The sequence below is a fragment of the Rutidosis leptorrhynchoides genome, chromosome 4 (assembly GCF_046630445.1).
Source record: "Rutidosis leptorrhynchoides isolate AG116_Rl617_1_P2 chromosome 4, CSIRO_AGI_Rlap_v1, whole genome shotgun sequence".
Classification (NCBI taxonomy): Eukaryota; Viridiplantae; Streptophyta; class Magnoliopsida; order Asterales; family Asteraceae; genus Rutidosis; species Rutidosis leptorrhynchoides.
In genome coordinates this window covers 524,675,281-524,747,369 of record NC_092336.1, presented here as the reverse complement: position 1 = coordinate 524,747,369, position 72,089 = coordinate 524,675,281, and the positions used below count along the sequence as shown (strand labels likewise).

Sequence of the window (72,089 nt, the reverse complement as noted above, 5' to 3'; positions counted from 1 at the left end):
TTTAAATAAGCATAATTTATATATTTCATATTTAATTGCACTTTTAATTATCGTACTTTTATTTATTGTCATTTTATTTAATTGCATTTTTAATTATCGTACTCTTTAATTATCGCAATTTTATTTATCGCAATTTCATTATCGTTATTTACTTTACGCTTTAAATTAAGTTATATTTATTTTTAATATTTTACATTAGGTTTTAACTGCGACTAAAGTTTTAAAATCGACAAACCGGTCATTAAACGGTAAAAACCCCCTTTTATAATAATAATACTACTTATATATATTTTTGTATTTTTACAATTATAAGTTAAAAATATAGCGTTAAGCTTGGCTAAAGATCCCTGTGGAACGAACCGGACTTACTAAAAACTGCACTACTGTACGATTAGGTACACTGCCTATAAGTGTTGTAGCAAGGTTTAGGTATATCCATTCTATAAATAAATAAATCACTTGTGTAAAATTGTATCGTATTTAATAGTATTTACTTGTAAAAATTGATAGTATTTTATACCCCTTCACTTTAACATCAAGTATTTTTGGCGCCGCTGCCGGGGACACTAAAACGCCGGAAGCGCAACGCTATATAAAAATTTTTTTATTAGAGTTTTATTAAGTTCTTTGTAAAAAATAAATAAATATACGTTTTAAATATTAAAAATTCAAAAATATAAAAGAAAAATATCTATATATTTATTTCTATTTTAATTTTTAAATATAAGTATTTTATTATTTTATTTAAATATTTAAAAACAGAAAAACAGAAAAAAATAAAAATAAAAGAAAAACACTCGGCCCGATCACCGTAGCAGCCCAACTCTGGCCCGAAACCCTAGCCCATGCGATCGCTTGGCCCAGAGGTGTATATCTCATGCGATCGCATGAGTAGCACTAACACGCCAGACTTGACCTAATTCTGCATTAATTACGGAGTATATTTTAATTATTATAATTAAAACCCTAATTAGGGTTGATTATTTAATTAATTAGTTTAGTTTTTATTATTAATTTGTATTATTTAGTTTAATTAGTTTTAATAAATTATAAAAATTAATAGTTTTATAAAATAATAATATAAAAATAATATTTTTATAAAAATTGTACTTTTTACAACTTTAAGTTAATTTTTATATTTTGTTTCTTTTTATTTGTTTTAGCGTAATATTTGTATTTTTCGTTCGTATTTAGTTTTAAGTTATAGTTTTTGCCATAGTTATTTTTTTATTTCTAGATTCTTAGGCTTTACCGTAAAATCCCTCAAGTGCTTTTTCTTTAGACTAAGATTTAAGTGCTTTAGAATTTTGCGACACCATTTTATAAATTTTAGTACTTTTTAAGTTTATAATGTTTTGGATATAGAATTCCTTTTAAGCTTTAATAGTTTTAGACGCAACTTTTAATTCTTAGTTTTTAGACTTTTAAGTTTCGACGCGCTACGTTCTTTTTATTATTTTTCGACGTTTTATTTTTCGACGTTTTTCGACGTGCTCTTTTTCTTTCTTATTTCTCGCCGCTCTAGTTTTTTAGGACATAGAATTTTCTATTTCTTCTCTCTAATTTCTTTAAATTTCAACAAAAAATTATTTTAAGCGGTTAAATTAATAGACATCCAAAATTTTCTGGTTCGTAGTAATAGTTGGATTTGTTAGTGTCTGAGTTGTGAGCTTCCGATTTAAAGGGTTCTGGCTCCCTGCTGCATCTATTGGCTATTCGAAACGTGGGCAAAAGCAGAAAAGTCTATTAATTTGATAACTTATATAATTTTTATTTTTATAACTAATAGGATATTCAGTGAATGCACCGAGCAAAACGTTCACCACCTTTTGTACGTTCACCACCTGTAACTCGATCAAGACATCTAGCAAATATTGTCGCCGTTGATTTTTCTTTAGAATCGTCATCCAGTTGACCAAGTACTCTAATTCAAATTTCCGATAATCCATTTTTTGAACCCGACCTCACAATTGAGAATTCGGAAGATATTCATGGACAATTCAGAGATCCTGAACCACTAATCTTTCCTCCGAAACCACCAATCATTCAAACAGAGATTGTAGAGGAACCAACCATTAAATCAGAATCCTCTAGTGATTCAGATTCAACAAATTCAATTATGGAGAATCTGGAACCTCTAAGTATGGAAGACCGAATGCGAGCTAAACGTACTGGCCAAGGTCACGCAATTACACAACCAGACATTAATGCACCAGATTATGAAATCAAGGGACAAATCCTACACATGGTAACTAATCAATGCCAATTTAGTGGTGCGCCGAAGGAAGATCCAAACGAACATCTTCGAACCTTTAATAGGATCTGTACTCTATTTAAAATAAGAGAAGTTGAGGATGAACAGATATATCTCATGTTATTTCCCTGGACTTTAAAGGGATAAGCCAAAGATTGGTTAGAATCGTTACCTGAAGGGGCGATTGATACATGGGACGTTTTAGTTGAAAAATTTCTTAAACAATTCTTTCCGGCATCTAAAGCCGTGAGACTTCAAGGAGAAATTGTTACGTTCACACAAAAGCCAAACGAAACTCTGTATGAGGCATGGACAAGATTTAGAAAGTTATTAAGAGGATGTCCGCAACATGGTTTAGATGAAAGGACCTATTCATATACATTATAAATGATTCACAATAGTTGATTACATTGCGAGGTATTTGACCTCTATATGATACATTTTACAAACATTGCATTCGTTTTTAAAAGACAAACTTTCTTTACATCGAAAATTGACAGGCATGCATACCATTTCATAATATCCACTATCCAACTATAAATTGATTTAATAATAATCTTTGATGAACTCAATGACTCGAATGCAACGTTCTTCGAAATATGCTATGAAAGACTCCAAGTAATATCTTTAAAATGAGCAAATGCACAGCGGAAGATTTCTTTAACACCTGAGAATAAACATGCTTTAAAGTGTCAACCAAAAGGTTGGTGAGTTCATTAGTTTATCATAATCATTTATTTCCATCATTTTAATAGACCACAAGAATTTCATTTTCAGTTCTCATAAATATACATCCCATGCATAGAGACAAAAATAATCATTCATATGGTGAACACCTGGTAACCGACATTAACTAGATACATATAAGAATATCCCCTATCATTCCGGGATCCTCCTTCGGACATGATATAAATTTCGAAGTACTAAAGCATCCGGTACTTTGGATGTGGTTTGTTAGGCCCAACAGATCTATCTTTAGGATTCGCGTCAATTAGGGTGTCTGTTCCCTAATTCTTAGATTACCATACTTAATAAAAAGGGGCATATTAAATTTTGATAATTCAACCATAGAATGTAGTTTCACGTACTTGTGACTATTTCGTAAAACATTTATAAAAGTTGCGCATGTATTCTCAGCCCAAAAATATAAAGGGTAAAAAGGCAAATGAAACTCACCATACTGTATTTCGTAGTAAAAATACATATAACGTCATTGAACAAGTGCAAGGTTGGCCTCGGATTCACGAACCTAAATTAATTATATATATTTATATGTTGGTCAATATTTGTCTAACAAATTAGGTCAAGTCATAGTGTACCACAATCCTAATGCTCGAGACTAATATGCAAAAGTCAACAAAAGTAAATTTGACTCAAAATAATTTCTAAAAATCTATACATGATTAATATATAGTTTAAATATCGTCGTTTTATATTTTTAAATATTTTTAAAAGATTTATTAGAGTAAATAATATAATTTATTTATTAATAAATAAAATTTTATATTAAATTTATATAATAAAATATATTTTTATATATATTAAGTAATAAAATTTATAGGGTTCATTTAATATCATAAAGATAATATGATAGGTATTATTAAAGTAAGTTATTACACGTAGTAAAATATGTTTGTATCACATATTTATTTGATAAAATAATATCTATAATGATAGTAAGTAAAAGTTGTATTATTTTGTAATAATAATTATTATTATAAAAATATCAATATTTATAATTACTAAGATGACATTATGATAAAACGATAATTCTAATTATGATAACTTTAATATTTACGATAATTTTTAATATTATCTTTAAAATAATAATTCTATTTAAAATAATAATAATAATGATATTTTATAGTAACAATGACATTTCTATTAAAATGATAATTTTTGTTAAAATGATAGTTTTAATACTAACTATACTTTTAATAATAATAGTAATGATAAAAATAATAAGAACGATAATTTTATCTAAATTAATATCTTATAATATTTTAATTTCATCATGATACTCTTACTCATTATTTCCTAATCGTTTCGTTTAATAGCTTTTAATCGTCTTTTATATCGTGTTCATAATAATGATAATAATAGTAATCAAAATATTTAGGTGTTACAATTATTTGTTTTAATTACACTAATATTAATAATGATAGTTACTATAATATTATTAACGATAATACTAATAATTATCTTAATGATAATATAGTAATAATAATAATAACAATAACAATAACCATTTTTAAATAATGATATATATATATATATTAATAATGATTATAATAATAATAATACTAATAATAATAATAATAATAATAATAATAATAATTGGATAATAATAATAATAATACTAATTATAACTTTAACGATAATAACGATAGTAATAAAAAAACAATTTTTAATGATAAATCCCTTTTATTGATAAAGATAATAATAATGATAATAATAAGATAAAACTAGAACGACGATAAAAACGACGATAATAATAATTTTTAATAAAAATATCGAAAATTCAATTGATTATAACTTCTAATCCGTTCATCAAAACCATTCGATATCTAAAGGAAAAGTTCTTAATTTTTCGCTAGCTTTCCAAGGACATGCATATCTTATACCTTATCTCAACCGCAAGTGTAACTAATTCAAGATTCAACCTAACCTGTCTAAGGGCAATATCAAAAGTACAAGAATGCATAATCCTAAATACTCGAGCACTAGTCAGGGATACACTATTAGTATGTAAAAGTTAAATTATGAGTACTCACGTATCAATATTGAGATTCAATATTGCAGGAAAGGTACGTAGACGCAACGGAAATGATAAACACTATATTGACCTCACGAGCATACCCATGAACCATACTCAATCACCTCCATAGCTATAACCCATAATTTCCTTAATCCTATCCTACTCGAAAAACAATTTCGAAATCACTCGGACAGCACTCTGTCGTAATATTTTATGTATACTAATAATATCTTGAAATAATACGGAGTAAATATATATATGTAAATCGATTGAGAGAGTTTAGAGAAAAATATTTTCAAGTTTCTATGAAATAATGAAACCTATTGAATTCTATTTATAATAGATTTTTGAATTATTAAAGTGAATTATCAAAGTATGAATTATTAAAGTGAATTATTAAAGTATGAATTATTAAAGTGAATTATTAAAGTATGAATTATTAAAGTGAATTATTAAAGTATAAATTATTAAAGTATGAATTATTAAAGTGAATTATTAAAGTTAAAGTAAAGTAAAAATAAAGTAAAGGTAAAGTTTAAGTATAGTAAAAGTATAAAACTATGTACGTATTATACGCGTATAAATATATATAATATTAATTTAAATCGTTATATATATTTAATAAAATAAAATATAAATATCATTATCTTTATCATACTAGTTAAGTAATGAGTTGTCAAAAGTGGTTCTAGATATTTATAAAAGTTATATACGTTTTAATAATAAAGTTCTTTTTAAACTGAAAATGTTTTTGTACGTTTGAAACTAAATAGATCAATCGAGTCTTTATGAGATTCAATCTTCCACTATCCTTTGTCTAGTTCTCAATGATTAACAATTTGTTCTTATTTATAAATTACTTTACCATTTTCCGAATATTGTTAAAATGGAAAGATTTCTCAAATCAACGTAGGCCTTTCAACAGAGACTTGTAATCATAATTTAATATATCTGATAATTCAATCATTTGATCTTATCTTCTAATTCCATTGATAAACATTTTGAAACAGATACAATCATATAAAGTATTTAATCTAATATTTTGTTTACGTTTCAAGTTATAATATATATACACATATACATATATAATCATATTCGTTTAATGGTTCGTGAATCGTTGGAACTTGGTCGAGGTTGAATGAATGTATGAACATAGTTTAAAATTCTTAAAATTTAACTTAACAAATATTGCTTATTGTGTCGGAAACATATAAAGATTAAAGTTTAAATTTGGTTGGAAATTTCCGGGTTGTCACAGTACCTACCCATTAAAGAAATTTCGTCTCGAAATTTAAGTGGAAAGGTTGTGAATGATAATAAGTATGTTTTCATGATACATACGGGCTGAAAATTAGAGTTTTATCATCAGCGAATAATTTGGATAAACAATCCATTTATATGAAGAGTACGAATGAAGCTAACATAGAAGAGTGAAATGAGTAAGTGTAGATTCATCTTATCATTTGACGTAGATATGATTGATTCCCAGATTTCAAGGGATTTGAAGAAAATCTTCTTAATAAGATTTGACTCTCCGGTAATCAAGGAAATTAGGATCCGCTTTAAATGCGATAGTCCATTTTAATTATTCTGTCGGAGATTTTCTTATAAATTCACCTCCTTCGTTTCCTTACAACTCACACCTTCTGTTGATGCATTTTATGCAAGTCCCTAGACATCTACCCACGTCCATTGCAGGTACAACAGTTTACAGGCCACCATGATTGCTCATTATTATCCTATCCGTGTTTGTATGTGGTTACAGGAACTGCAGGAACGAGATTTAGATGTTTGATTATGTTAGACTTAGTCAGACGTACGAGTGAAGCCTCACTAGTACGGCTGACAGGCTCATACGCACGGTTGATGCTGAGCTAAGTCACAATTGCAACCTAAATGAGAAGACACGAGTGAGTGATCACCCGTACGGCTGATGAAGCCAACTCGTACGTGTGATGAATGAATCGTATGGGTGAGTCAACAGCAGGGGTATATAAAGTCTTATGTTCTTCATTTTAGGTTAAGCCTCTTATTTGTTACACACACTCAGATCTAGTGAGCTCCTCCGATTCTCTCTCAGTCCAAATCACCCAGGTGGTGAATAATAGCTCTAGGTGTTGATCTAATCACACTTGATTTAGTTGTGGTTTGACTAAATTAATCAAAAAAAAAAACTTAACATATTCACTAGAGGGTTTGATTCACTTATTCTGCCATTGTGTGAGTTAAATCTGTTGATTTCTAAGTTCCTAGTCATGTTTCATCACCTTCTATTCTTTTCCCCTCAACTCATATTTTAAAGTATTCATCAATATGCTCCATCCAGCTCTGATTCTCGATATACTTCTAACTTTCATATCGGTCATTCTTCTTTTTCATCTACCGCCGGAAGAATCTATTTACTTCTACTATACTCTTGGGTTTATAGTGTTTCTAGTTCTCCCGTGTCTTTATATTGCTATATGCATCGATATATGGTTTATAATTTCTGGTTTGTCGTTGGGTTTTATATGTTCCCTTATATTTCAAAGTCTCTGCTTCTGTCTTCTATAATCATTATCATTCACAGTTAATGCTCTCTTTTATTTGCTGCAATTTATACCCTAATTTCTATTTTGGAGTTTTGTCCTTTCGTTTCTTCTTCTTGCGATTAAGCACCGCTTGTAGTGGTCCAGAATTCACAGATATGAATTTCGGAATGAACATTGTTAATGTTCTAGGAAGGAAATTGTGATGGCACGATCTTGACTTGTCAAATTACTAGAATACCTTGGAAAAGGCCAAATCATCAAGAAATATTTTCTTGATATTTTAGAGGTTAAATAGAATACAAGAGTCGTATAACATGGCACATGATGATGTTATGATCTGTGAATCATCACGTTTCATTTAGAAACTCAGCATGACTTACTGTAATATAATCACATTGATCAAGTGTCATTATATTATACTAATTCATGCTTCAGTTCTCAACACTACTTCAAAATATTCCTATTTTAAACTTGAATCTTTCAGAATTTAGAAACTAAAATAGTTTCTTTTATGATGTAATACAGATAGCGCGAAGAGGTAAATGATTTCAAATAAAAAAAATTAAGAAAATATCTTCAGAAATATGGAGGATATTTATAATGAAAGATATGATGATATTTTAGAATTTCTAATATCAGAGGATGATGAAGAATATTGTCCGCAGGGGTTTAGAGTCAGGAGCAAGGTATTTGTTAATGACTTCAGCAGGTACTGAATCATTTGGATCCTTTAAAGTCAGGTTCAGTCTTTGTAATTTTTCCACAGCCTCCTTCCTACTTTGCTCAATCCGTTTTCCAGTTCCAAAACTTCTCTTTTTCTGCGCTTTGCCAGCACACTTCATCATTATCATCCAGCTTTTACCATTTAAAGTCGTTTATAGTTTTTGCTGCTTCATCAGCATTTTTTTTTCCATTTTCGAAGAACCAATTCGTAGTTCGGAGTGTTTTTCAGAAACTTCACATTCAAATTAAGTCCAGAAGATAGAAGTTATATATACACATATAACTGTTGGCGCAGACATGCTGCAAGATTTCAAAATACTGATTGCTAATTCCCAATGATTCGTATGGCAATTCTCATTACAAGATGCGAATGAGTAAATGATGGGGTTTCAATGAATAATTATGATGACTTTTTGGAGAGGCTAAAGTCAAAGGGTAATGAAGTTGTTGGTACATCTGCTAATAATATGGTGGAATGTAAAAGGTTCCCTGGTAACGATGGTGTATATCTCAAGGTTATAATAAGGTTAGTCTAACTGAAAAGTCGAAGTTGACTTGCTGGAGCTGTGACAAAACTGGCTACTTTAAATAGGAGTCGCAAAGTTATTTTTGCTAATAAATGCCAAAGAATCTGACGAGGATACGTTGTTTAAACTTTTACTTTGGTTTCAAGAGTTTTTCGGGTACATAACTGTGGGTAACATATGGTTGGATCATCATCTCGATTGCTCATCATTCGAAGTGTCTTCAGAAATTTTCGAAGGGTTTGAACACAGATTGTAATCGTTAACATACATTTGATGTTCTAACACAGTTTTGAAGTCAAAATATAGCTTGTGAAAGATGTAAGGATCTAAGAGTGATGATTTTGGTCATATCTCAAGTTAAATTTTGAGATTTCAAAATCAGAATATGTAATTAAATTTTGAATGAGTATGGTTGTTTTGATTTCTATAAAAGAATGTATATTGTTGTGAAAGTAGGGAGTATAATGGATGATTTGCTGAATCAGATTCGAAGAATGTAACATATTAATTGTGAATTTATATATCTCTCGGGTATTACCTACCCGTTAAAAAAAATTTCACAATTAATATTTTGTACAAAAGAATTTTATTACAGTCTTTATGAAAATATATATATGTATATTTTCTTCAGATGTAACATAGATTTAATGAGTTAATGTTAAATTAAACTCATTTGATTTACGGTTGAAACTAGAATTGAATAATCCCTAAAGGCTTTAAAAAGTACATAACTTTTACGCAGTATTTCTTTAATGACATTGAAATTATGAATCAATACTTCGTTATTTATTGATGTATGGTGTTCGGTTCGTGGAATTCTTGTGAATTTCGCAAAGTACGAATGATGTTATCTGAAAAGTTTCGGGTACATTGATGATGAAAGTGTAAAATCAAATATATACTTGATTTATTATGAATTGGAATTTGTTGAATTGCGACAGAGATTGTAGTTAACGCTGGTTAAGTTGCGGCCGAAGGACGTACATTATTGCATATTTGTAATATGAATTAACCGAGTAGTTAAGATTCACACACAATAGCTTAGCACTGAAAGATTTATTTAAATATATATATATATATATATATATATATATATATATATATATATATATATATATATATATATATATATATATATATATATATATATATAATATACATATAATTTCTTCAGAGGAAATGAGTTAATTCTTCATAACTCGTTGATACAATATAAACGTTATTGATTCGTAATGATGTCCACAGTGATTCTTGAACTGACGGAGTTTGTGATGTTATCGGTGTTGTTGATTCGGATGTTGACTGTACTGACGATGCTGGTAACGCTGATGGTACTATTGATGTTGTTGGTAAAGCAAGTTTAGCTTGTTAATCACACACCATTTTTGTCAGGGTTTCTACTCTTCCTTCCATCATTTTGATTCGCCTAACTGATTTATGGTTAGGGCTAGATTAGATAATCTCTAAGACTTTAGAGATTACATAATCGCCGTGGAATGTTTCTCCAATGAAGTTATGAATTAATACTTCGTCAGTTATTGTTGTTGGTACTCCTTGGTATCTATGGTGCGAATGACGTTGATGCTCGTGGGACAGATTGTGAAGTTGAGGTTTATGACGCGGTTGTGGTTGGAGGTGGTAATGGTACTGTTGGCGTTGATGATGGTGGTACTGGTTATGCTGTTGATGCTGCTGCTGGTGTTTGTAATCTCTGCACCATATTCTCCAAAGCCACTACCCGAGCGCGAAGCTCGTTGACTTCTTATATTACACCGGGGTGATTGTCGGTTCGGACGAGCGGATAAATAAAATCTAAAATTTGATGTAATATATAATCGTGACGAGATACTCTGGAAATGAGCGATAAAATGGTGTTTCGGACAGGTTCGCCGGTAAGTGCTTCAGGTTCTTCATCAAGAGGGCAATGTGGTGGATGGAAGAGATTACCTTCTTCTTGTCTCCAATGATTGAGGAGGCTACGAACCCATCCCCAATTCATCCAGAATAGGTGATGACTGATTGGTTGATCTATTCCGGTCACACTGCTTTCGGAGCTTGAATGGGATTCCATTTCGGAATCTGAGTGACTTGAACTGATGACGAATTCCATTTCATACGATTGGATAAAGGATTTTTTTTTTCCGATATGAAATGATTTTGGCGAACGGATGGTATTCTAATTACATAGAATATATATATATATATATATATATATATATATATATATATATATATATATATATATATATATATATATATATATATATATATATATATATATATATATATATATATCTCAAAAGATTTCGTAGATTACGGAGGACTTTGCGGGATATGTTAGGGAAAGTTTAAAGTAACAGATACGATAAGATATGATTTAGCAGATATGCTAAGATATGAATTTTTGTCTATACACTATTCATGCAATCAATGCAGCAAGACGTGTCTTAGACTAAAAATGATAAGCAGGTAATTTCCTAGGGATGATAAGTAGTTAATTTTCGACACAAAATGATAAGCAAAACTTTTGACATGCAGACACGGTCGAAGTCCAGACTCACTAATGCATTCTATCGACTTATCAGTTAGACACACTAATGCAGACCTGGTTCGCTAAGACCACCGCTCTGATACCAACTGAAAGGACCTGTTCATATACATTATAAACGATTCACAATAGTTGATTACATTGCGAGGTATTTGACCTCTATATGATACATTTTACAAACATTGCATTCGTTTTTAAAAGACAAACTTTCTTTACATCGAAAATTGACAGGCATGCATACCATTTCATAATATCCACTATCCAACTATAAATTGATTTAATAATAATCTTTGATGAACTCAATGACTCGAATGCAACGTTCTTCGAAATATGCTATGAAAGACTCCAAGTAATATCTTTAAAATGAGCAAATGCACAGCGGAAGATTTCTTTAACACCTGAGAATAAACATGCTTTAAAGTGTCAACCAAAAGGTTGGTGAGTTCATTAGTTTATCATAATCATTTATTTCCATCATTTTAATAGACCACAAGAATTTCATTTTCAGTTCTCATAAATATACGTCCCATGCATAGAGACAAAAATAATCATTCATATGGTGAACACCTGGTAACCGACATTAACTAGATACATATAAGAATATCCCCTATCATTCCGGGATCCTCCTTCGGACATGATATAAATTTCGAAGTACTAAAGCATCCGGTACTTTGGATGGGGTTTGTTAGGCCCAATAGATCTATCTTTAGGATTCGCGTCAATTAGGGTGTCTGTTCCCTAATTCTTAGATTACCAGACTTAATAAAAAGGGGCATATTCGATTTTGATAATTCAACCATATAATGTAGTTTCACGTACTTGTGTCTATTTCGTAAAACATTTATAAAAGTTGCGCATGTATTCTCAGCCCAAAAATATAAAGGGTAAAAAGGCAAATGAAACTCACCATACTGTATTTCGTAGTAAAAATACATATAACGTCATTGAACAAGTGCAAGGTTGGCCTCGAATTCACGAACCTAAATTAATTATATATATTTATATGTTGGTCAATATTTGTCTAACAAATTAGGTCAAGTCATAGTGTACCGCAATCCTAATGCTCGAGACTAATATGCAAAAGTCAACAAAAGTAAATTTGACTCAAAATAATTTCCAAAAATCTATACATGATTAATATATAGTTTAAATATCGTCGTTTTATATTTTTAAATATTTTTAAAAGATTTATTAGAGTAAATAATATAATTTATTTATTAATAAATAAAATTTTATATTAAATTTATATAATAAAATATACTTTTATATATATTAAGTAATAAAATTTATAGGGTTCATTTAATATCATAAAGATAATATGATAGGTATTATTAAAGTAAGTTATTACACGTAGTAAAATATGTTTGTATCACATATTTATTTGATAAAATAATATCTATAATGATAGTAAGTAAAAGTTGTATTATTTTGTAATAATAATTATTATTATAAAAATATCAATATTTATAATTAGTAAGATGACATTATGATAAAACGATAATTCTAATTATGATAACTTTAATATTTACGATAATTTTTAATATTATCTTTAAAATAATAATTCTATTTAAAATAATAATAATAATGATATTTTATAGTAATAATGACATTTCTATTAAAATGATAATTTTTGTTAAAATGATAGTTTTAATACTAACGATACTTTTAATAATAATAGTAATGATAAAAATAATAAGAACGATAATTTTATCTAAATTAATATCTTATAATATTTTAATTTCATCATGATACTCTTACTTATTATTTCCTAATCGTTTCGTTTAATAGCTTTTAATCGTCTTTTATATCGTGTTCATAATAATGATAATAATAGTAATCAAAATATTTAGGTGTTACAATTATTTGTTTTAATTACACTAATATTAATAATGATAGTTACTATAATATTATTAACGATAATACTAATAATTATCTTAATGATAATGATAATATAGTAATAATAATAATAACAATAACAATAACCATTTTTAAATAATGATATATATATATATTAATAATGATAATAATAATAATAATACTAATAATAATAATAATAATAATAATAATAATAATAATAATAATTGGATAATAATAATAATAATAATAATACTAATTATAACTTTAACGATAATAACGATAGTAATAAAAAAACAATTTTTAATGATAAATCCCTTTTATTGATAAAGATAATAATAATGATAATAATAAGATAAAACTAGAACGACGATAAAAACGACGATAATAATAATCATTTTTAATAAAAATATCGAAAATTCAATTGATTATAACTTCTAATCCGTTCATCGAAACCATTCGATATCTAAAGGAAAAGTTCTTAATTTTTCGCTAGCTTTCCAAGGACATGCATATCTTATACCTTATCTCAACCGCAAGTGTAACTAATTCAAGATTCAACCTAACCTGTCTAAGGGCAATATCAAAAGTACAAGAATGCATAATTCTAAATACTCGAGCACAAGTCAGGGATACACTATTAGTATGTAAAAGTTAAATTATGAGTACTCACGTATCAATATTGAGATTCAATATTGCAGGAAAGGTACGTAGACGCAACGGAAATGATAAACACTATATTGACCTCACGAGCATACCCATGAACCATACTCAATCACCTCCATAGCTATAACCCATAATTTTCTTAATCCTATCCTACTCAAAAAACAATTTCGAAATCACTCGGACAGCACTCCGTCGTAATATTTTATGTATACTAATAATATCTTGAAATAATACGGAGTAAATATATATATGTAAATCGATTGAGAGAGTTTAGAGAAAAATATTTTCAAGTTTCTATGAAATAATGAAACCTATTGAATTCTATTTATAATAGATTTTTGAATTATTAAAGTGAATTATCAAAGTATGAATTATTAAAGTGAATTATTAAAGTATGAATTATTAAAGTGAATTATTAAAGTATAAATTATTAAAGTATGAATTATTAAAGTGAATTATTAAAGTTAAAGTAAAGTAAAAATAAAGTAAAGGTAAAGTTTAAGTATAGTAAAAGTATAAAACTATGTACGTATTATACGCGTATAAATATATATAATATTAATTTAAATCGTTATATATATTTAATAAAATAAAATATAAATATCGTTATCTTTATCATACTAGTTAAGTAATGAGTTGTCAAAAGTGGTTCTAGATATTTATAAAAGTTATATACGTTTTAATAATAAAGTTCTTTTTAAACTGAAAACGTTTTTGTACGTTTGAAACTAAATAGATCAATCGAGTCTTTATGAGATTCAATCTTCCACTATCCTTTATCTAGTTCTCAATGATTAACAATTTGTTCTTATTTATAAATTACTTTACCATTTTCCGAATATTGTTAAAATGGAAAGATTTCTCAAATCAACGTGGGCCTTTCAACAGAGACTTGTAATCATAATTTAATATATCTGATAATTCAATCATTTGATCTTATCTTCTAATTCCATTGATAAACATTTTGAAACAGATACAATCATATAAAGTATTTAATCTAATTTTTTGTTTATGTTTCAAGTTATAATATATATACACATATACATATATAATCATATTCGTTTAATGGTTCGTGAATCGTTGGAACTTGGTCGAGGTTGAATGAATGTATGAACATAGTTTAAAATTCTTGAAATTTAACTTTACAAATATTGCTTATTGTGTCGGAAACATATAAAGATTAAAGTTTAAATTTGGTTGGAAATTTCCGGGTTGTCACATTAGACACCTGTCAAATAGTACAAATATTCTACCAAGGATGCGACATCACTACAAGAAAAGATATAGATATAGCAGCTGGTGGTTCCATTATGAAAAAAACCGCAACTGGCGCTTACAAAATTATTGATAACACTGCTTCCCACTCACATGAGTGGCATCAAGAAAAAGATATCGTTAGATCATCTAAAGCAGCTAGAGCCGATTCTAGCCATGACTTAGATTCCATTTCTGCAAAGATAGATACTGTCGAGAGACGAATGGAAAAGATGACTAAAGATATCCACTCAATACGAATTAGTTGTGAGCAGTGTGGAGGACCACATTTAACAAAAGATTGTCTCAGTATTGAACTAACAATGGAACAAAGAGAGAATGTTTCATACATAAACCAAAGGTCTGGAAATAATTATCAACTGCCAAGACCAATTTACAATCAAAACCAGAATTATAACCGAAATGTTCCATACAACAACCAACAAGGTCCAAGCAATCAACAAGTATCCAACAATACTTACAATCAGCAAAGACTTATTTTTCAAAATAAACCACCACAAACCGATGATAAAAAGCCAAATTTAGAAGATATGATGTCGAAGCTAGTTGAATCTCAAACTCAGTTTTTCACATCTCAGAAACAAACCAATGAACAAAATGCTCAAGCATTTAGAAATCAACAAGCTTCTATTCAAAATTTGGAACAAGAAGTGAGTAACCCAGTAAGGTTGATAGGTGAAAGAAAACCAGGAAGTTTACCTAGTGATACAAATGCTAACCCCCGGAATGAAACAGCTAAAGCCATTACCACAAGAAGTGGTATTACACTTAAACCACCTGAAATGCCTGTAATTTCTGATAATGCTATTCCTACTCCACAAGAACCACAGTCTGAGCAAGATAAGGAAACAGAACCGGTAGTTGAAAAGGTTAATGAAGATAACACAGTTAAAGCTAAACCTTATGTTAAACCATACTAACCACCACTTCCTTACCCGAGTAAAATGAGAAAAGAGAGACTTGAAGCCGAGCAATCCAAATTCCTGGATATGTTTTATATTAACTAAATGATACCTCATTGATTTAATATATAGACTTATAATTTGACGTATTTATATATAACCACATATGCTTGACTGGGTACGGTGGGCGGGATATCTATAAATACCAATAATTTTTCATTTTACCGGACACGGAACTGGATTAATAGTTAATAGACTTGTTGAAACAGGGGTGGATTACATTCAAGGGTAATTGGTGTAATTGTTAACAAAGTAGTAAAACCTTGGTCTACACGCAGTCGATAACCTGGTGTATTCATTAAACAAAGTATTAATACCTTGTTACAATTCGAATCCCCAATTAGTTGGAATATTTGACTTCGGGAATAAGAATAATTTGACGAAGACTCTCGTACTTTATGATTATGACTGATGGACTATTATGGACAAATCCGTATGGACATATCGAATAATCCAGGACAAAGGACAATTAACCCATGGTAATAAAACTAAAATCAACACGTCAAACACCATGATTACGAAAGTTTAAATAAGCATAATTTATATATTTCATATTTAATTGCACTTTTAATTATCGCACTTTTATTTATTGTCATTTTATTTAATTGCATTTTTAATTATCGTACTCTTTAATTATTGCAATTTTATTTTATCGCACTTTTATTTATCGCAATTTCATTATCGTTATTTACTTTACGCTTTAAATTAAGTTATATTTATTTTTAATATTTTACATTAGGTTTTAACTGCGACTAAAGTTTTAAAATCGACAAACCGGTCATTAAACGGTAAAAACCCCCTTTTATAATAATACTACTACTTATATATATTTTTGTATTTTTACAATTATAAGTTAAAAATATAGCGTTAAGCTTGGCTAAAGATCCATGTGGAACGAACCGGACTTACTAAAAACTACACTACTGTACGATTAGGTACACTGCCCATAAGTGTTGTAGCAAGGTTTAGGTATATCCACTCTATAAATAAATAAATCACTTGTGTAAAATTGTATCGTATTTAATAGTATTTTCTTGTAAAAATTAATAGTATTTTATGTGACGACCCGGAAATTTTTGACCAAATTTAAACTTAACCTTTATATGGTTTCGACATGATAAACAAAGTCTATTAAATTGAATTTCAAAATTTTTGAATTAATTTATGAAATCAATTACCTTTTGACTGTTCCCGATGATTCACGAACAATTGTTTGTAAATAAATATGTATACATACATAAAAGTAAGTATATATATAATAAAGTGAAATTATAAAATATAAACATTAGAATTAAATATGTAAAATAAAATATAAATTAAGTGTAATTTAAAATGAATATATATATATATATATATATATATATATATATATATATATATATATAAATATATATACGATTTTCTGCGTATAAATATTATTATGTGTATATTGTAATACATATAAGGTTTATAAATAAATAATAAATATTCAATAAAAATTATTATATAAAGTAGTACATAAATACTACATAATTAATAATATAATACAATTTAAAATTTAGTTGTTAATATTATTATCATTACTAATATATTATTAAGTAGTATTATTGGCAATGCTAATAAATAGATTGTTATTATTATTATTAGTATATATATATAGTGTAATTAAATATTCAATATATGTTATTATATATAAGTAGTAAAGGCTACATGATTTTAATGAAAATTACAAGTTAAAATAATTGTTATAGTAATATTATGATTATTTTCAATAACAAAATTTATATTATTAAGATAACACATAAATATGAAACTTGCTATATATACATGGTTATATTATTATCATTATTAACAATATTATTATCATTAATAAATGTAAATATTATATTTTTCTTTAACATTATATATTATATTTGTTATTAATATAATAATTATTATTATCATTATTTATATAATTATTGTTATTAATTAAATAAAGCTTAAACTTGAGGAATCGTATGAAGTTGGTTACCAACAGTTATTCAACTGTGTTAAATTGATACATCTGTCTCAAATCTTGTTATATATCGAATAAAATCACCATTACAAGCCAAAATCTGTTAGCAATCAAAGTCTACTTTTAATTCTTTTATTTTTGTTATTTTTTTTTCTTCCTTGTCCGATTACAAAAACCTGTCGACTAATAGCTGCTATAAAACAATTGAACCACTTTATTATGAGGAAACCATTTAATTCGCCATCACCACTATCAATTACATTACATACAGATACAAAATTCTGAATTAAAAACCGAAGCATAAAAGGAACCCAGCAAAGTTCCTCTGTTCTTGCTATCAAATATTCAAAGCTCGATTTCTAAATTTATTTCAAAAAGTATAAATGAGGTTTTGTTAGGAATCTATAGGCTAAACTTTCTGCAAAATCTCAATACTTAATTCTTTATATCGAGTTAGAATTTCTGAGTCAAAGTTTGGTTTAAAAAAAGTCAAACCTGTGTTCATCAATTGAATTCGAATTTTCTGGGATGAATTCAGTTGAATTGATGATTCTAATAGTTTTAGGGATTGATTTTATAGGTATTTCGTTTTATAATATATGTCCAATACATTCTCAAAGTGAAAACTATTTTTTTTTCTTCTTACACCGTCGACAGCAAACAGGTTCTTTTTGATATATATATATATATATATATATATATATATATATATATATATATATATATATATATATATATATTTCAAACAAATTAATCACAAATAAGTGTATACATGATAATATTAAATCCTAAAACGTTTATGTAATACACGGTTAGGATTTTTGTTAGAGTTTGATTGAGTTCATTGATGAAGAAGATGAAGACTGTGAGTTAGGGGTTATAAGTAAATGGGTTGGACAAATTACAGAAAGAAGAACTAGAAGGGTGGTCGTGAATGTTAGGTGTGAATGAGGGGTCGCGAGTTCGAGCCTGACTGCGGGCATTTTTTTTTTGTTATCAGATTTAATTGAGGTAGCCTTTATGAATTTGTTATTCTTATTATTATTTTATTTTTATTATTATTATTAATTGTTATAATTGTTATTAGTGATATGATTATTATTATCATTATAACCATTATTATTAGTATTAGTCTTAAAAGTATTATTAATATATTTAAGTATTATTACCATTACTTTGATTATTGTTATTATTATTATTGTTATTATTATTACACTTACCATTATTGTTATTATTATTACCATCAAGTAATAGAATTATTATTATTATTATTAGTACTATTATTAATAAGTGTTATGAATATTAGTTATTACTATTATTATTACTAATATGCGTATTAGTTACCAAATATTATTATCGTTATCAAAACCCTAGTTGCATTTAAAATTATTATTTTTACTATAGATATTATTATCACTATAAGCATTATTGTTAAGTAAAATGATTATTAATATTATCATTATTAATATTAAAAACTATTTTTTTTAAAGAGATAAATATTTTGTACATAAAATATACTTAGTACGTATATTATAATTATATTAAAAATTTCACATAACTATATATATCAAACTTACTAATATTATTTATATAAATACTTACAAATAACAAACTAGTGATTTTAAAAAAAAAATAACATTTAAACAAGTATGAATATACTAATATAACTATATAAATAATAACCATTTTAAATTTAAACACAAATTAAATATACAATATATAAATTAAGATATAATAAATTGTTCGATTTCGATTATACGTTTTAATGTATATATATAAATAATATAGGTTCGTGAATCTGAGGCCAACCCTGCATTGTTCAATATCGTCATATGTATTTTTACTACAAAATACATTAGGTGAGTTTCATTTGCCTTTTTACTCTTTACGTTTTTGGGCTGAGAATACATGCAAATGCTTTATTAACTGTTTTACAATATTTACATGCGTGAGTTTCATTACTCCCTTTTTAAATGCTTTTGCAATATATATTTTTGGGACTGAGAATACATGCGCTGCTTTTATAACTATTTTACGAAATAGACACAAGTACGTGAACCTACATTCTATGGTTGAATTATCAAAATCGAATATGCCCCTTTTTTTATTTAGTCTGGTAATCTAAGAATTAGGGAACAGACACCCTAATTGACGCGAACTCTAAAGATAGATCTATCGGGCCCAACAAGCCCCATCCAAAGTACCGGATGCTTTAGTACTTCGAAATTTATATCATGTCCGAAGGAGGATCCCGGAATGATGGGGATATTCTTATATACATACTGTGAATGTCGGTTACTAGGTGTTCAATCCATATGAATGATATTTTTGTCTCTATGCACGGGACGTATGTTTATTAGAAATGGAAATATGAAATCTTGTGGTCTATTAAAATTATGAAATGATTATTTATGTTAAACTAATGAACTCACCAACCTTTTGGTTGACACTTGAAAGCATGTTTATTCTCAGGTATGAAAGAAATCTTCCGCTGTGCATTTGCTCATTTTAAAGATATTACTTAGAGTCATTCATGGCATATTTCAAAAGATGTTGCATTCGAGTCGTTGAGTTCATGAAGATTATCATTAAGTCAATTATAGTTAGATATATTATGAAATGGTATGCATGCCGTCAACTTTTGATGTAATGAAAGATTGTCTTTTCAAAAACGAATGCAATGTTTGTAAAATGTATCATATAGAGGTCAAGTACCTCGCGATGTAATCAACTGTTGTGAATCGTTTATAATTGAGATAGACTTCGTCCGGATAGATTAGGACGGGTCTTCACAGTTGGTATCAGAGCGGTGGTCTTAGTGAACCAGGTCTGCATTAGTGTGTCTAACTGATAAGTCGTTAGGATGCATTAGCGAGTCTGGACTTCGACCGTGTCTGCATGTCAAAAGTTTTGCTTATCATTTCGTGTCGAAAATCATCTACTTATCATCCTTAGGAAATTACCTGCTTATAATTCTTAGTCTAGACATGTCTTACTGCCTCTATTGCATAGACAGTGTATAGATAAATTCATATTTTAGCGTATCTGTTATTGTTACCTTTGCCTGAACAGCTTCTGTAGATTCCTCCGTAACTTAAGGGATTTTAGTATTTTATATGCATATGAAAATTATGTATTGCAGGGTACTAATCTACATCCTATAATCTATTTCATATCAAAATCCTTCATCTGATCGTACGAGATGAATTCCTCAACCATTTCGAGTCCCTCAGATTTCGATATCTATTCCGATAGTTATTCCGACAGCTATTCCGACAGCTATTCCGACATGGATATTCACCTAAGCTCCGAAAGCGGTGTCATCAGAATGAATCAATCAATCAGCCATCCCCAATTCATCTGATGGGTTCGTAGTCTACTCAATCATTGGAGACAAGAAGAAGGCGATCCTTTCCACCAACCAAATTCACCTCTTGGCAATGAACCTGAAGCACTTACCGGTGAACCTATTAGAAACAGGATTTTCATACTCATTTCTCGAATACCTCGCCACGATTAGATTCTATCTAAAACTTTAAACCTTATTCATTCATTTGTTACGACCGACAATCATTTTAGGATAATGGAAGAAGTTAACGAGCTTCGCGCTCGAGTAATTAATTTGGAAAACGTGGTGCAAAATGTACCAGCTTCAACAACACCACCGGCACCAACAGTACCACCAACAACCCAAGTTCCAACATCACATGCCTCAACATCGCAATCTATACCTCGAGCATAATCTTCGTTCTACATTTTGTTCTACATCAATTATCTTCGTTCTTCATAGAGACTATGTAATCTCTAATGTTTTAAAGATTATATATTCTAGTTCTAATGGTAAATCAAATGAGATTAATATCATATTAACTCATTAAATCCATGATTACATCTGAAGAGAATATATATGTGAGTATATTTTCATAAAGATTATAATTAAAAATTCTTTTGTACAAACGATTAATGGTGGAAATATTTTAACGGGTAGGTAATACCCGAGAAATATTTAGATTTCACATTAATAAGATACACTGTACATTCTTCGAATATGATTCAACAGTCATTTACTATCCTATTTACATCTACCGATATACGAATCCGTTCACCACAGAATAACCATTTTCATTCAAATTCAATTTCATATTTGGATTTTAACTTACCAGAATCCAACAAGTGGCATAATGAAGAAATAATGAACACAATAAAAATTGATTAGAAATAGACTAATTAACAATATGAAATTTTGTTAAGAAACCACACTAACAAGATCCTAGCTAACTGTTCCTAGCTAACTGATTACATTTTATTTATAGCAGTTTATTTATCGCAATTTAATTATCGCAATTTTATTTATCGTCATTTAATTTTTGTTATTTACTTTACGAATTTTATTTATCGTCATTTAATTTCTGTTATTTATTTTACGCACTTTAAATATCGGGACACGTATACAAGGTTTTGACATATCATATCGACACATCTATATATATTATTTGGAATCACCATAGACACTCTATATGCAGTAATGATCGAGTTCTCTATACAGGGTTGAGGTTGATTCTCAAATAATATATATACTTTGAGTTGTGATCGAGTCTGAGACATGTACACGGGTCATGATATTTATTAATTAATTCGAATATTATATATTAAACTATATATAAATTATTAGACTATTAACTGTGGACTATCAACTGTGGACTAATAGCATTGGCGAATTAAAATGAATTAAAATATTAATTATAACATATGAAACTAAACAATTCTTCAAGTTTGCCACTTGATATCATCCTAAACCTCATTTGTATCTTGACGATTACGATCCGCATTCAAACCTTTCGTAATTCTTGAAAACACCTCAATCGGGAAGATGAACCAACCGCACTTCATCTACGGAAGAAAAGATCGATGCATATAGTTACGCACCTGAAAACATTCGGAATTTGAGTAAACGTTTAACACGTGTCTGTGTTAACTCCTTTGGCATTGTTATTACCAAAAATAACATTGCAACTCTTTTTCAAATTAGCCAATTTTATCACAGCTTCAACAAATCAACTTCAACTTCTATTCGAATCAGCCTTATTATAACCGCGATATATAAGTTTGCTTGTCGTCATCGTTACCGGAGAACCGTTTATATTTCACCACATTAGCAGTAAAATTACCAGCAACTTCAATGAATTTGGACTTTCTGAAAAATCATTATAATCATTGAAACCCCATCTTGTATTCATCTATACCCTGTAACAATAATTGCCATACCAATTACCGGGAATCAGCAATCAGTATTTCTAATCTCGTAGCACTTCTACATCAATAGTTATATGTATACATATAACAATTACCTCTTAGAATTATGATCTTCAATTCCAAAATTTTGAAAAGGCACCCAGTTTACGAATTGATACTCTGAATGTTGAAAAAGCCGAATGAAGCAGCAGAAACTGTAGGCAACCGTAAACGACCTTAGTCGTCGGAAGTTTGATGATAAAGAATAATATGTTGGAAAAGCTCAGAAATGTTGGAACTAGAAAACGGATAGAGTTAACCAAGAAGGAGACCAAGGACAAATACAAGGACCATACCCTATATTCAAAGAATCCAGATAATTCTGGATCCGTTGAAATCTTTAGAGAATATCTTGCTCCGAAGTCATGTTAAAATTTTACAGAAAATCTTTCTTTATCAACCATCGAACTTAGAAATTCTAAAATATCATCATCAATATCTTCGATATTTCTGAGGATATTTTCATAAATATTCTCGTCCGAAATTATATACCTCTTCGTGCTTCCTGTGTATCATTATATTGGAAACATTCAATAGAAAATCTAGTACCGAAAAGCGGATTATGCGAAACTATGAAGGAAGCCGTGGACAAATCACAAAGAATAAGTTTGACTTCAAAGAATCCAAATGATTCTGTTTCTGATGAAATCTTTAGCAAATACCTTGCTTTCGAATCTAAACCCTTACGGATAAATTTTCTTCACCATCCTTCGATATCAGAAATTCCAAGATATCATAGTATCTTTCATTTTAAATATCCTCCATATTTCTGAAGATATTTTCATAACTATTCTTATTTGAAATCATTAATCTCTTCGTGCTATCAGTATTACATCATATAGAAACTGTTAGTTTCTATATTCTGTAAACTTTCGAGCTTAAAATATGAATGTTATTGAAGTAATGTTGGGAGCTGATGCATGAGTTAGTATAATATAATGACACTTGATCAACGTGATTATATTACAGTAAGTCATGCTGAGTTTCTAAATGGAACATGATGATTCACAGATTATAACGTCATCAAGTGTCATGTTACATAACTCTTTCATTCTGATTAACTTCTGAACATATCAAGAAAATATATTCTTGATAGTTCTATTCTCAGTGATTTTGGTAATTTGACAAATCAAATCGTGCTATTACGTTCTTTCTCGTTTAGAACATTAAGTTCATTCAAAACTCCATACCTATGAATTCTGGACCATTACTTGCGAAAAGAAAACAAAAGTATGATGCTCCGAAATAGAAAGGGGTATATATCGCAGCAAATAAGAGAGAGCATTAACTGTGAATGACAATGATTATAGTAGACGGAAGCAGGGACTCCGAAATATAAAAGAGGATATAAAGCCCGATAACAACACGTAAATTACAAACCGTGTATGTCAATGTTTATCGCAACATAAAGACACGGGAGAATTAAAAACACTATAACCCTAAGGGCGATATAGAAGAAAACAGATTCCTCCGGGGGAAGTTGGAAAAGGAGAATGATTGTGGCGATAGTCAGGATAAGGACAAGGATCAGAACTGGATTAAGCATTGTTACAATTTTTGGATGTATGAACTAAGAAAGAAAGTATGGAAATGGTGAGAATGGAACGGAAGAAGTTTAATTTATAATGGAATTAGCAGACAGAGTAATCGAGGCAGATCATCACATTTAATTAAAGAGATCCTAATTTCCTCATTTACCGAAGAATCAGATCTTATAGATTTAATAGATTTTCTTTAAATCCCTTGAATTCCGGAAATTCAACCAAGACAACGTCAAAAGTTAAGACGAAACTTTATTTATTCATTTCACCAATTAGTGATAACTTCATTCGTACTCTTCGAGTAATCGAAGTGTCTTATTCATATTTATCAATAGTGAAAAAAAAACTCTATTTATCAGCTCATATTCGTCAGAAAAACATTTTTATTGTTAGTCATGACCACCTCACTCAAATTTCGGGACGAAATTTCTTTAACGGGTAGGTACTGTGACGACCCGGAAATTTTTGACCAAATTTAAACTTAACCTTTATATGGTTTCGACATGATAAACAAAGTCTATTAAATTGAATTTCAAAATTTTTGAATTAATTTATGAAATCAATTACCTTTTGACTGTTCCCGATGATTCACGAACAATTGTTTGTAAATAAATATGTATACATATATAAAAGTAAGTATATATATAATAAAGTGAAATTATAAAATATAAACATTAGAATTAAATATGTAAAATAAAATATAAATTAAGTGTAATTTAAAATGAATCTATATATATAAAAATATATATATGATTTTCTGCGTATAAATATTATTATGTGTATATTGTAAAACATATAAGGTTTATAAATAAATAATAAATATTCAATAAAAATTATTATATAAAGTAGTACATAAATACTACATAATTAATAATATAATACAAGTTAAAATTTAGTTGTTAATATTATTATCATTACTAATATATTATTAAGTAGTATTATTGGCAATGTTAATAAATAGATTGTTATTATTATTATTAGTATATATATATAGTGTAATTAAATATTCAATATATGTTATTATATATAAGTAGTAAAGGCTACATGATTTTAATGAAAATTACAAGTTAAAATAATTGTTATAGTAATATTATGATTATTTTCAATAACAAAATTTATATTATTAAGATAACACATAAATATGAAACTTGCTATATATACATGGTTATATTATTATCATTATTAACAATATTATTATCATTAATAAATGTAAATATTATATTTTTTCTTTAACATTATATATTATATTTGTTATTAATATAATTATTATTATTATCATTATTTATATAATTATTGTTATTAATTAAATAAAGCTTAAACTTGAGGAATCGTATGAAGTTGGTTACCAACAGTTATTCAACTGTGTTAAATTGATACATCTGTCTCAAATCTTGTTATATATCGAAAAAAATAACCATTACAAGCCAAAATCTGTTAGCAATCAAAGTCTACTTTTAATTCTTTTATTTTTGTTATTTTTTTTCTTCCTTGTCTGATTACAAAAACCTGTCGACTAGTAGCTGCTATAAAACAATTGAACCACTTTATTATGAGGAAACCATTTAATTCGCCATCACCACTATCAATTACATTACATACAGATACAAAATTCTGAATTAAAAACAGAAGCATAAAAGGAACCCAGCAAAGTTCCTCTGTTCTTGCTATCAAATATTCAAAGCTCGATTTCTAAATTTATTTCAAAAAGTATAAATGAGGTTTTGTTAGGAATCTATAGGCTAAACTTTCTGCAAAATCTCAATACTTAATTCTTTATATCGAGTTAGAATTTCTGAGTCAAAGTTTGGTTTAAAAAAAGTCAAACCTGTGTTCATCAATTGAATTCGAATTTTCTGGGATGAATTCAGTTGAATTGATGATTCCAATAGTTTTAGGGATTGATTTTATAGGTATTTCGTTTTATAATATATGTCCAATACATTCTCAAAGTGAAAACTATTTTTTTTTCTTCTTATCACCGTCGACAGCAAACAGGTTCTTTCTGATATATATATATATATATATATATATATATATATATATATATATATATATATATATATATAATTTTTTTTTTAAACAAATTAATCACAAATAAGTGTATACATGATAATATTAAATCCTAAAACATTTATGTAATACACGGTTAGGATTTTTGTTAGAGTTTGATTGAGTTCATTGATGAAGAAGATGAAGACTGTGAGTTAGGGGTTATAAGTAAATGGGTTGGACAAATTACAGAAAGAAGAACTGGAAGGGTGGTCGTGAATGTTAGGTGTGAATGAGGGGTCGCGAGTTCGAGCCTGACTGCGGGCATATTTTTTTTTTTTGTTATCAGATTTAATTGAGGTAGCCTTTATGAATTTGTTATTCTTATTATTATTTTATTTTTATTATTATTACTAATTGTTATAATTGTTATTAGTGATATGATTATTATTATCATTATAACCATTATTATTAGTATTAGTCTTAAAAGTATTATTAATATATTTAAGTATTATTACCATTACTTTGATTATTGTTATTATTATTATTGTTATTATTATTACACTTACCATTATTGTTATTATTATTACCATCAAGTAATAGAATTATTATTATTATTATTAGTACTATTATTAATAAGTGTTATGAATATTAGTTATTACTATTATTATTACTAATATGCGTATTAGTTACCAAATATTATTATCGTTATTAAAACCCTAGTTGCATTTAAAATTATTATTTTTACTATAGATATTATTATCACTATAAGAATTATTGTTAAGTAAAATGATTATTAATATTATCATTATTAATATTAAAAACTATTTTTTTTAAACAGATAAATATTTTGTACATAAAATATACTTAGTACGTATATTATAATTATATTAAAAATTTCACATAACTATATATATTAAACTTACTAATATTATTTATATAAATACTTACAAATAACAAACTAGTGATTTTAAAAAAAAAATAACATTTAAACAAGTATGAATATACTAATATAACTATATAAATAATAACCATTTTAAATTTAAACACAAATTAAATATACAATATATAAATTAAGATATAATAAATTGTTCGATTTCGATTATACGTTTTAATGTATATATATAAATAATATAGGTTCGTGAATCCGAGGCCAACCCTGCATTGTTCAATATCGTCATATGTATTTTTACTACAAAATACATTAGGTGAGTTTCATTTGCCTTTTTACTCTTTACGTTTTTGGGCTGAGAATACATGCAAATGCTTTATTAACTGTCTTACAATATATACATGCGTGAGTTTCATTACTCCCTTTTTAAATGCTTTTGCAATATATATTTTTGGGACTGAGAATACATGCGCTGCTTTTATAACTGTTTTACGAAATAGACACAAGTACGTGAACCTACATTCTATGGTTGAATTATCAAAATCGAATATGCCCCTTTTTTTATTTAGTCTGGTAATCTAAGAATTAGGGAACAGACACCCTAATTGACGCGAACTCTAAAGATAGATCTATCGGGCCCAACAAGCCCCATCCAAAGTACCGGATGCTTTAGTACTTCGAAATTTATATCATGTCCGAAGGAGGATCCCGGAATGATGGGGATATTCTTATATACATATTGTGAATGTCGGTTACCAGGTGTTCAATCCATATGAATGATATTTTTGTCTCTATGCACGGGATGTATGTTTATGAGAAATGGAAATATGAAATCTTGTGGTCTATTAAAATTATGAAATGATTATTTATGTTAAACTAATGAACTCACCAACCTTTTGGTTGACACTTGAAAGCATGTTTATTCTCAGGTATGAAAGAAATCTTCCGCTGTGCATTTGCTCATTTTAAAGATATTACTTGGAGTCATTCATGGCATATTTCAAAAGATGTTGCATTGGAGTCGTTGAGTTCATGAAGATTATCATTAAGTCAATTATAGTTAGATATATTATGAAATGGTATGCATGCCGTCAACTTTCGATGTAATGAAAGATTGTCTTTTCAAAAACGAATGCAATGTTTGTAAAATGTATCATATAGAGGTCAAGTACCTCGCGATGTAATCAACTGTTGTGAATCGTTTATAATCGAGATAGACTTCGTCCGGATGGATTAGGACGGGTCTTTACATTTTATACCCCTTCGCTTTAACATCAATGAACCAACTGCACTTTACCTACGGAAGAAAAGATTGATACATATAGTTATGCACCTGAAAAACTCTCGGAAACTGAGTAAACGTTTAACACGTAGCTGTGCTAATTTCTTTAACGTTGTTATTACCGAAAATAACTTTGCAATCTCTTTTCAAATTAGCAAATTTTGTCACAGCTCCAGCAAGTCAACTTCGACTTTCATTCGGATTAGCATTATTATAGCCTTGATATATAAGTCTGCCTTTCGTCATCGTTGTCGGGGAAACCTTTTATATTTCACCACATTAGCAGTAAACTTACCAGCAACTTCATTACTCATTAACTTAAGTCACTACGAAGAACTATTATATTCGTTCATTAAAACCCTATCATATACTCATCCGCGTTTTGTAACGATAATTACCGTACCCGTTACCGCGAATCAGCAATCAGTATTTTGAAATCTCGCAGCATGTCTACATCAACAGTTATATGTATACATATAACATTTACCTCTTAGAATTATGATCTTCCATTATGAAATTCTGAAAAGCACCCATCATACGAATCAATACATTGAACTTTGAAAAAGCTGATGAAACAGTGAAAACTGAAGACTGCCTTAACAGTCAAAAGTTTAATGATAAAGAATGGAGTGTCGGAAACACTCAATGGAAAATTTGTACTGGAAAAAAATGGATTGAGCAAACTATAAAGGAGACTCTGAACAAATCACAAGGACTAAACTTGTACATAAGTAATCCAGATGATTCTGATTCTGATGAAATCTTTAGCGAATATCTTGCTCCTTAATCGCTCTAAATCATTGTGAATAAATTTCTTCATCATAATTTGATTCTAAAATTCTAAGATATTATCGTATCTTTCATTATGAATATCCTCAATATTTCTGAAGATATCTTCATAAATATTCTCGTTCGATATTAATTATCTCTCCGCACTATCTGTGATATATCATAAAGGAAACTATTTTAGTTTCTAAATTCTGAAAAATTCGAATTTAAATTATGAATGATTTTGAAGTAGTGTTAGAAATTGATGCATGAGTTAGTATAATATAATGACACTTGATCAATGTGATTATATTACAGTAAGTCATGCTGAGTTTCTAATGGAACATGATGATTCACAGATCATAATGTCATCATGTGCCATGTTACATAACTCTTTCATTCTTCTTAACTTCTGAACATATCAAGAAAGTATATTCTTGATAGTTCTATTCTAAGTGATTCTGGTAACTTGACAAATCAAATCGTGCGATTACGTTCTTTCTTGTTTAGAACATTAAGTTCACTCAAAACTCCATACTTATGAATTCTGGACCTTTACTCGCTTTACTAGAGGTCGAGAATAGAATAAAAAGGCAAAAAGCTCCAATATATAAGAGAAAATATAAAGTCCAATAACAACACAGAGGTTACAAAATGTGGATATTAATACGAATAGCAATATAAAGGCACGGTATAATTAAGAATAGTATCACCCCAAGGTAATGGTAGAAGTAAACAGATTTTTCTGGTGGAAGATTGAAAAGAAGGATGACGGAAATGATAATTAGAAAAATATCAAGGATTAGAACGGGATTAAGCATTTTCACAATTTTTTGGATGTATGAATTAAGAAAGAAAGTATAGGAATGGTGAGAATAATGGAACGGAAGAGGTTAATTTATAATGGAACTATCAGGCAGAGTAATCGAAGCAGATCACCGTATTTAATTATATAGATCTTAATTTCCTTATTCACCGAAGAATCACATCTTTTAGATTTTGAAGATTTTCTTTAAATCCTTTGAATTCCAAAATTCAACCCTAACTACGTCAAAAGTTAAGACAAATCTGTAATTTCTTCATTTCATTTTTTTTGTGACAGCTTCACTCGTACGCTTCACATAATCAAATCATTTTATCTTTATTAATCAATAATGATCAAACTCTAGTTATCAACACATATTCATCATGAAAACATTTTTATTGTTAGCTATGACGACTCACTCAAATTTCGGGACGAAATTTCTTTAACGGGTAGGTACTGTGACGACCCAGAAATTTTCGACCAAATTTAAACTTAATCTTCATATGAATTCAATACGATAAGCAAAGTCTGTAATGTTGAGTCTCAAAAAGATTTGAAACTATATCATGTAATCAATTACCCTTTGACCGTGCTCGACGATTCACGAACCAATGTTGTAAATAAAAAAAAATATTGATATATATATATATATATATATACATATATATATATGTATAAACAAATTCTATACATAAATAGTATCATATATATATTGTAATTTATAAATATTAAAGATTCTGTAGATTATAAAAATGATAGTAATATAATTGTAATAATAATATTATTACCATTAATTTCACTATTATTATCAACATTTGTATCATCAACATTATTATATAAAGTATATATATGAAATTTGACATGTACAAATATTATTATTAATATTAGTATTATTAACATTATTAATACTATTGATATTATTAATATCTGTTTCATGAGTATTAGATATTAAAATTTGTATTTTTTTTTTTTTTTGAAAAGCTATTAAAATTTGTATAAGTTAATGTTATTATGATTCCTTATATATTTAATATACAGATATATAGATACATATGAAATATGAAATTTGATATAAGTTATTATATTATCAAAATTATTAATATTATTATAAACAATATTATGATAAGTAGAATTGTTATTAGTATTAATAAACCTATTATTTTTAACATTTTATTTTAATTATTATTAGTAAACTTATTAAAATTATAAATTTTATAATTCTTAATATCACTACTATTTATAGTTATTAATAATACAATTATTATTATTATTGATATCATTATTATTAGTATTTTTATCATTAATATTACTAGTATTTCGAGATTCCTATTAATAATTTTATTATTGTTACTATTAGTATTTTATTTTTAATAACATTATAAATATTAAAGTTTATAGAATATGTATAATCAATTATATAAACAGAGTTATATAAATACATATAGTTATATATAAAATACAGATATACATATAAAAAATATATATATAATATATACTCATATAAAATATAGAATTTTATACACAATAATCTATACAGGTATAAATATACATATATATATATATATATATATATATATATATATATATATATATATATATATATATATATATATATATATATATATATATATATATATATACGGATATACACTGGATTGAATAAAACCTCATACGTAAACTGTTTCCTGTCATTGTCGAGCTATTGCTGATTTGTTTTTCTGTCTAGAATTCGTGCAATCAAGAATCAATACAATCCAAACTCAATTAACAATCCTTTTCTTCCTTTATATTTTTATATTATTTCTTCTGTCCTTGTTATATTCCTATCGACGTAACCAGTGGAGTAAAATTGATAAAATTCATTGTTAAGTGATAGTATTCGACACACATTACCAACTACCAACTCCAATTATCCTTTACAGTTTAAAATTATCGAAATTAATAAAAAAAAAAGGGAATTGAACAGTAAGTTACCCTGTTCGTGCAGTTTTAAATCAAATACTTGGAATTTGAATTCAATTTCAAAATTTATTAATACCGTTGTGTTTATAATCTCTATTTCGAACTATCTGTAAAGTCTTAAAGTCCAATTTTTCGTATCGTGTTTTAATTCTCAAGTCAAACGTTTTTTTTTCAAAAAGTCAAACGAGTTTTCATAGTGAAATTCGTAGTCGTTTTAATGTTTTGAGTTAAATCGTTGATTCAGATACTTTATAAAGAAGATTTTCAAACTTTTTCATTTAGGAATCGTACTCTAAAAACTTCTTAAAAGTTGAAATCGATTATTGAGTTCATTAATGTGTTCTTCGACTGTTACAGCAAAAAAAATTCCTTTTATTATGTTTAAATTGATTTGATCAAGCTTTGAGAGTCGTTTCTGTTGTTAATCAGTCCTAGTTTCAATTCTTAAATCGTTGTAACAAATGGTCCATCTTTGATTTAATTTTGAAGAAGAAGAAGACTATGAGACAGAAAAATAAATCGGGTTATATTTAATCAGGAGGGAATAGATTCAGGAAAAATGGAAATAGTTCAGTTGTCGTGGGTGTTGGGTGTGAACGAGGGGTCGCGGGTTCGAGTCTGACTGTTGGCATTTTTTTTGTTATCAGATTTAATGGAGGTAGTAAATTCCTTCATTATTCTTATTATTATTATTATTATTATTATTATTATTATTATTATTATTATTATTATTATTATTATTATCATTATTAGTATTATTATTTCTATTATTGATATTGCTATTATTAACTATTATCATTATAATTATTGTTAGTATTACAAGTATTATAAATGTTATTATTATTATTATTAATATTAAAATATGTATTAGTTATTATTTATTATTAGTATTAAGATTATAGTCACACTTATGAATATTATTATTATTATTATTAAAAAGTATTACTCTTATTATTATGATTAGGATTACGAAGCTTTAGTTATTAATTTACAAATTAAACATGACGATTTTGATTACGATTAACATAAGTATTGTTATAAATATAACTTGAATTTTGATTACATACAAACATATTTATATGTATAAATATATACGAAAATGAATATGGTTATGATTACTAATATGTTTATGTATAAATTGATAAAATATAATAATAAGTATGATTTAGTTTATAGTATAATATAAACATAAGTATAATTATAAGTATTGATAAAAGATGATATTATAAAATTCAGATGAAATTAGAAAGAGGTTTAGATATAAACATGATAATGATAATGATATAATTCGATTATTATTAGTTTTAATATTAATTATTATTAATTTTATTATTAGTAGTAGATCATTATTTTCTAAACTATCTTTTTAACAAATAAATCTTTCGTACATTATATATACTTATTACCTATACTAGGATTATATTAATATTTAATATAACAAACTAATGATATTTCATAAATAAAACACTAATTGCATATATATATATATATATATATATATATATATATATATATATATATATATGTGTGTGTGTGTGTGTGTGTGTGTGTGTGTGTATGTATGTATGTAGATATATTAATATAACTAAATATATATAAATATTAATCATTATAATCTATATACATAAATTCAATATATATAAAATATAATTTAAGATATAATATAGGTATACGTTTTAAAAATGGAATTTAGTATAAATTCTATATAACTATAAACATATAAATAATACATATTAATAAATGAAATTTTGTGATTTACATTATATGTATTAATAGATATACAATTGATATAGGTTCGTGAATCCAAGGCCAACCCTGCATTGTTCAGTTGTTCAATGTCGTCATGTGTATTTTTACTACAAAATACAGTATTGTGAGTTTCATTTGCCTTTTTACCCTTTATATTTTTGGGCTGAGAATACATGCGAAATTTTTATAAATGTTTTACGAAATAGACACAAGTAATCGAAACTACATTATATGGTTGAATGATCGAAGCCGAATATGCCCCTTTTGCTTGGTAACCTAAGAATTAGTAAACCAGTCTACTAATTGACGCGAATCCTAAAGATAGATCTATTGGGCCTAACGAACCCCATCCGTTGTAGCGGATGCTTTAGTACTTCGATGTTGTTTTATATCATGTCCGAAGGATTTCCCGGAATGATAGGGGATATTCTTATATGCATCTTGTTAATGTCGGTTACCAGGTGTTCAATCCATATGAATGATATTTTTGTTTCTATGCATGGGACGTATATTTATGAGAACTGAAAATGAAAATCTTGTGTCTATTAAAATGATAAAAATGATCGATTATGATAAACTAATGAACTCACCAACCTTTTGGTTAATACTTTAAATCATGTTTATTCTCAGGTACGAAAGAAATCTTCCGCTGTGCATTTGCTCATATTAGAGATATTACTTGGAGTCATTCATGACATATTTCAAAAGACGTTGCATTCGAGTCGTCGAGTTCATCAAGATTATTATTAAGTCAATTATACTTGGATATATTATGAAATGGTATGCATGCCGTCAACTTTCGATGTAATGAAAGTTTGTCTTTTAAAAACGAATGCAATGTTTGTAACATGTATCATATAGAGGTCAAGTACCTCGCGATGTAACCAAATGTAATGTATTCATCCAGATGGATTAGGACGGGTCACGACAAAACCCATCACTTTGTCTTCAGCTTCTGCAGATAAACACAGTCAGCTGAGTGTCTCCTGACACTCGACCGACCGACTCGACCATCGACTGAGTGTGTAAGACTCACGGCCGAGTGTGTCTGTGAGAGACCATCGACCGAGTGACTAGACACTCGGCTGAGTGAGTGTAGACAGTCGGCCGACTGTCTCTGACAGTCGACCGAGTGTCTTTGGAAGTGGATATTTTACCAAGTGTTGATTTTTAGCCGTGATGCTGCCCGTTTATATTTTGATGTTCAGGATGTAAATTTTGAAAGTGCATAAGTGTTAAGCAAAAATTTTTAGCGGACGATTTTTGATACAAAAATTTCTGTATTGGGTTATTAGGGGTTAACGGACAAAAACTAACTTGTGTATATGTTTTTCTCATGAGAAAAGGAGAAAGAGAAGGTTCATTGATTAGATAGCTGAATACCTTCTCGTTTGCTGGTAATCGGTGAGTGGGACTAACTGGAGATTATAGTATAGAGTAGCATGTTATATTATGATTTCCATGCTTTATAGATATACTTACTGTTGTGGTTAGTTAGTACGTGGTGATGACTGCATGTTAGTTGATGCTTGTTTGCTAGAGCCCAGTGCTTCCCTATTGTGTGGTGGCCTCGGTAGGAGAGATCAACCTACGGGTTGGGTTCCTCATGTGATGGCCTAGACAATCGTGGTGTATATATATGTGAATGACGCGTCCGTCGCGTGTGGATTATATATATACAACACGGTGGTGGAGGAACTTCTGGTAAGCCCCCGTCCAATCAGCTGGTGGTTAATGGTTTGGCCGAGCCGCCAGAGTCTCTGTAGACGGCACTTGGGTGATGTTTGTGTGTAAGACTATGTGACTTGATTAGTATAACACTTCTGTATGCTATGGCTTGTAGTTAGTCGTACTCACTTAGCTTCGTACTAATTCCTCTCCATCTCCTCCCTGCAGGTTGATAGCTTTTGCAGATAGTGCTTTGTGGGAGAAGACGGGCATGGTGATGTTATGTTTGACAGGGTTGACTCTGATGTGGTCTTTTAGGATATGAACCGTGTACTTTTGAAAGCAGAATGTAATTACGTCTTTTCCAGTTAAATATGTAATTTATTTTAATGACACGTGACATCGGTTTGTACAAATGTTGATATCGTATTTAAATAATATAATGCTTCCGCCACGTATTTAAAAATAATAATAATAAATAGCGGTGTCACACAGACTAATACAGCCTTATCAAATATGAGACTCATTTGTCGTTTTACTTAATTATTTTGTACTGTAACAGAATTTTGAAGTGTTTGACTTAAGGGATTTGGTAGATAGTATGGATTGACAATACACTTTCTGCTACATTGGATATGTGTCAACCTGCATTAACTCATTTTTTGAGTAGACGGGTCAAAGTTGCCACCTTGAGGTTTTAAGCTTCAAATCACCAAAGAATGACGGTTGTTGAAAAATTAATATTCATAATGTGAGATTTGGAGCAGTCCGTAAGGTTATGCCTTTGTGACCTTCCCATCACAGGTTAGAGGGTTCGAGTCTAGGAGACTTTATCTTTGCAAAGATGAATCTACATGGATGGTATGCATTATTACTTTCGATATGCAAAGATGAAAAGTGAAGCATGGATGGTATGCATTACTACATGATTTAAGTATGTGACCAGTTATCACTTTAATTTATATACATTGTTGGTATAGCTGAAAGAATGGGCGGGCTGAATGGGTCGGTTAGGTAACAGGTGTACGTGGTGGTTATGTGTAACACCCCGTTTTCCCCGTATATGATGTAAGGTGCGTGCTTAATCTCGTGTATGTTTAATAGTGTAACCACGATCGATTGCATATAGTTTAAGTGTTAGAGATTTGAGATGGGGTGCTTCCAAGCAAAATGTCGCGTTCAGAGGGGTTTGGTCGCGTCTGGGGATGTAGCGTGGCGCGACATGTCATGCTGAAACGCGACGGTTTAAAAACCTGACTTTTGTTCTTTTATCGCGTTTAAAAAATGGGTATCGCGTATTGGTGTCTCGAAACGCGATAATTCTCGCTGTAATGACATTTTTAACCCATTTTAATGGGATCTTTTGGGGGTGTTTCGGTAATTTTGTATATGGCCAGTTTTAGAGCCATAAGACTGATTCAAGGATCAATTTATCCTCATTCACACACCAAACACTCTCATCTTCAATCCTAGAGAGAGAAAAGAGAGTTTAGATAGAGAAAGCTCCATTTGGAGAAGAAGAAGATTGTTTAGGGTTAAAGATCAAGTGTTAAAGTTGTTCTACTCGTCAACGGCATCATTTTGGCGGTATTGGTAAGTCTCAACTCCGAATTTCATCTTTATGATTCTATATTCAAGTTAGGGTTTTGAGATTTTTAGTTGTAAAACCCATTTAGATGATGAAAAGGGTTTATGGAAACTTGTTATTTTTGATACTTGGCGGGTTTTGGGATGGTCGATGATTTAACCATCTTTAAGGCTTGTAAGTGGTGTGTAATCACTAGTATTAGTGATTATAGAAGTGTTGGAACCCATTTGGGTGTATTTGGGTTGACTAATTTTGAAATGGGTCAAAATTAGGGTTTAGGTGTCAATTTGGGCAAGATGAGTGTTTAACACTTATGATTGGGTCTAATTGACGTATTAGGACCATTCTCACTTGTGTTAGTGATTATTGGTTAGTTTGGGCACGGTTTGTGCTTAGAAGTGCATTTGGGTCGAATTTGCACAAGTTGTCAATATGGGTTGGTTTGTAATCCACCCTAATTGTGTTGTTTGTTATGTGATAAATGGAATAGGAAATTCCAATGGCGATTGCGGATTTTGGGTTGTGCATCCATCAAGGCTTCAAGGTGAGTGTTAATATACTATGTGCATATGTATGTATAGGATGGGTGCGGGTCGAGTGAAGTGATTCTCGGCTATAGAGCTCACTTCACACATAGGTGGATTTGATGGACTTGTGTATAGGTCCAATGGGCACGGTTGTGCGTTTTGGTTGACCACCTTTGACGAGGTGCACACTTCGTGTGTACGTTATCACATGGACTTGTGATGTGGAGTTATATAATCCCGATGGCGTGGGATTGGTATTGAGTTGCGGTTGAGTAACCCCGATGATGTGGGTTTTGATTTGGGAAGTGAATCACGTGTGGATGCGGATTCACGATGACGCGTGTAGTTTCGGCCATCTTATTGAGGTAGTGGTCTCGTGTAGTTCGGATTCACTAAGGCTTGTGTAGTTCGGCCAACCTCGATGTTGTTGTGGTATTGAAGATAGTAGTCTCGTGTGGATGCGGATTTACTAAAGCTCGTGTAGTTCGGCCAATCTTCTTTTGGTATTGGGTTAAGGGATTAACCTTGGGCGTTTTACGCTTTATTATTATATTGTCGTATTGTTGTGATGTAGCTAACCCTCTGGGTGTAGCTTATTGGCGTTGTACACATCGTCGTTGGTGTACTTATATTGTTGATGTTATTAGCTTGTTGTATAATGATCATACGGTATGCTTAGATTAGCTTGCCTTTATGCTTGGATGCTCCGGTATGTGCTATTTGTTTATTATTGTGTGGCTTGTCCATTTTATGCATATATATGTATGTAGAATACTTTCACTCACTAAGCGTTAGCTTACCCTCTCGTTGTTTACATTTTTATAGATTTGCAAGGCGGACGCGGCAAGGGTAAGCATGGGGACTAGTGGGCTAGCTTGCGATGCTTAGAAGATTGTGCTCTAGACTTTTGATTAGGATTGGATAGCGTTCCCAATCACCATGCTCGGTCCTTTTGTTGGAAAACTTATTAGTATCTTTTGGTGATGTCAAACGGGTCTCGGGTTGTATGCCCGTTTGTATTTCGACTTATGTATTAAATGTTTTAAAGATTATTAAACTTACTATTGTATTAAAGATGTATTTGGAAACATAATTGGGACCTAAATGTTGACGATATTAATGTATTATATAAAAAAAAATTGGGCCGTTTTAAATACGGGTTGGGTTGTTTCATTATGGTAGTCGGTACTTGGAGAAAGTTTAGTGATCAAACATCTCATGTGGTCTTTAAAAGGATATATTTCAGAACGGGTCAAACACTTTGGGATGCCCAGGGGATTTTTTTTCCAGAATTGTGATATGTATTTATAGTTTTTAAGCCGGTTTCGAGTTTTGATGAATTTCCAAAAAGATTATTGTTAATTGTTATAGAAATATTTCAAGATCATGCTAACGTAATAAAGTGAAATTTGGTTCTTTGTTTCTATTTCCTTCAAATTTTTATTGTATTAATAATTAGAACTTGATATTACATTTCTACCAATTATCTTCAAAATTGATGGCTTCTTCTTTATTGTACTTCTTTCCTTCATAACAAAAGATGAGGATAAAAGTAAGAGTGGTGGGATAAATTTATATTATTAACTCGATTATCTATGTTTAAGGCCACGATTATCATATTATGCATCAGAGCAGTCACTGAATAATGTTTACTTTATCATGTTATCTTTTATTCATTTCGACTTCGTTTCAGGTTCAACCTACTTCTCACCTCTAACTACCCGTAGTTGAATAAGTATGCTTGACTACCGAGTCCCACTTCAACCACATATAAAATATAAAAATTAAAAATTATGTATGAAGATTTGTATTCCCTTTGTCATAGAATTGAGTAAATCACGAACAATTAAGTACACTTAATTTATTCTCTTTGTCCCACTTCAAACGGTTCATAGAATTAAGTACACTTAATTTATTTGATGATTTTGAGTAAATCACTAACAAAGATATGATTTATCAACTGTAATTGTGATATTGAGTAGGGTTCTATTTGAGTTCGATATTCTGAAAATGTAGGATAGGCATGCATAAAAAATAATATGAGGGTTTCTGTTTGTATGCATAAAAAATAATACACTTTAGGCAGTTTCAACATCTTTGAGGTAAGCATGCTCTTGAATCCATATTCATGTATCTTTCTTCTTTACATCAACATATGTTATTTATTTGAAAAGACAAAAGTACCCTTATGTATCTCTCTTCTTTGGACATTTATAGGAGGAAAGACGCTTATTATATGTGGCAATGACTCGTGCAAGAAAGAAACTTTTTATTCTATATGTCGCAATTGACTAAAATTGGCAGGTAAAGCATAATTACCTCTAGGTGTGTCAAATATTTACTAAAGTTATATTGTTCAAATGATAATTCAGTCACTTGGGGTCAAATGACCCGTTCTAATATGATTATACTTTGGGAGACTTTCGACCCATCGACTGCCGTTCGGCTCATATGACACGTTTATAATTAGATGGGTAAAAATGTAAAATCACCACCCTAAAATCAACTTTGCGTTTCTCAGATTCTTCAACCTTCACGTTTCTTAAGAGAAATTCCAAATCATCTTCTTGAAATCCATGTGCGTTTCTCATCTAATATTTAAGATAATGTCTAAATATGTGCTTCAAGCACATCTGATATATCTGATATCTCTGATATATAACATTATAGTAAAGGTCAAAAGTCAATATGGGTTCTATGTAGTTGACTTTTTTGTTTATAGGATGAGTTAATTTCAGTATATCTGCAATCAAAGCATCCGAAAGAATTTCATGTCTTAATACAATACCACTTTGAATATGTACCATTTTTTGTTAAAATGTGATAGATGTGGAGTATCACTTTAAAATAAGGAATTTCTTTATTTAAATTAGAGTAGCTTTACAACGAATCTTTTGTACCTGTAGATATGCGTTTTTTGGTTCTACTTTGCTTAATAACTATATAGAAATATTATCTGAATGTCGAGGTTACTGCAACACATGCAAAGTAAAAAAATTATTCACATTTACTCACATAAAACCAATACTTGCTTAATACAATAAAGTAGCCCCGCGAATTCGCGGGCACTAAGCTAGTAGAAAATAAAAATAAAGTCGAAACTATAACATATGGAATTAATAAAATGACGGTGACCAGAAGAACGTGGATCACCACCGCAACAATACACCCACACCCACTGAAGAACTCAAAACAAGAGAATGTAGCTTAAAGGATTAATGGATTTGACCAAGATAGAGGTCATGAGCAAATCGGAGCTTATAATACATGCCATAAACAGAAACAACCCAAGTCATATCACACTGGACCCTGAACCACAAACATCCATCACTCTCTGGTTGTAAATTAGATCTACAACAAAGAGATCGTTGTCAGGTACAACTCGAGAGACAAAACTGGCGAGGAGCGAGATCGATGAAAAAAACACTAATGTTAACTCAAAAAAATTGAACTTCATCAAAGACCACACCACCGTGTCCCTAATTTTCTTCTTTTTCCTTGACTGATTCTTAAAACTCGTGAAAATTTGATTTTACTATTATCGTGGCGTCTCAATTTATTTTTTTTAAAAATTCTTCCTACTTATTGGTCGGAGGTCCACTCAGAAGCAATTTCTCTATCCATCGAATTGAGAGATGCATGACTTTCTCCACTTTTGAGAGTGTTTTCACTCTGGGTGGAAAAATGACTTGTCTTTATTCTCGGATATGGGAATGATTATCTACATCCCACCTCCCCCATACACCATTTATGTGGTATTGGGTTTTGTTGTTGTTGCTGCCGCTGTAATTCGGGAAGATGGAATGATGAATATTTTTGACTTATATGTACACGCTTTATACTGGTTGGTTATCTGTGACTCTTTTCGACCTTTAATTATTGATGTGAGAACTTTTCTTACACCTAAAATGCGAAGATCTAAAGGTTCATTAGATCATATTTCACGGTTCATATTCATGTGGAAAAATAGAATCAAACCGGCCTTTACCCTCTTCTATTCCACAAGAAACGAGATATGTTAAACCATACCCGACGCGCATGTTGGCTGCGTTTATTTTGACACGCCACTAACACGCTATTAGCGCGGCGTGTTCATAGGTTTCGAGCTCCGACGTGCTGACTGGTGGCACGGGAAGACTTCATCCCAAGTTGGCTACATGATTGACTCTTATGGGCTGCTTCCTCAACGAATAGTTTTAACGTTTGAATATTAATATAATTAATAAATAATAATAATATCAAATTTTATCTATCTATAAATACAACTATTAAACACAATTTTTATATAATTTTAACTATCATTTCTCTATTTCTTCCACCTTTTTATAATTCTTCCAATTTTTTTACAAAACATCACTCAACATTGATGTTTATTTAGCTATTGTCGATGATTCGTCGTACGATGAATTATTGTTTATTATAATGCAATCATACGCCGAGGAGTTAGATCAAGAAGCTGATGAAGGCTAATACAATAGTGGTCATAAAAAAACGATCGTCATACTAGAAGTTGTTGCTTCGTATGATATGTGGATATGACATGCGTTTTTTGGTATTGCGGGTTCCAACAATGACATTAATGTTTTAAACTGTTCACCGTTGTTTGATTCTATCAAGAACGTCATCGCTCCACCTGCACCATTAACCGTAAATGATCATAACTACACACATGGTATTATCTCGTTGATGGTATTTACCCGGATTGGGCTACTCTTATTAAGGTATTTTCATCATCAACTGACGAGCCACGTACAAAGTTTAAACGATATTAAAAAAGTGCACGAAAGGATGTGGAGTGCACCGTCAGTGTTGTTCAAGGGAATTTCTATGTGTGTGCCTGGACGATCTTGGAATGCCAAAAAACTATCCCGAATCTCATACACGTGTATAATAATGCAATATCTACGCGACAGATATCTGGAAATACGCGACAGAGATGTGCATAATCAACTTCGTGAAGGCCAACCGAGCATATATGGCATCTTGTACCAAAATTCAGCCACACTAATAACTAGTTTTTTAAATATTGTATTTTTAGGACTTTTTAAAAATAATAGTTTTATAACTTTCTAATAATGTAAATTTCTATATTTAGAACTTCTAAATATCATTTTATTAATTTTAATTGAGAGTGTTTTTATCAATTTAATTTGTTTTAGTAATTATAAAATAATAATCAAATTAATTAAATAAAATAATAACTAAAATAAATAAATTATACAATAAAAAATGAAAATGAAATTAAGAATACCCACCACGCAACTCAACACGCCACAACACGCCATCCAATTATTTCTCAGTTTACCAAAACGCTTGTCACATCAGCGATAAGCACCTCATCCAGAAGCGTCTCGATCACATGTGCAAAGTCTTTACCTGAATATGGTCTCACATTTGAAGGGACCTAAAATTTTACAGATCCTATATAATATTATACATTCATTTATATTTTTTTCGTAAATCAAATCATGAGAGTTCATTAATCATATAATTTAGTCACATATAACTTCTTTTCTATTGATAATTTTTAGTACTACATATATTTTATTTTATTAAGTATTACTTAACGTTTATGATGATCCTTTTTTAAGTTTTGAACAAGGCTTATTAGACCCCACCTTACCCCAACACGTCACTTGTGGCCAGCAACCATTGGATATGGTCTTAGAGTGTTGTGTAACGAACTTATCAATCAATACATTATATTTAGCATTCAAATCACATATTCAATATTTTCAGTACCACTAACTTTATTAAACGATTAACCATATTTTCACTTTAACAATTTTCATGGGCCTTACTGAGTTTTTGGACCTCCAGCGATAATCATGCTACACAATCAAAGGTTCGTGATCAAAGCTCTAACTAAAATACTTGTGTTCCAAGTTCTTCAAAAGAATAACAAAAATAGCAGAGACAAATAGGCTGATCATCAATCATCAATCAATGTCTATATATAACACATACATAAATATAATTAAGAGTACACTCTTTGAACCCTTATTTCCATCACTTCATCTCTGAAGAGTGACATAATTAACTATTACATTACATACATAATTAACATATTACATCATAGATTAATAATCAATACAATGAACTTACATCCCACTATACAATAATGTAACTGACACAGAATCTTAAATCCAGTTGACTCACCAACATGGGTATCATGTCTTGATTACATTTCATTGTCTATATTTTATGTATTAGATCAAGGAATATCAGAAACATTGGTGTTTTCTTGATTCTTGATGTTGTCATCAAGAAGATGCCTTGTCAATAAATCTTCATTATCCACTTGCTTTGCCACTACTTTTTGTTCTTCTGTTTTGCCCCATAGTACTAAGTAGAGACCAATCATTATTAATATTGCCCCCAACAATCTACATCACAGTCAATAAAAAATGTCAAAAAAATTAGTAAATTCTCATACAATACACTCCCTTAATTTCAAAGTAACTGTCATCTATACAAGAACACAATTTTAAATAGGGTACATTTTTTAGCCTTTATTTAGTATAATGACAAGTTACTTTTGCTGGTTAAAAAATGGTCTTTATGAGTATTGTACTAGTAATATGAGTAAAAGTTAAAATGTGAGAAACTTAAATCTGAGTTTCAAGTGTCATCTGGCTAAAATAGCAAAATGATATATAGTTAAAGACGTCGAATGTATGTCAAAATTGTTAAACACATTGAAACTAAACTTGAGTATTGGGCACGGCAGAGGTCAAGGGTTCAATCTCCGGCTCTGTAAAAAATCCGCTAGGGAAGTTTTACAAACCCGTACGCAGAAATTCGGCTCGATCCACATGCCCGTATGGATTGATGGATCGGGTCCCTGATATATGGTTCGGGGATCCACCCAAAAACGCGTGTGTGCGTGGAAAATGATCGGATGTTTAGTTTTCGATCCCCGACATTGATTCCAAACCAAGGTTTACAAAGAAACATTGAAAATAAACTTACCCCCCAAGATACAACTGATCATGTAGAATTGCAAAAGCCATGATAGCAACAAGAACAGTCTGCACAGGCTGGAATACAGCAACAAAAACAGGCCCTCCTTTTTGAATGCACCAAGTTTGCAGCCATAACACAATTCCAGATGAAATAATTCCCTATTACCAATATCTACTAGTTATTGTTTGAAGTATATATCTAAAAGTGTTTACAATACAGAAAAGTTTTAGTAGGCTGACTATCAAAGAAAGAAAAAGTTAATTTTCTGCATCAGTATATAATTACCGCGTATAAGATGGTGAAAACTTCTTCCCCAGACTTTATTATCCATTTCTCTGGGTCCCGCTCGAAAAATGCTGCGATGACCATGAACTGGATCAATCCGAAAAAGCATGTGAAAGATGTAAGTGAAAGTTTAGCCGGGTACTTCTTCACAATCGGAGCCTGCAATACATTTTCAACCATCTTCTTTCATTAGCACGTCTAAAAACGTAGTCATTATAATCGCTAAAGATCGCTAAAAGATCTAAATGATGAATACCGAAAGTGTGTATTGAATTAATAGCAAACAAATATAAAAAAGTAACCTGAAAAACCATCCATCCAGCCCATGATAAACAGTGACCAATTAGGTAAATACAACCCCATGTCCAATTGAGCATTTTTGTTGAGCCAGAATGCATATAATCAATGTTGACTTTATTTGATGTATCATGATAAAAAAGTGGAGCCCCTTTGTATAGAGTAATTACAGTTGCTCCTCCTACACTTGCAATTGTACCTATAACTTTTGCCAACCCATCTCTTCTTGATATGTTTACCTTCTCAAGCCTAACACACAAATAAATAGTATAATAAATAAATTCAAATATCATAGCAAATTATGGCCTATAAATTTATTCAAAATCTGCTTGGACATTACCTTAAAACAGAGGCCATGATAAAAGTAATGGCAGGAACTGAGTTTTGCATGGCAGAAGCAAAAGCAGGGGTTGCATAGTACAACCCAAGTATGTAAAATCCTTGGTTGGCTGTGATTCTTTTATGAAGGAAAAAAAGAAAAAGGTAACAGAAAGACAATATTCATCAGTTATTTTATTTTATTTTTTAGTAAAAACAAGATGTAAAAATAATAAAAATAAAAATAGTAACGACAACTCTGTCGTTAACACGCTTTAAATCATTGTAAATAATGCTTACTTATTACTTTTAAAATGGCAGTTATCAAATTGTAAAATACTTTAAAGCAACTTGTAAAATACTTTAAAGCGTGTTAACAACTAAGGGTTGTTGTTAGAAGACGTAATAGATGGAGTTTGCAATTCACTTACCCTACTAGAGCCAGGAGGAAAAACTGAACTAGTAATGAAAATGTTAGGGGTGGTCTTTCTTTCCTGAAAGTTAAAGAAAAATCAAGAATTTAAATTAAATTAAGATAATATAATTCGACCGCAAATCTCTATTCTCTCAATAAAAGAATGGAGAAGCGATAAGAGACATAGTTGATGAATTATAACTATAATTTCACACTTGCACATTTCTCTTCGGATAGTTGATCTTTCTGATGAATTAGTTTTGAGGTATCACTCGACACAACGTCGATTTTCCATTAGTTACTTTAATAATAATCATTATTATCATACAAGTATATAGTAATTACAAATAAATATATTCATTTGTGGATTCACCATTGAAACTTACTTCTCATAAAAGTAGGCCATAGGAGCCAAGAGAATCAATGCAAGAAGGTTTCTGTAAATGGGGTACACGACTTTACTGACGCCGATATTGAGTGCAACTCTAGACACTATATGAAAACCTGCAAAGCAAAGTTGCAAAACAAGAACCGCGATAATAAGCTTCATCTTGCCAGAAACACAAATCCGGGATCTTGCTGGCTCCATTTTGATTACTAGTTGAATTCTGTTGGTTTTATGTTGGTACTTTGTAGTACTTTTGACTTCAATATCTGTTTGTTTTGGATTGTGGCATGCACCTTTTATAAGTCAAGGGAATATGAAAGTTGATAATTGTTTTTTATGTATTATTGGCTTGATGCATGCATGAGGGTTGCAAGAACTGTGTCATAAGCATATGCAAAGTAATCATGTACAAAACATAGGTGGTTGTGAATTGTGATTGCAATTATTAATTTGTTTGTTTATTATATTAGCCTATCTATTAATGTGTTTGAAGGAGTTTACCTATTATTTTATCTAGAGACAGTTTAAGTTTCATATGTGTTCTAAACTCTAAAGCCAAGTAACGAAACAGGGCCTTTTCAACAAACTTTGAACTCAATATTAGGTATAATTGGATGTGGTTCTAGTTGTTCATGCTATCTGGTGACGGAGATGAGGACAAGTATTTTTATTACGACTTACGCTTGCGAGTTTTCGTGTGACCAATTCCGACCCTCTTGGACTCCCCAATATATGCTTTAGTGAGGTTTGAATCAAACCACTTGTGAGGATATCCCACTAGATTATGTTGGCTAGGCTAATTATACCTTTATATATTTGATTATCAATTTTTTTGCAATGTAGATATACTTTTCAGTTTTTACCACCATTCTAGTATTTCGTGTTCAAAAGAGGTTATGAACCTTGAAGGAATAATAATAATATCTCAAATTTTTTTTCATGAAAGGAAGGGCAGAGAGGGAAGGGAGCGATATCAAGCCGTAACACTAGTAGAGTACTAAGCTCGCTTCTATATAAATAGATTGACGACCCGTAGTTAGGGCCTCCCATTCGCGAAGCTGAGACGGGAGAAAAAGTATATATAACTCCCCACTCGACTCGCGCGTAAGCCTGCTCCAAATTTGGTGGTCGACAATTATTTAGACAATTTTATTAATATATATTATAATTATATTATGTATACATATTACTTCGTATATATAATATAATAACAATAATAATAATAAATAATAATAATAATAACAAACTAATGATATAATAATAATCAAATAATCAAATAATAATAATAATAATAATAATAATAATAATAATAATAATAATAATAATAATAATAACAAACTAATGATATAATAATAATCAAATAATCAAATAATAATAATAATAATAATAATAATAATAATAATAATAATAATAATAATAATAATAGTAATAGTAATAATAGTAATAGTAATAGTAGTAATAGTAATAATAATAATAATAATAATAATAATAATAATAATAATAATAATAATAATAATAATAATAATAATAATAATAATAATAATAATAATAATAATAATAATAATAATAATACACTACAAGAAAAATGAGCTTTAGTGACGAAAACTATTGGTCACTAATAACACTAAAATGGTCACTAAATCAAGTTAGTGACCAAAATAGGTTGGTCACTTGTCGTCACTATAGATCCGTCACAAAATATTTTTAGAGGCCAAAATACCAAAATTGGTCACTATAGTGACCATTTGTTTGGTCACTAATATCGTTTAGTGACCAAAATTTAGTGACCACTTTTTTAATGGTAACTAAATAGCATTATTAGTGACCAAATATTGAGTCGTCACTAAAAAATCGTCACAAATGAACATTTTTCTTGTAGTGATAATAATAATAATAATAATAATAATAATAATAATAATAATAATAATAATAATAATAATAATAATAATAATAATAATAATAATAATAATCACGAATTTCTGTTTGTATGATTCGTTAATTTGATTGGTTCACATGATGTTCTAAGAGAATCTTAGTTATAAATTGACCAGAAACGATTGATCATGAGCAACTGATGATTATAAAAGTAGTCAAAAACTCCATTAATAGATAAACAAGCCACATGGAAATGTTAAAATTATTCCACTGGATATATACGCATAAATATCATGTTTGGTATAAACATTATTACTCTGTTTAAACATACAGAGTGTACACATCATTATTTAGCATCTTATACTTATATTATGAACGGTAAATATAAATATACATAATTTAACATATATTTCAGAATGTAACAGTGAGAATTTAAAAGTTACAAACATCAAATAAACTCTAGTCACTTGAACACGACCTAAGCAAATGTTAAAGTGTATCTAGACACAGTAAAAATGAAGCCGAAATAGAGAAACTTTAGATGATCCTCAAAAGAAATAAGGATCAACGTAGGATCAACATCATAAGTAAGAATGCACCTTATCGATGTTTTTATATTACTATGATCAAGATCAACATAGGATCCACTCATCCACATCATAAGCATATCCTCGACTTTTAGATCATATACAAGATTGAGTCTATTTTCGGTCGTAAAGGAGGATCATAAAATAAGGATTGAGATCTTATCAATAATGCATTCAGTCGTTGTGATCGCGTGACAAAGCCTTGCAAAACACCGCTTTACTTGTCTCATTTTCCATAAATTTCAACTTCTATTGGAATTATCTAAAGATAAGATAGCCCTTAATAAGGCTATACTTATGAAATTCAGACATGCAAAATTATTTGTATTTTAATGATAAACTACTAATCCTCTACAAATAACTACCCGATTGTACGTACAATATAACTATACTAGACTTTAAGAGCCCGTGCGTTGCACGGTAGGCTCTATTACATAAATTGTTACGACGTTAGGTATTGATGATTATATCTTAGAAAACACTTTAAATAAAGCGTAATATTACACCTGAATTCCAAACATAGTTATTGAACTTTTCAAATGCAGAAACATTAATGATTAATTTTACTAAACATCAAGATAGGTAGAAAGCGCGTTCGTTGAACTTGTACGTGAATATCCAGGCTGTTCCATTCTTTAATCGACTTTCCTTACGGAACTGATCGAAACCGTATGTAACTGATAGATTTGGCTTTGTCCTAGAATTTTCTTGTTTAAGCCGCCATTTGTATTTCTTCTTTGCTAAATTATAACATGAAACAGTTTTTCCACTTCGTAGCCCCGGTAGTAGCATCAATTCTTTCGGAAGACGCTTATAAAAAGAAAAATTGTACTTTAATATGATATAAAAGATGCTAAAACAGCAAGATAACGAATGTTTGTTAAGTTATTTGTAAGAACAATTTGTTTATTAGTAATGTATAAAATTGCTATACGATATAGATGTAAAAGGTATACTTACTAATACACGACCTCTTGGTATCGTAATTTTGCAATCATAAGTTTTCACCTCAGATTGTAAGTAGTCTGGATCGTACATTTCCCCAATAAGTGTTGTTGATATGTTTCTCTTTTCATCGCCAAGTTCATTATAGATGATTAATTCTAGATTGCGAAAACTAAGTGCATATAAAATAACTCTATCTCCTCGATTTAGTTGTAAGTCAGAAAGTAACTCTTGCCATCCTTCACGGAAAATCAACTGATCTTGAATCAAAGACATTGGTAAACATTTTTTGTACGAACCGTTATAGTGAATCCACACATGATCATGTGGGCTTCTCCTTCCCTTATATGCGGATTTAAATTTTTTTGCCATTGTCTGGTATAAATAAATAATATGTGAATTAACTTTTATAAAAAAATAGACAATATATAAAAAAATAAGGTATATAATCACAGTAGTGATTCGAATTTTTATGAACAGTCTAATACAATAGTAATATGAAGATTGTGACTGCTAAAGTTATAAGTTGTTTTTCAAATGTTTTATATGTGACTGTACGTGTTTATGAATTTAGTACATACCAGAAAGTTCACGTTGGATCCATCTACAATTTGCATGAATGAAGGGAATCTCCTGTAATGTGCGTTTTCGAACAATTTTATCTGCAATTCTGTAACTTTGACCCAATTTCTGGTGATATTGAACCAGTTCTTCGGAGCCATTGTTTTTTTGAATAAACAACTAACTCATAATTGAATATGTCAATAGCAGTAATACAGAGTATGTCTGACATTTTAAGCTTAAGATCAGTAATGATTGTGCCGAATCCTTCGCTGAGATATAAAGTGAGATCATGTATGCTGAAAGACACTTCAGCTTTATAGCCTTGTAAAGTGTGGACCCAAACTTTTTTGTTAGGTAATGACTCATGATAATATTCCCGAAACCAAGATAATGGCAGTGGCTGTGTTTAAAATAAACCAAAAAAATTGTTAAATTTAGTGAAATGTGTATGACACTAAACATTAAGTAAATACAGTATTATATAAATGCGCAGATTGAAGGATAACAATACCACTAATATATCATCTAAACGGGAGAAAGTGTGGATGAATGACGGCCTATGAAGTTGTCTTTGCTCATTCGCCATTGTCACTGTCAAAGTTGATAATTGGTTAAGTAGCATGACGAATAATAGTTACAGATATGTTGTTATATGAAATCTTAAAAATTGCCTTGATTTTTTCGAACATATTGTTATAGCATAAATGTATACTTACAGAAAAAATGCTAAGAAAGTGTTTGTGGTTTTAGTTTTCTGTAACATATATAAGGTACATTACTTAAAACTATATACGTATCCAAAGTTAGGGTTAGTGGTAGGAAATTAAATAAACAATATTGATTCTATGTCTTCATCCACTTTGTTTTTGATTTGGCAAATAATTTTCAATTTAATGAATGTAAATGAATATAAATAATCTTGTTCTCCTGTAATTTTTTATGAAAAAAACAAAACCCGTGGAAATCAAAATTCATAAGACGATTAAGTAACAATATATAAGTCTAATTACTTTTAGTACCTTAAGGTGATCTTATTTCCACTTCGTCGCCTCTGCTAGATTTTGGTTGATAGTATTCTGTTGATAGAACGGAAAACTGCAAACAACTATGAATTCGATAATGGTTGCTGACTGAATAGGGTTTCAGTTATTTTCGGGTATATTGTGATTAGAAAATGGGTCATCGTATTAATTGTGGATGTATTGGACTAATTTTGGTGAATTTTAAAATATTTGTTAGTGTGGGTGGCCCAAACTTTGTTACCTTATTTGGGCCGTATTTTTTTTACAATTTGTGTTTTGATGGAATATTTCAATTTTTCATGTAGGACCGTTTATTCCCAATATGTTGATATAAGTTAGTTAAACAGTAAGTTTGAACAGTTGTTAAATAATGTTTTGGTAATTGCTGTAGGTTAGGTAATGACAAACATTTGAAGGTTAAGTATTATGTTTGTTGAAATTATATTGTAAAGTATTACTTTGGTTAATGTTTAGTGCCAATATGGTGCTGTTTGAATGGTAATAAAGGCAAACATGATTTAGGTATTTATGAACAAATATGTGTCGTAAGTTGAATTCTAGTGTCGTACCAATGTTGCAGGTTATTGAAACCAAATCCAAACTATGGTATTAGAGAAAGATATGGTAGCATCGTTAAGATATTTGTTAAAAAATAAAAAATTACATGTACACACAAAATATCTGTAATGTTGAAATCATTGTAATACAATTACGGAACGCATAAAAGTCTGAGTTTTCCACATTACATCAGTAACAACCTTATTCTTCCCGGCAAACGTTTTTGCAGATAAGTTGAGAACCTGGCTGAGTATCAGATCAAAAAGTAGTCAGACAACATTAACCTCATACTCAAACTTCAGTAGTAAAGAATATATATTGAAGTTTAGTTAATGAAGAAAACTCAAAATAAACAATTCATTCAGCATGTCATACGAAATATTTGAAATATTAGTGACGTTCTATTTGTTGTCATTTAATAGCGATAAAAGAAATAAACATTATTCCTACACATGAAAGAATAAACAGTATGAATATCTTGCCTTTTATAGGTGTTGCAAGACTTCTTTGAAGACTACATTCTTTGTTGTATCCGACAACTCGTTGTCTTTGTTTAGAATGAGCACTTTGAGACCATTCTTCGATGTTACCCTAGATAGAGCAACATATAGTTGACCGTGACTGAAAACGGGTTTCGGAAGGAATAAACCAACGTTGGCCAACGATTGTCCTTGACTCTTGTTGATAGTCATTGCAAAGCATACGGCTATTGGAAACTGCCTTCTTTGAAACCTAAAAGGAATTCTTTTGTCTGAAGGTACGATTAACATTCTAGAAATAGCTGTGATTTTTCCTACATGTGTACCTGTTAAAACTTTTGCTTTGATGACCTTTTCACACAGTTCAATAATTTGCAATCTAGTCCCATTGCACAATCCTCCAGATTGATCTATATTCCTAAGTAGCATCACGGGAACACCTACTTTAAGCGTCAAATTATGTTTCGGTAATCCACCAATGTTGATACTATTTAAGTAATCAGTTGTGTACAATTCACTATTGAAGTCTGAATCTCTATCGAATTGGCATATGCTATCAGAACTCAGATATGACCTTGCTTCACCTTCTAGTGACTCCATCATTCGATCGTTTATGATGTTGACTACTTCATGGGTTGGAGCGAGAATTGCACGCTGTTGGTAGTAAGTGGGATTACCAAGGTTTTGTAGATAATTTGGATAAATACATTTTATAATTGAACCAATTGGATCTTCTACATCATTGATTAACACATCTTCTGGCATTTGAATATCTGAAATCCCATCGTCTGTTGGATTAATATTTCCATCACCTATGTCTAACAACCAGTCTGCAAATTTGCGTATGTCTTCGAGTTTTTTTATGAGATTCAGCATTTGAAGTATTGAGAGAAGCTGTTGACAGACGCATGTTTTGTGTTAGTTTAAGAACGGTAACATGATCCCATAGGTTTGAGGAGTTCAAAGTTGCGTTAACAATATCATCTCTTTTGCCATGTGTTACAACTGGTAGAACTTGTCTGAAATCGCCGCCAAAAACAACAATCTTACCTCCAAACGGTGTGTCCATGCTATTTGGATTGATAGAACGGCATATGTCGCGGAAAGAACGATCCAAAGTTTCAACACATATCCTTTTAACCATTGGTGCTTCATCCCATATTATCAATTTGGCTCTTCTTATTAATCCAGCTAAATGACTATTAGGTAGAATCCTGCAGAATGATTCATCAGTTGGGTCAATAGGTATTGCGAATCTGGAATGTGCAGTTCTACCGCCAGGTAATAGCAATGCAGCTATGCCACTTGAGGCAACGTTCAGAACGATTTCTCCTTTACTTCTAAAAGCAGCAGAAAGAGTTGTCCAAAGAAAAGTTTTTCCGGTTCCACCGTATCCGTATAAAAAGAAAACTCCACCGTTATCAGCTTCAACTGCATTTATGATGGTGTCGTATGCCTTCTTTTGATCTGAATTTAATTTAGCTATAAGTTCTAGGTGCTCTGATTCTAGTGCAGACATATCGTACGACAGTTCATCAATAATTAAAGGATTTTCAGACAAATTCAAGTTTGTGGACGTAGGAACCGGCATTGAACTGAAGCTACGTAAGGATTTACCGTTCGATTGGAGTGTCTTTTCGATGTCATTCAGAATAAGGTTCTGTATCATTTCTCTCGTAGGCTGAATCCCTGTAAACAATGAGTTTTTGTTACATATATATGTTGTAAAAAGATTAGTCTGTTGAAAATGTAAAATTATGTATAATATGAAAAATAATTTTTTTCTTGTTATTTGTTTATAAATATAGTTGAGGTTAAGAATAACGTACCCGATATGCTTTGATGAATTATATCAGCAGCTAAGTAATCGAATGTTTTTTCAAAGACATCTTCGGGTCTACTTAAACTTTCTGACAGAAGAAGTTGGGCAAAAAAATTACGAAGCCAACTACCTGAACCCCAAACGCTTGCAGACTTGATACTTTCAATGTATTCTTGATCATCGTCTAACAACCCCATTTCATAGCAACCTGCTTTGAATGTTGGGCATACAATACCATTAACTGTCCTGATGTCTTGGTAGCATGTAGGACCTCGTACTTTGTTCAACAAAATACGTAGGAAAAACAATTCTCCGGTTTGAGGTGAGACGTGATGAATACGTCCTATTGATCCGGTTAATTTCTTCCTTGGTGTCCATAGTCGGGTATCTTTGTTCCACACAAACTTTGTAGGAAATTCAACATACGTCAACAGTTTCGCGTCATCGTTAGTTTCATTACATTTCATCCATTCTAGAAACTGGGAGACGTTAACTGACGGATCTTCTAGGACATCTTCAAGTAATTGTGTTTCATCGAAAATGACGGAATGTTGGTCTTCCAAGTGAAATGCTAAACGAATAACAGTCGGATTTCTATGGTTTATATCAAAAGCCAACATTCGCCAAACTGCCTCACATGACGATATGTATCGACAGTCATAGTATTGTTTGATTTCGTCCGTGTCTTCGTCGCAGACACCTGCAGTAACTCGATCGTTTCCCTTGTGGATGTATTTAAAAAGATACCTAATAGCTCCGACTTGGTTACACCATTCCACATTGATGTGTGCTTGATACTTTTTAAGTAAAAGAGGATTATAAGGAACAACGTTTCCGTTATCAAGCTCTTGGCCTTGTTTCATGATCTTCCTTCCATTATCTCGTCTCTTGTAGATCGGGTATCCATTGGTATCTAAACTTGTGACATCTGAAAATGGCTTTGGAAAGTTTTTGGTGCACTTTTTGTTAATGTCAGTGCAGACACAATTTGGATTTTTCTCACCGCATGGTCCGTGTATCATTAGGTCAGACACAAGTTGAAATAGTTCTGGATCTTCATCTTTATCTGGAATTTCTGCACAAATATACTCGTCGATATCTTCTGGTTCGGGTAGTTTGTCACGCTCATCCAGGAAGATACATATATGTGCGTGTGGTAGTCCGCGCTTTTGAAACTCGACCGTATAGAGATCTGTATGTAAACATAGGGAAAAAAATTTGATTAGTTAGGTTTTTTAAATGAGTTTGTTTCAAAACACTAAAATGGATGTCTATTTTTATGTAGGTTTCAATCATATTACAGGTAATAGTTTTGTAGTTAAAATTGTCACAGTGTTGGAAAAAATATGATTTGTAATTAAGAAGGTAATTAAGCAAGATATGTATTTCTTCACGTACCCGCCTTGACTCTGCCAAAAATTTTATTTTGCTTTATATCATCCATGAGCCTATCAAGTTTAATTTTAAACATTCTTGATTGGTACGCCGGTTTATCCTCCGGGTTGAAACCTGTCCCTTCCAAAGCTCTACTAATTTCTGGCCATTTCGAGTTGCAAGTGAAAGTTATGAATAAGTCAGGGTAACCATATACTCGACACAAAGCCATTGCATCTCGATAGTTTTCAAGCATATATCTAGCACAGCCCGTAAATGATGATGGAAGCCTAATTCGGTTACCCAACATACTATTGTCAACAGGACCCGAGATATGCGCGGTTGTTAAGTTTGAGAATGTATCAGCTCTTTGAATTTTTTTATTCTTCCGGATGTAATATATTCTTTCAGACTCAACCATTGTGTACGCATCAACCAATAACTGCTGTTGAAGTTTCCTTGCTAAGTGTACTAAAGTTGGAATTGCTCTTTCTTGTATTTTGTAAGCAAAGAACTCTCTCATAGTAACTCGTTTTCGCTTCTTTGTTTTTATCCCTTCAATTTCTGCGTGATCAATATCAGGCCGGTAACCGTCCTCTGCATAAGCAAACAACAGAGGATATTGCAGCGCCAAATAATGCGGGTGTAGCTCACTTATTCGTTTTAAACCTTCAGTTTGACTGTCGACAACTATATCCCTCTTATCAAATTGTAAGTCTATGTCACCAACAATTAATGCAGCGACTTCATCTACGGTTGGTAGGTTATAGTTACGACCATCAGTGCTTCTCCTAGCAATTAGTTTGATTTTAAAATTTGCAATTTTGGTTTCTTCATAACGATCGCGTGCCATTCTGTACATCTTCACCAGCGGGTTGCAATCGTCTAAAAGTTCCATCAATTCTTGTATTATTGACTCATCCAACTGATTTTTTGATCCCAATGGCTCGTTTCCGTTGATTCCTCTGAAAAATACAATAAATGGAATTAGTTATTATCATTAAATTGTTGAAAGAATATATGTTTGTCAATCAAAACATTAAAATTATTGTAAGTAACACGTGTTTATACCCGATCGCTTTTGTTCTGTTACGTGCTTCATTTGAAGTATCGTAAATATATAGTTGGGAAAATTTAGGAATCGATCCAGAGGATGGTACCAGTCCTCCCATTCTATGACAGTTTTGACCTTTGATTCGAAATGTGTACGGACCTTTCCATCTGTTTGCACTTTTGTCTACCTTACCACCCATTGATGTAAATGCGAAGACCATATTGTATTGTCTCACATTTTCTATGAAATGTTTACTTTTGGGATGTTTGTTGGTGTATAAATCCATCAAAAGTTTAGGTGGTGTAGTTGTGAATTCTGGTAGTTTGATTCTACCCTTGAGACAACATAAGGAAAAAGCGCCTCGTAACCCTTTTGTACGTAAACCACGTTTTGTTTCCTTTTTCCACAGTTTGGCTCCACAAGCGGAGCAAGTAAAAGATAAGTCTCCTTCATCACAGTAAGCTGAAAAATAAAGTGACGAATGTGAATGCTAAATGAAAAAATGTAAGGACGTCATATAGAGTAATTGTTGACATTTTAACTGCAATAATTTGTTTAGTTGGTTTAGGTGGATTTGGTTAACCTTTTGAAATTCCACTGATTCGTTGTTGATTAACGCCCGAGGTACCTTCACCGCTAATATCAAATGGTACAGGTGTTGTATTCCTTTTCCTGTTTAACGTATTAAATTTCTTTTGCCTCATTTTTTCAATTCGCTCCTTTCTTGCGGCTGTTTAAAAAAGTAGCATAATGTGTAATGAAGAAGTAATTAACATATGTTTCCTTACAGTTATCTCTTCATATGACTTTTAAAAATGAAACGAATTGATTTAGTATCGAGTTATCATTTTGTAAATTGTAATAAATGAAGACTTACTTTTATACTGAAGGTTTGTTGAGTGTACTTGTCTGCTAATCTGTTGAGGTAATGGAGTTCCTGCATTCTCAGTTGATGTAGGTGTTGATGTAAATGTGATACCACTTGCTGAACCGTGAGAGACTGCTGACGTATATTCACTATTACCGCACAGTTTATTGATTGTCAAAGGTGTGTTGAATAGTGATACTTTCGCTGACTTGTTTGTCCGAGTTTTATTTTGGGTTCCTGTAAATGATAATGCGAATGATGTAAAGCAGTGTTTACATTTTTTTTTATTTGATTACAATAATGATTGCAAAAAAACTCACCCAACTGCACGGTTTTTGTTTTTTTTGGCGTCAACTTTAGATATAGTTGAAGAGTTTTGTTGTCTTAAGTTATTCAATACTATTCTTCATTCCTTTCGTGCCGTTGCTGATGTTTGTTGTAATATACAAACCAAACTTAATAAATAACAACATCTAACAATGAAATTATTTTAAAAAACAATACCCTAATTGGGATATGACTATGTAATTGTATGAAAGAGTGGAAGCAATATAGTAAACATATATACATTGAGTAAGTTTAATAAGCAAATCACCTGGTGACTTTTGTCGTGTAGGAGTGACAAAACAATTCTCTTTATCTAAAACAGAATAGTTGTTTTGGTTAGATGGGGTGGTCGGTTCGTATACATTGTACTTGGTAGAAGTACCTGCATTTGTAGATGCTCTATGGTTTGACTTAAATATGTAACCACTTGATGTACTGTGTGAGAATGTTGATGCATTGGGAATAATATTGTTGCGCATTTTTATTGTTAACGGTGTGGCAAATGATGATGGGTTAGCTGCCTTGGTTGTTCGTGTTCGCGAATGATCAACTGTGAAAGAGAAATACCATAACGTTGTGATAAATTTATATTTTGTGTTATGAAAACAATAATGTATGTTTAAGTACTGACCAGACTTAATTGATTTGATCTTGTTCTTCGCCGAGGTTGATGATGATGTTGATGAATTTTGTTCCCTAAGGTTATTTAATATTAATCTTCGTTCCTTTCTTGCCGAGGCTAATATGTAGTAGTAATCAAACGATTGATTAAAATGTAAATGAGAAACATTTTATTAAAAAAAATAATTAACCATTTTAACATATTTATCACCTAATATGTCAAGGGTAAACTATATTGTTTTCAATTATTAAAATCGAAATATGAGTAAGGAAAAACAGCATATAACCTGGTGACTTTTGTGGTGTCGGTGTGAGTATAAAATTGTCTTCAACTAAGAGTGTATGGTTTTTCGAAATAGCTGGTGTCGTAGGTTTGGGTACAATGTATTTGATAGAAGTACCTGTATACATGAAAGTAAAACAATTAGCAGACTTATTAGTTATGAAAATTGTTACACATGAAATTCGGTTGGAGTCGTTGCTGGTCCACTTTGCAGTTAATTCTCTAAAAATTGATTGATTCATAGCTTATTCTGTACAAATTATGAATGAAAAGCTAAAGTTGTTAAAATTCAGATAAATCGGTGAACATCCATTTTTTTGTAGTCCAAGCCTAATTTAAATTTTTTAGTACATACGTTTTAATAATTTGTTCAAGCGCATAAATAAAACTACATATGCCAATGGGTCTACTTTGAGACTGGTTTAGGGTGTTGAACTGGATTTTCTGTATATATCTGAAAAGTAGATAAATAAATACTTTAAATATCTATTTAATTTAATGTAATGATAGTTCTGTGTTGTTAGTATGGGTTAATTAATAAAGTGAAACTGAATTGGTTAAAATTTGAATGCTTGTATGTAGTATTGCAAAATAAGTTAATTTTGTGACTATAATTATTATTAATGTTAAAAAAATAAGAGAAAGAACATCATCATTTGGTAGTATACTTACATTTGTTTGAAGTTACTGGAATGGCTACTGAATTGCCTGATTGCTGGTAATTTAAAGATGTGTCAATTGTAGGATAATGTTTGGTATGCTGGTATGGGTCAGCATTTTCTTTTCCTTTTTGTTTGTCTTGTGAACGACGCGTACTTGACGCTTGTGTGGTTTCCTTGAGATTGGTTTGTAAACCTATATGAATATAGGAAATAAATATGTTTGTCGTGAGTTTAACAATTCAGGGAGTAAAATAAATATAAATAAGCATAGATGAATTTGTAAAGAAGCGGTATACTTGAGACAATAGAATTATCAGATGTTTTGGCAATTGTAGCTTTATGTGACAACATGCTTCTGTTACTCTGCATAATATCCTTTCGTCGTTTTCTTGAAACAGCATCTATGTTGTAAATGTTAAATGAAAATGAATAGAATATATTTGTAGTGTATTTTAAAGTAGGAAACCATGCGCACATTGTAGTAATAGTATAGACATCAATGTTTTTTAAAAAGAATTCGTTATAGGAGAACCTTCGTTTGTGACATCAATTAATTGCATTTCATGAATCTGACCATCTATTGCCTGGGTAAATGTATTGGTAGTTGACGGCGGTTTTGATTGAATCAAGTTGCCATGTCCACCTGTTCACCACAAAGTAAGTGATTCTATATGTGAATTTATAATTTTTTTTTAGCACTAAGGTAGTATAGAGTAGAAGATAACCTGAAACATTAGAAGAATATGATTGATGAGTGGAATGAATTTGGTATCCATAAGAAACACTTCGGCTGTCAATGAGATGTTTTTTTCTTTTAGTTTGAATCGTACCTATTCCATAGTGTTGAAAAGAGCAAACAAAGAGTTAAAAACAGTGAATGTGAATATAGATACTTCTAAGTCTGTTACTCCTTAATTTTAAAAAACAAATAGTATTGTGATGACCATTAAAAATTCCGAGATTATTGAATACCTTGTACAGGTTCTTTTATTGATAACACCGATTCATTTCTGTTTAGATCTCTAAGTGGAGTTCTTTCAACTGATTGACCACCGGTATCCGCTAATTTCTTGTTAGTTTTTGAAGCAGGTTTTGTATTGCTTGATATGAAAGATGACACATCTTTCTCCATGAATCCGTTGTTGTTCTTGAATTAGATGATCGGTGTTGGTATTTGCAGTGTATTTACGGATGAATGTGAGGATGTTTTGATGGAAGATTCTACAATGAAACAGTGGTAACACGAAAATGAGATTGAAATTTGCAAATCAGTTATTTTGGGAAACTAAATAAAGGGAATTCATCAATATCATTCATATGATTGAAGATGTATTAAAAAAATATCAACCAAATATATTTAAATTTCAATTATCTTTGTAACTGCATCTCTTGTTCCTAAAAACGGGTCCTTAATTGTAGGAACTACTATGTTATTCTATTAATAAATGTATCAATATTTGAAAATTTTGGTATTTTTATGAACTCTAATATTGTTACTTATGGCAGGTTAGAAATTTGGTACATTGTATGTAGGCACTGCATTTTTAAAAAAAAATCATATAGTAAAAGTGTATGCATGACAGTAGTATAGTATTTATATATATAGGGAAAAGAAATAATTAAAAAGTAGACACAGTATCTACACATACTGACATAGCATAACATTCATAGTTTTAATACATTGGGTCCTAAAGAAGTTTTACCGAGTAGGGATTTAAATTACAAAAGACGATACTATCCCAAACTAACTTAAGAAACTACATGTAGTCTAGAAAAAACATCAACACGAAAGGCATAAAATGTTCAAAAGTCAGGTGTGTTATATTGCCTTTCGAAATGCGGAGCGGCTAAACTTTTGGTCGAATGTTGTTCCTCTTTTCAGCATGAATAAGAAAGACACTAAAGTCTCGATTGAATTCAATAAGCAGATCGTCTCCCTTTTCATAGTTGTTATCTGCGACAAAACCCTCCCATCCTGTAGAAACTGCCAAGTTTGGTTTCTTTTTGTCTTTCTCCTCTATTAGCCTCCAAAGATGCTCTTTGCTATCAACATCAAAGCACTTGTAACAGCGTCCTTTTTTCAACTCTGGAATGTTAACGAATTGCGGTGGAAGGCACTACATATACCAAATACAGTCCTATCTTAGTAAATGTAAAAGTGGACTTAAGAGTTGTGATTACAAACACATTATATATTTCAAACCATATTAATGTAATGATATAAGACAAAGTACAATTATGATCAAAAGTTATAATATAGTATGAAGCTGAAACGACTAACCAACAATACTCCTCCTGGTACTTTGATCCATAAACAGGTTTCATTGTTCACACGACCTAGTTGGTTGGAGTTATCAGATAACTGTTCTTCGTTGTGTGAAGAATCATCATCGTTTCCCGAAGAATGGTCAGCGATGTCAGAGTCAGTTAGATCCAGATTGAGGTCTTCCGCTGAGTCAAAAGTAAAGCCGTATTTTTTCTCAACACTGATATTATACTCTTCTCCAGTAATTTCTTTGATGTCAAAGCTTTCATCCGATTCATCTTCAGTTTGAAGCTTGTCCTTACTTGCATCAGTTGCTTTTGATGATGAGCCTTTTTCCCATTTACTTTTGATTTTATCATTATTGTTGAAATCAGACATTTTGATGGATTGAGCTGTAAATAAATGTAAAAACATATAATCATACCTCCATGAGTTTTATACAGTAGATTGACATATAATTAAATAAAATCAAATGATCTGTAAATTTACGCAAAATAGACACTCTCATCTTAATGAATTATCTATTTGCACAACATCAGGTGGGTTAATTTTCAACACCATAACAATGACAAATTAAGGCCAGTCAGGAGAGACTAATGCATGTTTTAAATTTATTTAATGATAATAGTAAGATGATTAGTCAATAGAATAAGAGTACTTATCTGGTTACAGAATTAGAGACATAAAACAGGAAATTTCACTGTTGCACAATTGTTACCCTAAACATGATATTGGATCAATACAACCACATTATTAGAAAATCGATTGCACAGGGGGTTAAAAATAGTGAATGCATGCTAGTAATTAAATGGTTGTCTCAAATCATTCATCTTTAGCATCAGATATAGTGTAATATATATTTTAAGTATGACTGTTTGACACCTAAACGATTATTAAAAACGACATACAACGAAGTTAGTACTGCATTTACTTATTTCCGATTCGATGCTTTTATGTAAAACCCTACCATAGTTTCAATTTTGCGTTGATCTAAATGTAAATCTATGCATGCGAAACATCACAATTGCTTAAAGATTCACAAATTGATATAAAATCGGATCTAAGAAAGAGGGAAAAAGACGGCAAGTTACATAAAACGAAATTGTAGTACCTAGTATGCAACCGATAGCGATGTTAAAGCTTTGAAAGTACCTTGATTTTAAATATGAGACTTTGAGATAGAGAAAGGCACTTAGATGAATGTGACCCCTCACCTAACTTATATGGGTGGGGTTGAAAATTTGCAAGGATTCGCTAGATGATACTTATTGTTTAGTAGGCCTTTAAGTAACCGGGCTCCTACTTTGTTTTAATTTGGGCCGTATAGATGTTATTTTTAGAAGCCCTATTAGTAGGTTGTAAATGAGATCAAAATTACATGTTTGTATCAAGGAATGAATGTGGTTAACGTGTGTGTATTTACAATTGTAAATACTTATTTAGATGATAGATTAATTATAGGTGACTCTAATTTAGGTTAAATTTGGGTTAATTTTAAGTATAGTTAATTACGTGTGTGTATTTACAATTGTAAATACTTTTTTAAAATGACAGCTTAAATTGAGGAGAATCTAATTTTAGCATTCGTATAAATTTAGATTAGTCTGAAGTTTTTTTATAAATTGGATGTGCTTTAAAATAAATAGGTTAGATCATATGAAACAACTACTTTCAAATTTTGATGAAGCTATAATGTAACAGACTTGATATGTTGAAAATATAACCTGATGAAAGTTTTTATAGGTAGATCAGATTGTTCAACAAAATATGATAGTGTATTAATCAACTTGAGATGATAAAAATCATGCACTTATAATAAAAGTAAAATAAGATATGATCATCCCAAATTATTTCACTGATAAAAACGATAAGGTTCGAACGACAAACATAATAAAGTAACCAAGAAATAGTTCAATAATTAAGAAAGACATAAATCTCAAACGCAATGTGGATGATCAATCGTTTGAATGAGAGGACTAATCGTCACCAAGGTTTATCTTCTTCGGTCTGGTTGACGATGACTTAACAGACAGTGGGCTCTCCTTTGGTTCTTGCTTAATCTGTTTTTTCGGAGGGGTGTAGCCCGTGCTGCTTGCAAGGTCCACCGAGTGTTTATCCTTGTTGTACATGCTTGAAGAACCACACTGCAATGCATAAGCAAATTAAATGGTTAATGTCATTTAACGTACATTGTCAAGTTGATGCTAATTTGGCAATATTATTTAGTCAATCTTCATAAAAAAGAATCCAGTAATAGGTCAACGTACGTTTGTGGAAACTGACAGTTCAGAAGTATCAGCTTCGAGCTTCATCTGTTTGATTTTAGTCCTATCAAGATGTTGTTGAAAAAAGGTCAGATAATAATAATTAGTATATAAAAGTGAAGGATATGGATTGTAGTTTTGTTTCTAAATAGTCTTAAACCTAAATAAATGGTATGGTTATTGATATTTTACCTTGAACTGTTCACGGAATTTCTCTACAAAAACTTCATCAGTGGATGCCTCTTTCACCGTGTAGTTAGATTGTGAGAACTTTTTGTTGTATTCATTTATTTCCACCTTGAACAACATTGTGTTACCAACTAATGCCTCCAATTCCACGGGTTGATCATCGTCTTCGGGTAAAGACTTTTTTATCTCATATGCGGATTTAGAAACATATTTCTTGACAAGAGATTCAAACAGTGTGAATGTTGCTATCCCCGTGTCGTCTGCTACACGAACACTAACCTTGAACCTATGGAATGTGTGATTGTGGTTAGCCAAGGGCATGTAAAAATATATGATTTTATTTTAAATTGGTACATAAAGTCAGTGAAAAAACGTAGATGCATAACACACACCTTAGAGAAACTTGTGGATTTTTACCACAGTCTTTGCAACTACGCTTCAATAACAGCTGTTGGTCGATGTCAAGTGTTAGATCAACCTCCTTAGTAGTTGGTGGTGCTTTCTTGTGACACTTCTTACATGCAATTGATAGTGTTCCAAATGAACATATATTTAGTAGCAATATCGTTCCAATATGTAAAGTTTTTAAATGTAATTTCCTTATTTTTAGTTGTAATAGTTAAATAAATAAGTGCGAAGACGAAAGACGCAAATCGCTCGAAAATGAAGATTTAAAGACAAAAACGAAGATTTGAAAGACCAAAACGTCCAAAAAGCTCAAATGTTCAAGATACAATTAAAAAGGTTCAAATTATTGATGAAGAACGTCTAAAAATGACAAGAGTACAAGTTACAAAACGCAAAGTACAAGATATTAAATTATACGAAAGGACGTTCGAAAATCCGAAACCAGGACATGAACCAACTCTCAACGCTCGACGCAACGGTGTAAAAATTACGAGTCAACTATGCACAAGAATAAAATATAATATTTAAATAAATCATAATAAGAATAATATTAAATAATAAAAAGTTGTTAATTGAGCATAGTTCAGGGGTCGTAAATGAAAATTCAATTTATAATTTGGCCTATAAAAGGAACGATCTATGTTCGATGAATGGGAGGAAGAATTTTTTTCCAATCTTTTTTCTTCGATCAATTATCAATATCTATATTCTATATCTCTATCATAATGTTAATGTAATAAGATATAACAATAATCTTAATTTTAAGTTTAAATTATGATAATAATAAGATTTATGATAGAGATCATTTGAGTGTGTAAGTCGAAATTCTGTCCGTGTAACGCTACGCTATTTTTAATCATTGTAAGTTATGTTCAACCTTTTTACATTAATGTCTCGTAGCTAAGTTATTATTATGCTTATTTAAAACGAAGTAATCATGATGTTGGGCTAATTACTAAAATTGGGTAATTGGGCTTTGTACCATAATTAAGGTTTGGGCAAAAGACCGACACTTGTGGAAATTGGACTATTGACTATTAATAGATGGGGGGTATTGTCTAATTGAGTGACAACTCATTGGAGTCTGTCGAACCTATCTTCAAATTAATTAACCTAATAATTAATAATGATTATGGTTGTCCTATTTAGTGACGTTCATATGGAATCTGTTATAATCATTTAATTAATCAATTGGGTTGGGTAATTGATTATTCATTCTGATCAAGTGGATGAATTAATATTCATAAACTAATTAAAACAGGGGTGGATTACATACAGTGATAACTGGTGTAATTGTTGACAGAAGTGATAACTGCGTCATAGTTTAAATCCTTAATCAGTTGGAATATTTGACTTCGGGTATAAGGGTAATTTGACGAGGATACTCGCACTTTATATTTATGACCGATGGACTATTATGGACAAAAACCAGATAAACGTATCAAATAAACCAGGACAAAGGACAATTAACCCATGGTAATAAATTAAAATCAACACGTCAAACATCATGATTACGGAAGTTTAAATAAGCATAATTCTTTTATTATATTTCTCATCGTATCTTTATTTACTGTCATTTTATTACTCGCAATTTTATTTTCTGTCATTTTATTTATCGCAATTTATTTTACGCACTTTAATTTTTGTCATTTATTTTTACGCTTAAAATCGACAAACCGGTCATTAAACGGTAAAACCCCCATTTTATAATAATACTACTACTTATTTATATATATATTTTTACAAATAAACTTAATAATATAGCGTTAACTTCACCAGCTCCCTGTGGAACGAACCGGACTTACTAAAAACTACACTACTCTACGATTAGGTACACTGCCTATAGTGTTGTAGCAAGGTTTAGGTATATCCCATCCGTAAATTAATAAAACTTGTGTCATATTTTGTAGTATTTTGTATTAAAAATAATACTATTTCGTACCCTCACGCTACATCATCAAGTTTTTGGCGCCGCTGCCGGGGAGCGCTAAAACGCTATATTTTTAATTATAATAATATTGAAATAGAATATAATAATATAATAATATTGAAATAGAATATAATAATATAATAATATTTAAGAATCAAAATTTATACGTAAATTTTAAAAAAGTAGTATTTATTAAATACTTCAGGGGTATATTATGTAACTTATAATTAATAATTGCTATCATGTCGCTTTCATGTGAATAGTAAATTAATTAATTTATTTTCATTTACTATTCATGAATAGTAAATGAATTAAAAAAAAAAAAAAAGTTTTGAAAAAAAAAATTTATAATTATAAAAAAATTATTAATTTGTAAAAAAAAAAATCGTTTTTTTTAAAAAAAAAAAAAAATCGTTTTTTTTAAAAAAAAAAAAATTTCGTTTTTAAAAAAAAAAAAAAAAAAAAAATTTTGTGTAAAAAAAAAAAATCGTTTTTTTTAAAAAAAAAAAAAAAAAAATTCGTTTTAAAAAAAAATTTGTAAAAAAAAAAAAATCGTTTTTTTTTTAAAAATTAAAAAAAAAAAAAACGTAAAAAAAAAAAAAAAAAAAATTATTAAAAAAAAATATATATTTTTAAAATTTTGTCTATAAAAAAAAAATGTTTTTTTTTTAGTTTTATTACCTTTAGATTTTTAGACTATAGTCGCAACTTTTAGTATTAAGTTTAGTTTTGCCATAGTTATTTTTACTTCTAGAATTTTTAGGCTTTGCCGTAAAATCCCTTAAGTGATTATTCCTTAGACTAAGTTTTAGGTGCTTTAGAATTTTACGACGCCGTATTTCGCACTACTTTCTTATTTTTATTTTTCGACGCCTATTTTTCGACCTTTTATTTTTCGACATTTTTCGGCGCGCAATCTATTTCTCTCTTATTTCTCGCCATTCTAGTTTTTAGGACTTAGAATTTTTTCTACTTCTTCTCTAAATTTCTTAAAATTACGAAAATTTATTTTAAGTGGTTAAATTGATAGACATCAAAATTTTCTGGTTCGTAGTAATAGTTGGATTTGTACGTGGACCGGGTTATTGGAGCCAAACAGTCCTCAATTATATTGAGACCAAACGAATCCTGCCCCTCTGCTGCATCTTTTGGCTATTCGAAACGTGGGCAAAATCAGAAAAGTCTATTAATTGGATAACTTATTATAATTTTTCTTTCCTTTTTAAAAACTAATAGGATATTCAGTGAATGCACCGAGCAAAACGTTCACCACCTTTCATACGTTCACCACCTGTAACTCGATCAAGACATCTAGCAAATATTGTCGCCGTTGATTTTTCTTTAGAATCGTCATCTAGTCGAACAAGAACTCCAACTCAAATTTCCGATAATCCATCTTTTGAACCCGACTTCACAATTAAGAACCCGGAGCATATTCAAGGACAATTCCAAGATCCTGAACCACTAATTATTCCTCCTGAACCACAAACCGTTAAATCAGAATCCTCTAGTGATTCGTATTCAACAAATTCAATTATGGAAGTAACGGAACCTCTAAGTATGGAAGATCGAATGAGAGCCACACGCACGGGCCAAGGTCACGCCATTATTAAGCCAGAAGTTAATGCGTCAGATTATGAAATCAAAGGACAAATTCTACACATGGTAACTAACCAATGCCAATTCAGTGGTGCACCGAATGAAGATCCTAACGAACACCTTCGTACGTTTAAAAGAATTTGTACACTATTCAAAATCCGAGAAGTGGAAGATGAGCAGATCTATCTCATGTTGTTTCCCTGGACTTTAAAGGGAGAAGCCAAAGATTGGTTAGAATCGTTACCTGAAGGGGCGATTGACACATGGGATGTTTTAGTTGAAAAATTTCTTAAACAATTCTTTCCGGCATCTAAAGCCGTGAGACTTCAAGGAGAAATTGTTACGTTCGCGCAAAAGCCAAATGAAACATTATATGAGGCGTGGACAAGATTCGGAAGGATGTTGAGAGGATGTCCTCAACACGGATTAGATACTTTTCAAATAGTACAAATCTTCTATAAAGGCGTAGACATCGCCACACGAAAAGACATCGACATAACCGCTGGTGGATCCATTATGAAGAAAACCGCAACTGAAGCTTACAAAATTATTGATAACACAGCCTCCCACTCGCATGAGTGGCACCAAGAAAAAGATATCTTTCGATCATCTAAAGCGGCTAGAGCCGATTCTAGCCATGACTTTGATTCCGTTTCCGCAAAAATAGATGCTTTCGAAAGACGAATGGAAAAGATGAATAAAGATATTCACGCAATACGAATCAGTTGTGAGCTATGCGGTGGACCACACTTAATGAAAGACTGTCACATTGAACAAACGATGGAACAACGTGAGAATGTTGTCTACATGAACCAAAGGATGGAAAATAGTTATCAGAATAATTATCAACCGCCAAGGCCAAACTTCAATCGAAATCAAAACATTCTTTACAATCCAAAAGGACCCGACAATAACTCGTATAACCAACAAGGTCCGAATAACCAACCAACTCAAAACAACACTTTCAATCAACAAAGACCTAGCTTATATAAACCACCACAACAACCCGAAGAGAAAAAGCCAAATCTAGAAGAAATGATGGCAAAGCTAGTTGAATCTCAAACACACTTTATTACATCTCAAACCCAAACGAATGAGAGGTTTGATCAGTCATTAAGAACTCAACAAGCTTCCATTTTGAATCTAGAAAAACACGTAGGTACTCTTGCTAGCATGATGAGTGAGAGGGAACAAGGAAAGCTACCGAGTAATACTGAAGTAAATCCTCGGAAAGAGAATGTTAATATGGTTTCAACAAATTCTGAAAAACCAGCTCCGGAAGATGGAAAGGTTTTAGATGAGAGTAAAAATGAAGAAGTTACACCACCACCACCCGAGTATGTAAAGCCAGTGGTGGCACCATACAAACCACCCATCCCGTTTCCAAGAAAAGGAGTTGAGTATGAGCAAGTGATAGGTAATAAAGATTGTGATACCTCTGGAAAGAAGAAGAAGAAAAAGAATAAGAAAGTGCAAGAAACAAAAGCCGTAAAAGTAAACCCGGTGAAGACAGTTCCACCAAAACCTCCTCCTAGGATAGGTGATCCGGGTGAATTTATTGTTCCTTGTCTACTTAGTGATTGTGTCATGTATGATGCACTAGCAGATTTAGGTGCAAGTGTGAGTGTTATGCCTCTTTCCTTATATAAGAGATTAGGTGTAGGTGAGTTAACTCCAACGGATATGAGTGTTCGACTCTTTGATCAAACCATTAAGCACCCAGTTGGAATTGCTGACAACCTACCCATTCAAGTAGGCAATTTAACGTTTCTAGTCGAATTCATTGTCATAGACATAGAAGAAGACCCAAACATTCCTCTAATTTTAGGTCGACCATTCTTAGCGTCTACCAGAGCGTTCTTTGATGTAGGAAACGGTAGAATGACACTTAAGAGTGGTGACAAATTGATCACCTTTATGATTCGAAAGTCTAAATCTCCACCAACCAAAACCGTTGAACCAACAAAAACGATTGGTAATAACCATGTTGTTTTACCAACTCCAACGGCAGTGCTTAACAATAATAAAACGCCTAAGTGTGGGGAAAATGAAGTAACACCTAATGATGACTTGATAATAAAGAACCCCGTTGTTGATACGAAATTAAATGACCCCGTTATTAACAGTTCAATGAAGAAACTTTTTAAACGGGCTATCGATGCTAGAAGTAAGGGGAACTTTAAGTTATGTAACCGGTTAGTATCCAATCTGTCGCCTAAAGAAAAGGCGAAACTAGTTGAATTTTGGGATATTACGGAAGAAGCCGGGCACTGGCTTAAAGAAAAAGTCACAGATACGCAAGTTGATTATGGACCAAGAGAAATTGACGATAAAGTTAATCACAATTTCAACACCACAGCTACCTAAGTGTGGGGAGATTCGAATGTTCTAAAAAGATAATGCTGTTTGGAGTTAGTTGTTCTGTTCTCGTGTAGTTCCGAGAATGGAATCCGATTGGTCTTTTCCGCTAGCAGACACTAAAGAACTAGTTTTCTCCCCCCATTCTGATTTTTGTTTTGTAGGTTTTATATAAAATTAATATGTTTTTTTTAATTTAAGTTTTGTGTGAATTTTAAAAACAAAATTTACTTTATTACATTAAGTTTAAAAAAATGATTTCTAAAATTCGTCGTGAGTTAAAGACTAGGTCGTTGAGCCGAAATTGCTTTACCCGAGGGCGGGGCGACAAATTTTGTTATCATTATTTTTAATTTTATTGATTTAAAGTATGCCAAAAATATTATACTTTATAAATTTTTGAAAAGTGGGGTTATAAACCAAACTTCAAAAATATATATATATATATATATATATGTTTGTATTTTATCTTATGTACAAAACAGGGTAAAACAACGCACTTTCAAAGACTGTCATGAAGTTCAGCAAAAGCTACTGATTTTGACAAGACGCAAAAAAAATCAAATGTGAAATAACAATATGTTTGCAAACTCGGTATTTTTAATCACTTTTCTACGCTAATCACCCTCATGAATTTAAATTATAGTCTGATTTCATGCAAATGAGGGCATTGCATGATCTCAAGTGTGGGGAATGGTTATAAATTCTCTCGGGTTTGCACTTAGTTTATTTGCCAAATTTTGTGAAAATTTGAAAAATTTTCAATTAAATGAAGTCAAAATCATGTTTATACATATTTATGAACGGTGAAAACTAGGTGATAATACCGAAATTATCGGAAAGGACATAAATTGAAAAACAACCTAAAATGCTTGAATTCATTTAAAATGGAATAAAGGAGAATAAAAAGGCAAAGAAAGAAACTAAGTGTGGGGAGAATATACCAAGTTATTCAATTAAAAACTATCTATCACATATTTTCGTACAAGATTATTGCAGGTACTTTTGTTTTGGATGATACTAATCAGTTTTACCCGATTTACTATAATACTTTTGAAAGAAAGATGGATCTACACGATGAATCAATTCCATCATTAAAAGGAAGTAAAGTCTTTCGAAAAAGAAACGCGCTTCTTGATTTAGGTCATGAAGTTGTCGTCCAGACCAGCTGTAGGTTGACGAAAAACCTAGAAAAGTCATCACTAAAATCAGCAGGAAATCCACGGACC

At 30.6% G+C, this 72,089-nt stretch overlaps 2 protein-coding genes across 2 annotated transcripts; both read right to left on the bottom strand.

Moving 5' to 3' along the window:
• Positions 1-44,173: 44,173 nt before the first annotated feature.
• Positions 44,174-47,006, bottom strand: LOC139844923 (WAT1-related protein At3g18200-like). Its single transcript, XM_071835145.1, has 7 exons — positions 46,804-47,006; positions 46,434-46,496; positions 46,025-46,141; positions 45,690-45,933; positions 45,388-45,546; positions 45,109-45,260; positions 44,174-44,522 (listed from the first exon to the last, which is right to left on the bottom strand). Exons 1-7 carry the CDS (start codon positions 47,004-47,006, stop codon positions 44,351-44,353), a joined length of 1,110 nt encoding a protein of 369 aa, XP_071691246.1. The 3' UTR covers positions 44,174-44,350.
• A 5,487-nt stretch (positions 47,007-52,493) lies between these two features.
• On the bottom strand, positions 52,494-60,978 carry LOC139842531 (uncharacterized). Its single transcript, XM_071832662.1, has 15 exons — positions 60,819-60,978; positions 60,572-60,676; positions 60,379-60,489; positions 60,143-60,247; positions 59,857-60,039; positions 59,189-59,302; positions 58,663-58,830; positions 57,963-58,190; positions 57,669-57,815; positions 57,103-57,547; positions 56,056-56,996; positions 54,665-55,849; positions 53,839-54,524; positions 52,875-53,729; positions 52,494-52,598 (listed from the first exon to the last, which is right to left on the bottom strand). The coding sequence occupies exons 1-15, from the start codon at positions 60,976-60,978 to the stop codon at positions 52,494-52,496; spliced, it is 5,538 nt and encodes a 1,845-aa protein (XP_071688763.1).
• Between the last annotated feature and the right edge of the window lie 11,111 nt (positions 60,979-72,089).

Excerpts from the sequence above, each read along its gene's own strand:
- LOC139844923 (XM_071835145.1), bottom strand. The coding sequence starts at position 47,006 with ATGGAGCCAGCAAGATCCCGGATTTGTGTTTCTGGCAAGATGAAGCTT. Across the intron at positions 45,934-46,024 it reads ATCATGGCCTCTGTTTTAAG|GCTTGAGAAGGTAAACATAT; the intron begins GTAATGTCCAAG and ends TTTGTGTGTTAG. Across the intron at positions 45,547-45,689 it reads CTGGATGGATGGTTTTTCAG|GCTCCGATTGTGAAGAAGTA; the intron begins GTTACTTTTTTA and ends AATGTATTGCAG.
- LOC139842531 (XM_071832662.1), bottom strand. The coding sequence starts at position 60,978 with ATGGAGAAAGATGTGTCATCTTTCATATCAAGCAATACAAAACCTGCT. Across the intron at positions 60,040-60,142 it reads TGATAATTCTATTGTCTCAA|GTTTACAAACCAATCTCAAG; the intron begins GTATACCGCTTC and ends ATATTCATATAG. Across the intron at positions 56,997-57,102 it reads AACAGAACAAAAGCGATCGG|AGGAATCAACGGAAACGAGC; the intron begins GTATAAACACGT and ends TGTATTTTTCAG.